Below are 72,089 nucleotides of genomic sequence, written 5' to 3'. Positions count from 1 at the left end.
GTTTCTTGCTGCTGGGGTAGCGATTGTGGGGACGGGCTGTACGGATGCAATGTGAACTTGAAGGTTTGGAGGAAAGATCACATGAGAGAGATCTGGGGTGATCCGTCAGTGGGGTGATGATGAAAAAGCCCTAACCTCAGCCTGATTACCTCCCCCTTTGCAATCCCATCTGCATTCTAGCTTTCTGCTTGTATTTCTCACCATTCATCTCGCCAGCTCCACTCGCCCAGTCAGTAAAACCCATCCCCCTTGCCCTTCTGTAGTGAGGACCCCAGACTAGCCATGGAGCATCCCTCTTTGAGCTCCTTGGCCAGATAGGCCCAACTGACAAGTGACTGATATCTGAACCTTACTAAAACTGCTTTCCTGCGACTCCACATTCTACTGCGCCAGAGCACAGGGCTGACTGTAATCCACACTCCACTGTGACTCAGGAGGTATGTACCACTTAATGTGAGCACGCCTGACCATACCAAGCCTCTGGCTTGATATCTGAGGATGCCTTGACTTACTATGCCAGGATCCCTTGACTGATGGGTGTCTTGCTGGGCATTGATGAGAACTATTGCCTTAAGACTGAGACACGGCCATCTGCAGCATGGTTGTGGCTAACACAGTCGGCACATGGTGCAAGTGTGAGATTGACATTGCAAGGTGTCAGTCAGAAACTCATCTACCTCCTTCACAACTGACAGCAAAAACCAGGACAAGCTGTCTGGCTTCATATCAGCACTAAACTGCAAGGCAACACCATAACAATGAACCTTTAAGCTCTGGTTGAGGGGGAAAAGTGCCAACAGACTAAGCAATGTAGGAGATGCTGTGAGTATCTGGATAGGTGCTAGGAAAGCGAATGAGCTGCCCTGAGCTGCAGCCTGGTCCACCTCTCCCTGCTCACAGAGTGTCTGTGCAGCAAGCATTGCATTGATGGCTGCCCATTTGAAGTGCAGCACTGACGTGCAGCAACGGTGTGCAAGTTTATTGGAGATGTATCATGATGGCGTGGTGAGGCTACCATCATCAATAGACATGAACTACTTGCAGCTGGTGGATTGGATTGCCTTGAGATGTTGGAGCTGAGTGTCCAAGATGACACTCTGCAGGAGCAAGCAGTGAGCTGCAGTCCCCAGGAGCTGCTCAGACTTTCACACTGGGAATTCTCCGTGTCTAGTCCCTGTCCATCCTGTGGTGCAATATGATGTTGCATATCAATGAGGTGAGATTTGTAGTTAATTAGGGTGATAACAGATAATATATTCCTGTTAATAATCTTCCTGCTGCTTTCTAACTGGAATCTCATTTCGTCATCCAGATTTCTGTTGGAAAATATGACTTTTCCCTTCTGACATCAAGAAACATCTCATTGGACCTCTTTGTCATGCGGTTCTCCTAGATTTCTCTCTAAAGCCCACATCATTCAGAAATAAAATTCCACTCGAAGTGTGTTGAGGGAATAAGAAGCTGAACTTTCCCGAGATATTCAGCCTTGTTTTGGAAAATGTTCACAATCCATGTTTTGCAGCACCCTAACTGGTGAACAGGATCTTCCTGTATTGAGTGATGTTTCATTATCAAATCACATATACAGTTATAAGTGTGCTAACATCACATTTACGGGTTAATTAACAAGATAAAAGCCCTCACATTTGAGTGTGTTAGATAGATTTGCTACTTAGAAGTTTTAGGAGAAAGTGAGGACTAGATTAGAGTGGTGCTAGAAAAGCTCTCGTTTCCAGCATATGCAGTCCTCACTTTTGCCTAGAAAGTGAGGACTGCAGATGCTGGAGATTTGAGTCAAAAAGTGTGGTGCTGGGGAAAGCACAGCAGGTCAGGCAGCATCTAAGGAGCAGGGGAGTCAACTCTAACTCTTCTGTTTCTAGGATGCTGCCTGGCCTGCTATGCTTTTCCCAGAACCACACTTTCAACTTAAAAGTTTTACTTGTGTTGTTGATCTCAATGGATATGATGTTATTATCAGGTTATGTAAAGGTTATTCTGCACCCAAAGAAATGACGTGATTGTATCTGGGATTTATATATTTAATAAATGTGTCATTCGAAACTTTGCATTAATTAAATTACACAAACTTCAGTAAACAATAGCTCCACAATTCAGACTTACAACTCACTTCATATTTATCTCTCTTTGAACATCTCTTAGAAAGCCTTTTGAAGATGATGCAAAACTGAAATGAAATGTTTTCACTGTTAATGTCCCTTGTAAGACAGCAACAATTAGCTCAATATCAATAAGATCCAGTCTTTAGATTATTATAATGAATGTGTAATCATTGATTAGTGTTATCCATGACTCCCTGAATCAGAAGACTCTGCAATCAAGGATCACACTGTAGTAACAGTTTAAAAGGCATTGAGTTAAGGACATGAATTAGAAATGTTTGGAGGGATTGGGGCCAAGCGCAGGCAGGTGGGACTAGTGTAGTGTCTGCAGTACTTTGGGAGTGTCGCAGTGGCATAAAAGCCAGACTTTGGGATGAAATGCTAAACCGAGGACCCATCTGCCCCCTCAGTAGATGGGGAAGACCCCAAAAGTACATTTTGAAAATGAGCAAGTGAGTTATATTGGGTGTTTGGCTAATATTTATCTCTCAATCAATAGTAGACAAACAGATTATTTGGGATCATTTCTTTTGCCTGTTGCTGGGATCTTGCTATGCACAAAATTTTTGCATTCTATCTTGTGGTCAGCATGTCAACTCAGCCTCCCCTGAAGGTCCCCAGCATTACAGATACCAGTCCTCAGCTGATTCAATGCACTATGAAGATATCAAGAAATGATTGGAGGTACTGGAAAGTCTATGGGCCTTGACAATATCCCAGCAATAGTACTGAAGACTTCTGTTCCTGAACTTGCCGCTCTGCTGGCCAAGCTGCTCCAGTACAGTTGTAACAAAGGCATCTGTCTGACAATGTTGAAACTTGCCCAGGTTATGTCCTGCACACAAAAAACAGGATACATTCCAACCTGGCCAAATACTACCCCATCAGTCTACCCTTGATCATCATTAAAGTGATAGAAATGTCATCAGTGCCAATATCAAGCAGCATTTGACAATAAGCTGCCCAGTGATGCTTAGTTTGGATTTCACTGGGGTCACTTAGCTCCTGACCTCCTTACAGTTTTGCTTTAAACGTGGACAGAAGAGCTGAATTCCAGTGGTGAGGTGAGAGTGACAGCCCTTGCCATGAAGGCTGTATTGGTTTGAGTGTGGCATCAAGGAGCCCTCACAAAACTGAAGGCAATGGATATCAGAGACAAACTGTCTGCTGGTTGGAGTCATACCTTGCATAAAAAAGGATGGTTGTGGTTGTGGTTGTTGGAAGTCAATCATCTTATCTCCAGGATATCTCTGTTAGATTTCCTCAGGGTAGTGTCCAGTGCCCAACCATCTTCAGCTGTTTCAAAAACAACCTTCCATTCTATCTTAAGGTCCAAAGTGGGGATGTTTACTGATGTTTGCACAATGTTCAGTTCCTTATACAATGCTTCCGAAACTGAAACCATACTAAAAGTCCATGTTCAAATGCAGCAAGACCTGGATAACATCCAGACTTGGGGCTGATTAGTAGAAAGTAACATTCACGCAATAAAATGCCAGCAAGAGACAATCTAACAATCGCCCCTTTACATTGAATGATATTACAATTACTGAATCTTCCAATATCAACATCCTGGTGATAACTAGTGACAAGAACTGGACTAGCCATAAAAATACCGTGGCTCCAAGAGCAAAGAGTAGGAATCTTGCAGTGGATTCCTCCTGACTCCCCACAGCATATCACCTACCTGCTTACCTTCGTATTTCACCTCCAAGAATGTATTGATTAGCTTATTGGAGAAGGTCACTGAGCTCAAATTTCATTTATGAGGCTCATCATCTGTACAGGATATTGGTGAGACCTCTTCTGGAGTACTGTGTACAGTTCTAGTCTCCCTGTTAAAGGAAGACTATTATTAGGCTGGACCAGGTTCAGAAGAGATTTATCAGGATGTTGCCAGAAATGGAAGATTTGAGTTATAAGGAGAGGCTGGAACTTTTTCCATTAGAAGTGTAGGAGCTTGAGGGATGACCTTATAGAGGTTTATAAAATCATGAGGGGTAGAGATGAGGGGACTTTTCCCTAGGGTGGGGGATTTCAAAACTATGGGCATATTTATCAGGTAAGAGGAGAAAGATTTAAAAAAGGGGCAATTTTTTTTACACAGAAAGTGGTTTGTGTGTGGAATGAACTTCCAGAGGAAGTGGTGGATGTGGTTACAGTACAACATTTAAAAGATATTTAGAAAAGTATATGAATAAGAAATGTTTGGAGGGATATGGGCCAGGAGCAGGCAGGTGGGACCAGTTTAATTTGGGATTATGCTAGCATGGACTGGTTGGACCAAAGGGTCTGCTTCCATACTGTATGACTCTATGACTCTATTGCAATACGTTTTGGAAGGATCTTTGTTATCCAGGCTCCAGGATGATTCCATCTGGCACACTGAGCAGATTAATTCAACCCACAGAAAAGCACACGATAATCTTCTTGATCTGCACATGATGCTCTTGACTACAAAGCTGAAGATGTTCTCAAGGTTGATCTGCTACACTTTAGCCAGAGCCAGTGTGTGAATAGTTGCAATCAGTAAGATGAGCTTCTACACGATCATGATCCAGGATGGCCCGCCAGTACTAAGGAAATATTGGAAAAGACCAATTTATTTCAACCATATAGAGGCAAAATTACTATATCGTGACAAGTGCAAACAAGCCCTACTACCTTAAAGATTGCGGCAGAATATTATGTCATTGTTAAACCAGGGACACTTGAGCATTGATGGCAGAAGACAGCCAATGTGTGAATCCATGGACTGGCCAGGAATATTCAGGATATTCAACAACTTGTGAATGAATGTGAGGCAATGCCAAACATATTGACCCCAGTAACAGCGGAGCAACTACATTCCACACAATGTTCCATCCACTCCTTGGACAAAAATAGCAATAGAATATTTACAGGGCACCGGGTATATTACATCCTTGTGATGAATACTTCACTACATTTCCCATTGTTCAACATATTTGCAGCACAACTAGTGCAATTGTTGTGACATTATGAACATTAGTTTATTCAGTAACCTGGAACAGCTAGTGTCTGACAATGGACTGCAAAACATTGGCAAATGGTTTCAAAGCAGGTGTACTAAGTGGGGAGTGACTCATATATTATATTGTCACCCCAATATCCACTCTCTGTCTCATAGGATGTATGGCAATTGATGATCATGAAGTGTGGAGCATTGAAGTAGGGCTTTCCCATTGCATTGCTGTATTTTCATGCAGCCTTGGAAAAAGGATTACCATCCTCAATAGACGTTCTTCTCCAAAGACAAAGGAGAATGTTCAGGATACACAATGAGAGTGCAGGAACAGAGCTACCACAACTGAGCACTGGGCAGAGAGAGTGAATTAGAAATCCAATCTGAAATATTTGGACTCGAGAAAAGATTTCTAAAATATGTAACCAGTTCAGATCATACAAAGTCATTACTGGAAGAAATGGGGTAAAGTGTTGTTTTGCAGATATAGAAAAATCATACAGAAAAGGGGTACAGCAAGAGAACTATTAACTCTGCAGGTATTTAGGGAAGAGTATCTCTACTTTTCAGTGCATAATTATGGATAATTAAGTACTAACTTTAATGTAGATTTATTAAAGAAAATAATTCCTTTTACCATAATGTTTAAAACAACAGTTTCAGCAAAAAGCTAAGATTACTGAAACATATTAGCGAAGCACGAAAAAGATACATTGTTAAGATGTATGTACAAGAATGGAATATACCAATGGATAATGAAAAACGTTATAAAGGGGAACATCGAGATAAGTGTTTAGCCTTATGACAGCATGTGCAAGGGGGAAATTGCCAACTTGGAAAGAAAGGGGCAATGGGCGTGGAGCATAGATGGGTAGAGGCGAAATAGTAAGAGAGATTGGGTAATTAGGAGTCTGGAGAGATGACCTCACTCAGCTCAAAGGGTATAACTGGACACTAACCTCAGTTCTAATTTGCTTTCATTTGCTTATGCAATTGAAGCCCTTACCTGCAAGTTCGTAATAAATTGTCTTGTTTCCAGCGTTGGTGGTCTCGTCTAAATTTTATTGATTTTGTTTCTAACATTACATGGTGCCACATTACAAAGGGACAGCAGTCTCTCTGACCAGTATACAGCACGTCAGTCATGCACAAAGGAGGTGAGGATGAACATTCTGATGATGATGATGAGTGAGTGAGGATCTTCAGACACAGCAACCAGCAGCAAGACAACCAAATAGTCAAACAAGTTTAACAGAGAACATTTCTCTCCAGACAAGTATATGAACACCAGATAAAGGCATGCTGTCAACCCTCCAAGTGTCACAATGAAATTTGAAATGTTGGTCTTGTAAACTCTGTTTATTTAATTCTTCAGTTGATAACATGTGTATCTACAACCATGTATACCTGTCTGAGATAATTTTTTATCTTTGGGAAAAGGGGGATATTGTGTCATGGCTCAGTTGGTAAGTTTGTCAGTATGCCTTTAAGAGACACACTTATGATATCATCACTGCATCAAAACATGCCTCAGAAATGCAATGTTTGTTTATTATCGTTAGCTGTAAATAAAGGTCTGCTGAGTTCTTCAATAGTATAGTACCCACACTCCAGCTTCTTTATTTACAGGAAATGACATATGTATAAGCAAACACAAACCAACATTTACTGCTGTGCGACGTTACAACACTTCAAAAGTCATTCTTTGTTTGTAACATGCCTTGGGACATTCTCTAAATGTGAAAGGTACAATATTATTTGAAGTATTTGTTTTTGTTATTGTTCAAAAGCCAAACTGAATGTTATTCAACTGATGGAATGCAGGATGAAAGATTAGAATCAGAATCAGAATTAGAATTAGAATTAGAATTTATTGTCACATGTACTCAAGTATAGGAATGCATGAGCACAGTGAAAAACATACAAAGTCTCCAGTATCATCTTGGCTGCCAAACCAGAATATTAAAACAAAGTGGATTATTTGAACCTTGGTTTTATCTCAACATGGTTTACTCAGCCTCATATTCAAAGTATGTGCCACATCTTTTAGAAGTGAGAAAAGAGCAGGGTACTGAAGCGGTTGAAAGTCACATTGAAATCTGATCAGGTAAAGTCACCACTGTTCTAATAAACTATAGGATTGCCCTCTCACTGGAATTGGTGGTGCTTTATCCTGAGGGTCAGCACACTTCATCCAAGGGGAGAGAGCAAGAGTCCTTAGCCAGAGCAGGAATTGAAACGTTGTTGTGAAATTACCCTGTATTGCAAATTGACCACACTGCCAATGAGCTATCTGACCATCTAAACATATATAGTGTTTTAGAGGATTTCTGTTTGCACATAAAATGCCAGAAGGGAGATGTTCACAAGATAAGATACTGTTCAAGTTATATGTGTTTTTTAATTCAATCCGTGGGATGTGGATGTCACTAGCCAGGTCATCATTTATTGCTCATTCCCTCCAGAGGGAAGGTAAGAGTCATTACTATGGGTTTGGTGTCATTTGTAAACCAGGGTAGCTGTTTCCATCCCTGAATAACATTAGTGAACCAAATGGATGTTTATTCCCCCAATTGTTAATGCTTTCATTATTATCATTAGTGTCTTAATTCAGATTTTTAAAAATTGAGTTCAAATTCCCCCATCTACCATAGAGGATTCAGACCCAGATCCCAGAGCATAACCTGGATCTCTGGATTCAGGTACTGAACATCTGAAGTAGATTGAAAATTGGCTGAAGCACATGAAAAATACTTGGTTGTAACTGGATTTGGAATCACCGTGAAATAGTCTACCTGAGGGATAGAGGCTGGATCCATCACAAGTTACAGTGTACATAATCACTGATAGATGGTGGTGATAGATATCAAAACTCTCCACAATTGCAGATTATTTCAAACTGGCAGGCACTGAAAGTAACAGGGAAGAAAATGATCAATACAGAAGCTGGACTGATTTAAGAACTGGACTGACAAGTAGGAAACACCTCAACGTGGAGGAATGCAAATTCATGACATCAGGAAAGCATATTAAACAGTAGCAATATAAAACCATTATTCTACAGAGTAGCCTTATAGAGGAGCAATGTGTTCACACCCGCAACTGAAAATCTGACCCACCTTATTAAGAAACATGAGCAGAGAAAGTAATAAGGATCATTACAAAATATTTCTTTGTCAATTTGTAGCCCTCCCAATTTGGCAGATAAAGAATGCTAACAAAATGTGTAAACTATAGACCCACATTCAAAAGTGCATTAAGTTCTTGATAGTAACTCCAATTTCAATGGGACCAATGAAGAGCAATCTGCTGTTTTAAACATAGTCACCAAACGGCAAGGAGTATTTAGTCCAGAACATTTCAGAGATTGTTCCACCATAGGAACACAGACCAAAGCACATTATAATGGTGTTTCTTAACAACCACTAATACTGTCAAGTGAAATTACCTTTGCTTCACCATTAGTGGACATGCCTTTGTTCTGAGTCCTGGTGTTCCTTCCTAAATGTCTGTTAGAAATTGGGGTCCCTTTAAAACTGCAATTTCCTGCAATATGAGAGCATGAGATTTTATTTAAGTGACATTACAGCTAGCCTTCCAAATTTCTATCATAGGAAAACAAAAAGGTCACAAGAATTAGTGAGTAACACTGCCCAATTGACCGAGCATCAACAATTTACCTGGTATTATATGTGTTTTTTAATTCAATCCGTGGGATGTGGATGTCACTGGCCAGGTCATCATTTATTGCTCATTCCCTCCAGAGGGAAGGTAAGAGTCATTACTATGGGTTTGGTGTCATTTGTAAACCAGGATAGCTGTTTCCATCCCTGAATAACATTAGTGAACCAAATGGATTTTTATTCCCCCAATTGTTAATGCTTTCATTATTATCATTAGCGTCTTAATTCAGATTTTTAAAAATTGAGTTCAAATTCCCCCATCTACCATAGAGGATTCAGATCCAGGATCCCAGAGCATAACCTGGATCTCTGGATTAATGGTCTAGCAATGGTACCACTAGGCCATCATCTCCTCACTATGTGCCCTATTACCATTGTATTGTTTGGGAGCACTGGAAGTTGTTGCTCTTAAAAAGAATGGCAAACTTACCCTCAGTTGAAGCTGGGCAAGGGGATGCCTATCATCTTGGCATCATGAATAGCTGCCCAGGGTTGTTGGACAAAAGGTTCAGACTGGCAGTTCACACAGAATAGACTTCCATTTGATTTGATTTATTGTAGTCACATGTACCCACGTTCAGTGAAAAGTTTTGTTTTGTGAGCAGTACTTACAGATCATAGTAAGAAGGGACATACAGACCATAGGCTGCTTAGGTAGAGTGAGGCATACAGGATTACACTGCACAGGAGGTGAACAAAGCAAGATCAATGTTATTTAAAGTTAGAGAGGTCCATTCAGAAGTCCGATAACAACATGGAAGAAGCTGTTCTTGAACCTTGTTAGTGTGTGTGTGTGTGTGTTTAAGCTTCTCTATCTTCTGCCTGATGGAAGAGGTTGGAAGAGAGCATTACTGGCGTGGGGGGAGGGGGGTCTTTGGTGATGCTGGTAGCCTTTCCATGACAACGAGACGTTAAGCAAAATCCATGGATGGCAGGTTAGCTTCTGTGATGATCTGGGTTGTGCACACAACCTTATGGCCCTGGACAGAGCTGGTGCTGTACCAGGCTGTTATGTGCCAGGATAGATTGCATCTGTGAAGGTTGGTGAGGGTCTTTATGGACATGCCAAATTTCCAAAGCTATCTGGGGAAGAAGAGGCATTGTGCTTTCTTGACCATCACATCTAAGTGAGAAGTCCAGGACAGATTGTCGGTTATCGTCACTCCAAGCAACTTAACACTCTCAACCCTCTCCACCTCAGCTCCATGTACGTAGATGGGATGTCTCCTTCTCCTTCCTGAAGTCAATGATTAGTTCTTCCATTTTGCCAGCGTTGAGAAAGAGATTGTTGTTGCACCATGACACCAAGCCCTCTATCTCCCCTTCTTGTATTCTGACTGACTGTTGCTTGATCTCTGTCCTACCATGGTGGCGTTGTCAGCACGTTTGTGGATGGTTTTTTTCAGAATCTGGCAACACAGTCATGGGTGCACAGGGCATACAGTAGGGGGCTGAGAATGTATTCTTGCAGGGAATTTCTGTGTTGAGTGTTATTGGGGAGGAGGTGCAGTTCCCCAACTTCACTGATTGCGGTCTATGGGTCAGGAAACTGAGGATTCGGTTACAGAGGGCAGAGCCGAGACCACGGTCTTGGAGGTTTGAGATTAGTCTGGATGGGGATAATGGTGTTGAAGATGGAGCTGTAGTCGATGAGCAGGAGTCTGACATAGGTGTCCTTGTTATCCAGATGTTCCAGGGATAAGTGCAGGGTTAGGGAAATGGTGTCCGCTGTGGACCTGTTACATCAGGAGGCAAATTGCAGAGGATTGAGGCTGGCTGGGAGGCTAAAGTTGATATGGACCATGACCAGCCTCTCAAAGCATTTCATGATTATGGAGGTCAGAGCCACAGTGTGGTAGTCATTAAGGCACGTTGCATTTGCTTCCGTAGGGACGGGGATGATGGTGGTCTTCTTGAAGCAGGTGGGAGACTTGTAGGTGGGAGAGGCTGAAGATGGCGGTGAATGCCTCCACACGGGATCTAAGCACACAGCCAGGGCTCTGTCCGGGCCTGGTCACTTTCCTTGGGTTGTCTCCCCCAGGAAGACCAATCTGACGTCTGCGGCGGTGGCTGAGGGAAGAGGTGTGTCCCAGGGCTCACCGCAACTGCTGGCGTTCAGCTCGAACTGAGCATAGAAAGCATTGAGCACATCAGGAGGGATGTGTCTCTGTCTGCTCTCTTACTCTGCTTCATTTTGTATCCCATTATGTTGTTTAGGCCTTACCACAGGCAAGGAGAGTCTGTTTGGTTGGTTTGGACCTACAACTTGGCATGGTACAGCCTCTTGACATCCCTGATGGCTTTGAGGAGGTCATATCTGGATTTTCTGTAGAGGTCTGGGTCATCTGACTTGAACTGCTGCAAGATAACACTGAAATTTTCTATAGGTATGTGAAGAATAAAAGGATGATTAGGGTAGGAATAGGGCTAATCAAAGACAGAAGTGCAGAGATCGGAGGAGTGCTAAATGAACATTTCTCATTGGTGTTTACACAGGAAAAGGAGAATATTGTGGAGGACAAAAATGAGGTACAAGATATTAGACTAGAAAGATTGAGGTTAGTTACGCACAGGTGTTACAAATTCTAGAAGGAGTGAAAGTAGACAAGTCCCCTGGGCTGGATGGAGTTTATCCGTGGATTCTCTGGGAAGCTAGGGAGGAGATAGCAGAGCCTTTGGCTTTGATATTTGAGTCATCATTGTCTATGGGTTTAGTACCCGAGGACTGGAGGATTGCAAATGTTGTGCCCTTGTTCAAGAAGGGCAGTAGAGATGACCCAGATAATTATAGACCAGTGAGCCTTATGTAGGAAAGGTTTTGGAAAAGATAATAAGAGGTAACAGTTATAATCCTCTAACAAGCAACAATTTGATTTCAGATAGTCAACATGGTTTTGTCAAGGGCAGGTCGTGTCTCACAAACCTCATTTGAGTTTTTTTGAGAAGGTGACCAAGCAGTTGACATGGTATACACGTGGACTTCAGTAAAGCCTTTGATAAGGTTCCACATGGTAGGCTGATGGAGAAAATGCAGACGCATGGAGTTGAGGGTGATTTAGCAGTTTGGATTAGAAACTGGATTTCTGAAAGAAAGCAGCAAGTGGTGGTTGATGGAAAATATTCAGTCTGGAGCCCAGTTACTTGTGGTGTTCCACAAGGATCTGTTTTGGGACCACTGCTGTTTGTCATTTTTATAAATGACTTAGACGCAGGCATAGGTGGATGGATTAGTAAATTTGCAGACGACACTAAAGTCTGTAGAGTAGCAGACAGTTTGGAAGAATGTTACAGGGGGATTTAGATAAACTGTAGAATTAGGCTGAGAGGTGCAAGTGGAGTTCAATGCAGCTAAATGTGAGGTGATGCACTTTGAGAAGAATAACAGGAAGGCAGAGTACTGGGTCAATGGAAAGATTCTTGGTAGTGTGGATGTGCAGAGGGATGTTGGAGTCCATGTCCCTGAAAGTTACCACCAAGGTGGATAGTGCTGTTAAGGCAGCATACGAAGTGTTAGGTTTCATTGGTAGAGGGATTGAGTTCTGGAACCACAATATCATGCTGCAACTATACAAAATGCTGGTGTGGCCACAGTTTTAATATTGTGTAGAGTTCTGGTCGCCCCATTACAAAAAGGATGTGGAAGCATTGGAAAAGGTGCAGAGGAGATTTATCAGGATCGTGCCTGGTGTGGAGGGAAGGTCTTATGAGGAAAGGCTGAGAGACTTGGATCTGTTCTCATTGGAAAGAAGGTGGCTAAGGGGGGGGGGGGGGGGGGGGGGGGGTATGTGGATTTGATAGAGACATACAAGATGATCAGAGGATTAGATATGGTAGACAGTGATAGTCTTTTTCTTAGGATGTTGACGACAGCTTGCACGAGAGGGCACAACTATAAATTGAGGAGTGACAGATTTAAGACAGATGTCAGAGGCAAATTCTTTACACAGAGAGTGGTAAGTGTGTGGAATGCCCTACCAGCTAAGGTAGTCAACTCAGCCACATTAGGGAGTTTTAAACAATCCTTAGATAAGCTCATGGATGATTTTGGGATAGTGTCGGGGGACGAGTTGAGAAAATTCCACAGGTCGGCGCAATATTGAGGGCCAAAGGCCCTGTTCTGCACTGTATTGTTCTATGTTCTATAATCTGAATCTTTTTTCCAAGGTAGAAATGACAAATTCTAGAGGCCATAGATTTCAGGGGACAGGGGGAAATTTAAAGAAAATAAAAACCGAGAACAGCAGATGCTGCAAATCAGAAACAAAAACAGAAGTTTCTGGAAATGCTCAACAAGTCTGGAAGCATCTGTAAAGAGAAATCAGAGTTCACGTTTCTGAGGAAGGACCTGAAACATTAACGGATTTTTATTTTCACAGATGCTGCAAGACCTGCTGAGCATTTCCAACAACATGTGAAAGTTTAAAGGGAGTTATGTCAGGCAAGTTTCTTATGCAAAAGGTGGTAGATGACTAGAATGTACTCTCCTGGGAGGTCGTAAAAGCATAAACAATCACAATGCTTAAGAGGCATTTGGGCAGGCACATCAGCAGGCAGGGGTTGGCAGTGATATGGATCATGTCCAGGCAGGTGGAATTAGTTTGGAATGGCATCATGGTCCGCACAGACATGTTGGGCCGATTATTCCGGTGTTGCACTGTTCTGTTTTCCAGGGGGTAGAATGTGTGAAGTGAGAGATAATATTTTGAGTGGAATATGTCTCTTCTTTAGAACACACAGTAAGTTGATGCATTTTCAGAGAAGCAATGTAGAAAGGGAATATATATTTGAGTGGCACAGACACAGACAGCAGGAATGGGGGAACAATGTGTACAAATCATTAAAGGAGAGAAAACAAAGTGTTTTGAGTAAAACAAATGGGATGCTGGGCTTCATTAATGGGGGAATGATAACAAACTCACGGAAAAGATGCTGATCCTTGACAAAGCTCTAGTTAGGTCACAGTCAATCATTGCATTCAATTCTGATCAACAGATTCCTGGTCAGAACAAGGAAGTTAAAATACCATAGAGGGGCCAGTTCCATACCTTTTGCTTCTCTTTCAGGACACCGTGGGGTCTCAAGGGTTAAACATTCCTCTGCCAAAGGCCTTATTTCATCAACTGAAGGCCTGTCGTCTTAGAATACAGACAGAACACCTCAGAAGGGGGGAGGCTGAACAGTATCTCAAAATAGAACCTCTTGCAGCCACACATGTGGATCGCCCTGTAACCCCAGACAGAGGAATTTGCCCTTTTCAGACAAGACTGAGAGCCCTGGGCACAACCCTGTTAAACTGCCTCCCACTCCCATTATCTTACCTCCCCTCCATATGAGCATAGGTAAGTGAATCCCCATTTACTGAATGAATAACCCTTCTGCCTTAATCTCTTCCCATCATCACATAATCATGAACAATATGATAATCAATTGCTGTAATCCATTCACACGTTATCACAGGACATCGTCATTCATCAAGCTTTTAAGGTCATAATTACCTACTTTAAACTATCTGTTGACAATCGTCCATGTGACTGATATGCCTTTGTCTAATTACTATTAAATATACTGTCTCTGTGGGTAAGGCAGAGGTTTGTGAAGAAGAGTCTCTACAAGTAGACACTCAGCTACTTTAGACACGCTTTGAAACTCTCGCCGGCTGTCCAATAATAAAGCTACTGCTGTTGTGCAGAAAACTTGCATCGTCTGGATTTGTGGAACAAAATGGGCATCAACAATGAAGGATATGAGTGATCTTCAGAGTGTGGAGTACAGACTTACTGGAGTGATTCACTGATGAAGAAAATGCAGTCACTGGATTGATTTGAAGAAATTGCGATTTTCTTTGAAGTGAAGAAGTTGGATATATTTTTGATAGAGCTGTATAAGATTATAACAGACCTAGATATAGCAGACAAAAATATCTGTATTCAATAGGTGATGGCACAAGAGTTAAGGTCAGATGTAAGGTTTTGAGACAGCAGGAGATGAGCAAGTGTTTCTGCTGACTGTATTGGCTAGAAATATGCAGAACATGTTGCCTATTATGGTGGTGCAAGTAGAGAAGATCAATGATTGATAAAAACAATTAAATCAGTTTTGAGGGAAATAAACTTGCAGAGTTTGGGGTACGTATAGGAATAAGAATATTGGATTCTGCTACAGAGAGCCAGCTTGGATTTGATGGGCCTCTTTCTGTGCTATAATGCATTTTATGTGGACTTGCTTAATCGGTGACCAGAGCAAGTTAAGTTGTCATTTAGGTAAATCTGCTCAGTGTTCCTACTCAGACCAATACAGGCTGTCCCTCCACAGCTGGAGATAATGTTTACTGTTTTATACTGGGTTCTTTTGGGGGGGGGGGCAGGCTAAAGTGTGTGTAACAGTCTGCTAGCATTTATCTGAAATGGCAAAACACCAGTGCAACCACACTAGGGACAGACTCTGGAAATGTGGGGAATGCCAGAAGGGAATTCTTTACCCATCCCACCTGCAAACTGGCCAAACCAGTCAGACAGGGGAGCTGTTCACCTTGTGTGTGTGTGTGTGTGTGTGTGTGTGTGTGTGTGTGTGAGAGAGAGAGAGGGGTTGGGGGGGGGGGGGGGGGAAGAGGGAGGAGGGATTCACTCAGGCATCCATCCTGCTGAGACACCAGTCAATTTACTGATAGCCACAGTTGAAGGATTTTTTTCTCTTTCCCACGCCAAGTAATGAACAATGGTTTTGGCAGCTCATAAGGTTGTGCACATAGAGATCTTAGCTTTGGAAATGTTCACAACATTGTTGAACATGCACAGATTCACACTGGGTACAGACTTTTATTTTCCTTTATTCATTCACAGGATGAGGGGGTCGCTGGCCCGGCAGCATTTACTGCCCATCCCTAATTGCCCAGAGGGCAGGTAAGAGTCACCCACATTGCTGTGGGTCTGAGGTCATAATGTTGGCCAGACCAGGTAAGGATGGCAGCTTCCTTCCTGAAGAAAGGGCATTACTGAACCAGATGGTTTTTTTCTGACAATCGATTAATGGCCATCATTAGGACTCTGAATTCACAAGTTTTTTTTATTGAATTCAAATCCCCCCCCCCCATCTGCTGCAGCTGGCTTTGAACCCAGGTCTTCAGAACACTATCTGGGGTTTTAGATTAACTGTCTCACGACAATATCACTCAGCCAATACTTCCCCACATCGCTGTCCATCTGCACAGAGTGAACAGTGATTTTCTGGTTCATCAGAACAGGGTAATCACACATACATTTGCTCAATGATTGCAGGAGTTGGATGTTGATTGGCAATTGATATCCATCTCCGAACCATGTATTCTGGGGTTTGTTCCTGATGATGATTGGAAGCACCATCAGTCTTGTTATCTTTTGGGGATAAAACCAGTTTCAATTAGCTTTCTGTTAAATGCATGGCAATCAATTCTATCTCACAACTCTAAGGCAGATTAGTTTTTGTAGAAGAACTCTCCTTCTCCCTAACCTCCTCCATCCTCACCTCCAACAGTACAATAATCTCACAGAGTCTCTTTATGATTATGAATAAGACAATCTGATCAACTGCTTCTTTCCCTACTCCTATGTCAAGTTGGATCTTAAACTCCCCTTACTGCAGTTGTAATCCTGCATCATTGTACAGTGTTGCTCGTATTTCATGTCTTGGCCTATCAGTGTTCATGAAACTGCATGTAGTATATGGGGCCAACAGTGTAAGAGTTTAGCTCTTTCCTTCCAACAACAGCAGAATTGTACTCCAACAAAACTTACAGAATCACGGCCAAGCATATCCCCCAACTTACCTCTTACCATCAAACCAGAGTATCAGTCCTCATTCAACTGAGAGAATTCAGGAGGGCATGTCAATAACAGTGGCATGAATACCTAAAAATGAGGTGTTAACCTGATGAAGTTCCCAAAGAGGACTACTTATCTGCCTAACAGCATAAGCAGCAAGTGAAAGACAGAGTGAAGCAATCCAGGAAACAACAGAACAGATCTAAGATCTGCTGTACAACCAAATCCAGTTGTGAATGAAGTCAGAGCACAGCTGGAGTTCTGAGGACTGTTCTCTTCAAGATATTAACCAACAAGAATGTCAGACTGTATTAATTATCATAAAACTCAAGTCCATTTGATATTCATATATTTACAATCAGTGTTCAATTCACCAAATGTAGCTGAATGTAAAGATAATCTTCAAGTGATTGTAACAGTGGAGACATCTGAATACTTGATCAGCAAATTAAAGCCTGTTGTGTTTAGATAGTAATAATTTTAAAAGAGATTTTAAAAAGTTAGTGACTTGAGTATAATGGAAAAAGTTGATTAGTGGGTAGCTGATAATGTGAAGTTAATTTAGGATTAGTTAACAAATAAACACATGGTAGGGAATCCCAGCCCCATGGAGTGCACATCCAGTTCCATGTGGGAAATCGAAGAAACTTCTTGTGAGAGCGACAACCACAAGAACACAGAGGTGACATGGGAAATGTCAGGAACACTCGTTTGACTGCAGTTAAAGTACTGCACACACTTCTGATCCCCTTATTCCAGGGTTGATGTGATCACACCAGAGAGGGTACAGAGGAGATTGATCAGAATGTTTCTACAATTGGAAAATTTCTGCTCTGAAGAAAGGTTGGATAGGCGGTGGATGATTTCCAAGGAGGATGAGCTGAGGTTTAAGTGAAGTGATAAAATGCTGAGGAATCCAGATCGAGTGGATAGGAAGGAGCTATTCATTAACTGAGAGGTCAGAAACTGGAGGATTTAGATTGAAACTAATTCCCAGAAAGAAGGGGAGAGGAGAATTCATATGGGCATCACTGGCTCAGCCACCATTTATTCCCCAGCTCTCGTTACCCTTGAGAAGATGGTAGTGAGCTGCTGTCTTGTACCATTCACAGTCCATTTGGTGCAGATAGACCGACAATGCTGGGAGAAAGAGAGTGTTGCAGGATTTTGGCCGAATGATTCTCCATCTTTGGTTCTTCAAATTCTGGTTAACTTTATCACGATCGGCAAATGATGTTGAGATTTCAGTCTGCAAATCTTCACCAGCTAGCACCCTGTATAAATGAATTTGCACAGATTAGAAATTCAGAACAGACAATTCTAGTTTCTCTGGAAGATCTTTTACCCCTTTCTTCCCCCAAAGCTGTAACCCTCCAGCCCACTTACTCTCTCCCACCATTCTGACTCTATTACCCACTAATGTACACCCTCCCCATTTTCATGGAGTTGTTGATAAACAGGTCTATGCCACCACTTCCCGTCCCTGGTTAGAGTCTGCACCCTTTCTGGGTTCACCTCCTTTCCCTTCAGTTGCTTCAAGTCAATAATGTAACAGCAGAATGAAACAAAAGGAAACAGAAAGGGAGGTGGCAGATCCTGGACAGAAGAGGAACCTTCAGTCTGGGAGAATAGGTCACATCCTTCTTTGTTTCTCATTGGTAGATTCCAGTGTTATGACAAGTTGGGAATGTAACTTGGTCCCATGTGGGTGTGGTGACACTTTGACCCTCCAACAGATCAATGCTACAAGCAAATACGTTCCTTCTCCAGACAATCAGAGTGTGAAATACTTTCCACTAGTTACCCCAAAGCACATGCTCCAAAACTCACCCACATCCTGTACTTGTGCAGTGCCAGGTTTCCCCACAAACATGTGGTCCCTGCCTCGGAATTTGGGAGTTGCAGTCCTCATGCAGCCACTGGAGCCCTGTCTCTGGAATTTAGATTAGATTACTTTAGATTAGATTACTTACAGTGTGGAAACAGGCCCTTCGGCCCAACAAGTCCACACCGCCCCGCCGAAGCGCAACCCACCCATACCCCTACATCTACCCCTTACCTAACACTATGGGCAATTTAGCATGGCCAATCCACCTGACCTGCACATCTTTGGACTGTGGGAGGAAACTGGAGCACCCGGAGGAAACCCACGCAGACACGGGGAGAACGTGCAAACTCCACACAGTCAGTCGCCTGAGGCGGGAATTGAACCCGGGTCTCTGGCGCTGTGAGGCAGCAGTGCTAACCCCTGTGCCACCGTGCCGCCCTGTGAATGAAAAGTGTGGGATGGAGGATGTTGTGTATCGGATCCCCATTCAGACACACGGGACATGTGGGCTGTCACTGGGATTTACTGAGACATCCGCTTAGACAACCTGATTTCTGACGTAAGGAACATAGATTCAGCCAATTGGGGGATAGGGAGGTTAATGCCTCACAGCATCAGAGACCTTAGGCGAATGTGTGGAGTTTACACATTCTCCCCACGTTTGCATGGTTTCGTGCAGTTCTCCAGTTTCCTCACAGAGTCCAAAGATGTGCAGGTTAGGTGGATTGCCCATGCTAAATTGCTGACAGTGTCCATGCACGTGCCGGTTAGACAATTAGCCATGGGAAATGCAATGTTACAGGGAACGAGTGGGTCTGAATGGGATGCTCATCATAGGGTAGGTGTGGACTCGATGGATGAATACCCTGTTTCTGCACTATAGCAACTCTATTCTATTCTCATGAGGAAGAATGTACTTGTCTCGATGTGTTGCAAATCTATGGAATTCCCTTTTCAAAATGCGATGGATGCCAGGACAATGTGCCAACTTAATGAAGAGATACAGATGTTGAATTTGCAATGAGATGAAGGGTGAGAGAGAGCAGGCGGGAAAATCCAGCTGAGACCGATGCGAGCTCAATCATCACCGTATTAAATGGTGGGGCTGGTTCTCCTGTACCCAGTGCTTATCTTCTTACGGTAATAACTGGAAAGCTGAATCCAAAAATCACCACCTTCACCAAAGGAGATTTTCAGAAAATGACAGATCGTCAGGTGGATTAGCATTCCAATCTCAGATAGTGAGGAAGAGTGTAGGAGATAATGATTTTGCAAATTTAAACTGAGGGGAGATGGTGATTTATGGTTTTAGATTGCGTCGTACCTTCACAGCGTCCAGAGTACGCTGTTGTGAATATCCATCCTGTACTTTATTACAAAGCCAAGGTCACTGACAATGAAAACCAAAACACCCAGGAAACATCGCCTCCCCTCGTAATCGGATAAAAGAATTCTGATCAGTCTGGTTGACCTTAGAACAAAGATGGAAAGTTGGAAGATTAAATCCAATCCCAAGATCCACTGCTTAAACAAAAGGAGACTACAATAGGATGAGGCAGGAGTTGGCTAATGTAGACTGGAAACAAAGTCTTTACGGTGGGAAAGTTGACGGACAGTGCGGCAATATCAAAGCAATTTTTTGAAGTGCTCAGCAAAAGTATATAACAGGGAAAAGGACGGACTGTAGGAAAAGGAATAATCTGCCGTGGGTGGCTCAGGAAATAAGGGAGTCTATCAAACTGAAATAGAATGCATACAAATTGGCAAAGACCAAGGAGATTAGAAAAACTTTAAAGATCAACAGATAGCTAGATGGGATTGGGGGAGAAAAGTGATTAATAGCTATCCCCAGGGCTGGAATAGCAGTTTATACTGCTAGAGGGGAACCTATTGTTTGGGGAACATATGGCCTCTAATTGTTGAAGCTCTTAACTGTTACCATAGAGATAATCCTGATCAAGTTAAAAATCACAGCACACTCCAAAAGCTTGTACTTCCAAATAATCCTGTTAGGCTATCATCTGGTGTTGTGTGGTTTTTAACTTGGTCCACCCCACCATCGGCTCCTCCACATCAGAATCCTGATAGATACCCCACTGAAACTGAAGCGCCTGTCAGATACTTGAGGGAGCCACAGGGGCGTGGGGGAGGTGTGTGTGGTTTAACCACAAAGTGCTGAACTGAACTAGACTTTCTAAGTGCCGTTGCCAATGAGATAATACTGACTGACCGTCTCTATTCAAAGTCCCAAACCACAAAGGTATAAGAGTGGGAGCGGCACATCGGACAGGCGGGGTGTTACCTGATGCTGCCTGAAGGCGTTTTGTATGTACACTATCCATGTAACTGCCATGTCTCATCAATAAAGACTCAAAGAAGACCTCTCAGAGTTCTGTGCCGAGTTATTCCTATCCAGCAGGGTTCAGGAATATGAGTACACCGCAGTCAGTCTTCAGTGGAGGATATGAAGAACATGCCAGTAATTGATAAGGAGACTAAGGAAGGTGAAGACCTAGATAATAACCATTATCATGAAAGAGTTAGAGCTGGACAAGTTAATGGAGCTAAAGGTACACAAGTCTCATTGCCCTGATGGAATACATCCCAGTATACCAGAGTTAGTGGGAAAAATAGCAAATGCACTTAGAGTCATAGAATCCTACAGCAGAGACAGGCCCTTTGGCCCAAACTGGCCCATACTGACCAGAATGTTCATCCACGCTAACCCCATTTCCCTGCACTTGGCCCATTTGCTTCTGACCCATTCCTATCCATGTATTTGTCCAAATGTCTTTTACCTGTTGAGAGTGTTCCTGCCTGAACCACTTCCACTGCCAGCTCATTCCATATACATACCACCCTCTGTGTAAAACAGTTGCCCCTCAGCTTCCCTTTTATTCTTTCTCCTCTAACCTTAACCTGATCCAATCAAGCCGTCCAATCCTGGAGTTCCTGGGAAAAAGACTGAGTGCATTCACCTTATCCATGCCTCTCATGGTCTTATACACTTCTAGAAAAGAACTCCGTCAGTTTCCTCTGCTCTAAACATAAAATCCTCACTTGTCCAACCTCTCCCTATAACTCAGACCCCTGAGCCCTGGCAACATCCTTGTAAATTGTTCTGCACTTTTTTTACAGTTTAATAACTGAAACCTACATTACATTCCTCATATTTCCAGTGTTTCCCCGCGGTGCTGGAACCGACGGGACAATGCCAATGGATTACAATCCATGATCGAGAATGAACTCCTTTACAACAATCCCGTTTTCATAGTGCTTCCCATGGTGCAGGTATCCTTGTGTCTTTCTGGTTGCATGGTTAATTAAAGACTTGTCCTTCTACAAAGCAAAGTTGTGGCTTAATTGTCCCTGGGAAATGTTCCATGATTTTCCAGACTTTCAAGAACAAATGAAATCTCTCTCCACACTCACCATGCTGACATGGACTTGGCTGCACCTCAGTACTTTTGCAGTCACACTGACATTTGAAATATTCCCCCACGGACAGAATGCACACCTTTCCTTCCAGATGAAAAGGCCAATGATATTCAGATCGGCACGGATCAAGTAACTATCAGATCTGAACATGAAATTCCATTTGAATTTCTCATCCGCAAATCCACCCTTTCAGTACCATACAGAGCACACAAGTTACCACTGTTAATACAGGATGGAAATTCCTAACAATTGCAGTATTAAACTGGAGTTTCCTTGTTCCCCAAAGCTTTAAACCTCAATCTTACAATTTCTCTCTTCTTTGAACTGAAATCCAAACCAATCCCCCCACTCCTTTCCTCCACACCCAGTTCTCACACACTCTCTTCGAATTCAGTTTCCTAGCTCCTGATGAGAACCATCCTGCATACATTGCTTCCTGCACACTCTGGCCAAGACCCATCTTACTAAAATGATGGGAAATTAGAATTCTAATTGCAGGCCCATCCTTGTCCCTTTCCAGAACAACCCTGAATCTTCACAAAAGAGTTCTTATAACTTTCTGCAAAACGCTGCACCACTGATAGTCTGATCACATGTCAGGGTAGCAAGAAAAGGCCCATTCCCCTGGGTCCTGCTCCCAGAGGGATGAAGCTGCTAATGATAGATTAATCCCTCACACCCACAGCCTCCTTCCCAGGCACTCACCTATGCTGCACATAGTCCCACAACTGGCCACCTGTGCACTTGTCTCGCCTCCTACAGCACATGCTCCCGATCATACAGGAGTCCGGGTGATTGACAGCAGTTGCTGCCCAATATATCAGAATCCCTACAGTATGGAAACAGGCCCTTCGGCCAAACAAGTCCATACTGACCCTCCAAACAGTAACTTACATAGAACCATTCCCCCTAACTAATGTAACTAATACTATGGGCAATTTAGCATGGCCAATTTACCTGCCCTGCACATCTTTGGATTGTGGGAGGAAACCGGAGCACCTGGAGGAAACCCACTCAGACACGGGGCGAATGCGCAAACTCCACACAGACAGTTGCCAGTGGCCGGAATCGAACCCGGGTACCTGGTGCTGTGAGGCAGCAATGCTAACCACTAAGCCGTCTCTATAGGGTGGAGGGGGGCAGGGCTGGAGGACTGAGATAACGAGATTGTAAACAATGAATGAATGTGGCGAACATTGGGGGATGGACAGGTCAGTGACGGACAGGATCAGTGCAGCAGCAGGAGGGGATCCTGGACAAACTGAGCAATGGGAGAGTCTGACAGGAGAGAAACTACAGGATGGTTCTGTTTGGAGAATCAGGCAGGGACAGCTAGGAGACAGTATGGCCTGGTGGCTTGGGCAGGTTTACTAATCAGCCTCTTCAAAGATGCTATTTCTCAACTCTGAGCCTGATCCTCCTCGTCCAGAGGTAAGGACACTTACACTATTTCCTGGTGGGCAAGGTATACAGGAACTGCCTTTCAAAAGGAACTCACCTGTGTTGGTGACATTAACAAGACTCAATACAGACTCACTGACAAAATGCTGGTGTACTTGAACTTCATCCAGAATATTAACACCTATTGGGGCAACGCAGACCCCAATGTACAGAGTTAAATCCTGGATACTAATAACAGATTTGTGCATGGGAAATCATATCTCATGAATTTGACTCAGGTTTTTTGAAGAAGTAACAAAGAGGATTGCTGAGGTCAGAGCATGGACATGATCTACATGGACTTCAGTAACGTGTTTGACAAGGTTCCTCATGGGAGACTGGTCAGCAAGGTTAGATCGCATGGAGTACAAAACTGGCTCGACGGTAGAAGGCAGTGGGTGCTTTTCAGGCTGGAGGCCTGTGACCAGTGGAGTCTCACAAGGATCGGTGCTGGATCCACTACTTTTCGTCATTTATATCCATGATTTGAATGTGAACATAAGAGGTATTGTAAGTAAGTTTGCAGATGATACCAAAATTGGAGGTGTAGTAGACAGTGAAAAAGATTACCTCAGAGTACAAGAGGATCTAGATCAGATGGGTGAACGGGCTGAGGAGTTCAGTTTAGAAAAATGCAAGCTGCTGCATTTTGGAAAAGCAAACTTTAGCAGGACTTATACAGTTAATAGTAAGTTCCTGGGGAGTGCTGCTAAACAGAGACCTTGGAGTGCAGGTTCATAGTTCCTTGACAGTAGAGTAGCAAGTAGACAGGATAGTGAAGGCCACAGTTGGTCTGCTTGTCTTTACTGGTCAGAGCATGAGTATAGGGGTTGGGAGGTCATATTGCAGCTGTACAGGACATTGCAAAAGTTGCCGAATCAATATTCCATAGAATTCTGTTCTCCTTCCTATCAGATGGATGTTCTTAAGCTTTAAAAGAGATCAGAAAAGAATTATAGCATGTTGCCAGGGTTGCATAGGCTGTTTTCCCTGGAGCGTCAGAGGCTGAATGGTGACCTGAAAGAGATTTTTAAAATCAGGCTGGGCATGTTTAGGGTAAATAGACAAGATATTTGCCCTGCAGTGGGAGAGTACAGAACTAGGGGACTGGGAGGGAGGGTCGGCAGATCGAGAGGGGAGGACTGAAATGGATGGGGAAAGAGGGGGGGGTTAGAGAGGGGTGGCACAGAGATGGGTCGGGACAGAAAGTGGGATTAGAGAGGAGGGGAACGGGGTTGCGACTGACAGAAAGGGTGAGGGGAACAGACTGGGGAGTGGGGGCAGGGGGAAACAGGCTGACAGAGGGGGGAGGGGAACAGGGAGATTTGGAGCTGGGGGGGGGGGGGGGGGGGACACTTTAGGTGGCTTTATCAAACTTTATAAAATTATGAGGAGCAATGATAGAGTGACTAGTCATGGTTTCTTTTTTTCCCAGGGTAGGGGAGTCCAAACAAATGTGAATCTTTTTTCCAAGGTGGAAACGACAAATTCTAGAAGAGAGATGGCAAATTTAAAGGATATGAAAACCGAACCAACTGAAGATGCTGTAAACCAGGAAGAGAAACAGAAGTTTCTGGAAAAGCTCAGCAGGTCTAGCAGCATCTGTGAAAAGAAATTAGAGTTAACGTATCTGAGGAAGGGTGACCAGACCCAAACTTTAACTGATTTTTCTTCACAGATGCTGCATGACCTGCTGAGCATTTCTAGCATCTGTGCAAGTTTAAAGGGAGTTGTTTGGAGTATATACCTGAGAGGAACTTTATAAAGTGCGAGTGGGACCACATCTGGGGTAATGACAGAAGTTTTGGTCCCTTTATTTAAGGAAATACATCATTTCATCAGAGGCATTTCACAGAAAATTGACTGGGGATGAACCCTGGTTTGCAGGGATTATCTTTTAAGAAAAGGCTGAAGAAGTTGGGACTCTACTCACTGGATTTGGGAAGAATGAGAGGGGATTTCATTGTAACATGTAGGATTCTTAAGGAGTTTGACAGGGTAAATACCGGAGAGGATGTTTCCCATCATGAGGGAGTCTGGAACCAGATTCTGGGATAGCCGCGGAATCACGGGTTCTGTTTTGGATTCGTCAAGTTTAAGGCAACACCGACACGGGTCAGGGGTTTCAGTAGCAATGGAGCTAGGGTGAGGTGGAGACAAGCAACATTTAAGAGATTGGAATTCCTGGTGTTTGTGATTGTGTAGATGTCTGATCAGAAGTTCACCTTGGGGGTCGGATATGAGAGCAATATTGTGAAGAGTGTGGTTCTGCCTCAGGTAGTTCCCAGGGAGAGGGAGGGGCTCAGCAGTAAGGGAAAGTAATTTGTAATAGCAACTGAAGGCAATGGGTTTAACCATTGCAATGTTCTGTTGCAGGAAATTGCAGCCAATCGCGTAGTGGGAGTGTGATGAGCAGTTTGATAACTGAGTAATGGAGAGGGATGATGGGGAGGGAGAGCTGGGCATTGTCAGTGTACATGTGAAACCGAACACGGTGCTTTTGGACAATGTCACCTCCTGGCAGTATGTAGGTGAGAAACAGGAGGGACCAAGGAGAGATCCTTAAGGGACACCAAATACAAGGAATTCAGAAAGGAAAGGGACAGTCAGAATGGAGTAGGTTTTTGCAACAACGTGGGGTCAAATATTAGTTTGTAGCAGAATGGGAGAGAAGGACATAACCAGAAAAGACAGACAGGTAGAACAAGGAACAATATCTGTGAATTGGGGAGGGGGAGTGATGAGGAGGAGGAGCAGCCCAACTCCAAAAGCACTATTCCTACATTAGTGACATCACCCAACTCCACCCTAGTCTCAGCTCATTTACTGAAATACTCGTCCATCCCTGTGTTATCTCCAGACTTCATTATCCAAACACACTCCTGGTCAGCCTCCCACATTCAACTTACATGTAATCTCAAGAGTATCTAAAACCCTACTGCCCAAGTGCTCACTTGTACCAAAACTTGTTGATCCATCAAAAGGCTCCTATTAACAAGCAACAATTTAAAATTCACACCCTTGATGTAATTCCTGGCTGTGAACATCCCTGTCTCCCTGCACCACACAACCTGTGAGATCCCGACAACTCATTTTCTTTCAGACTCCCAACGATGAGTTTATTCATTTCTTCTCCTGTCTAGCTGTTTCTACTGTTGCCAAGGCAACACGGTCTGGAATTCCCACCTTAACCCCCTCAGACCTGCTTTCCTCCTTTAAGGTATTCCTGAAAACCTGCTTATTTGGCGATTCTTTTGATCACCTGACCTAATATCCTCATCTGTGGCCTTATGTCACAAGTTCTCAATAGTATTTCTGTGGAATTATAAACATGATAAAAAAAACCAAACAGTTGTTGATTTGCACACATATTGTCAACACTTCACTGTCACTGAGTGAATAATCTAACAGCTCTTACCCAAACACATTGTGGGAGCACCTTCACCACATGAACTGCAGCTGTACAAGGAAGTCAAACATCACCTTCTCCACAGGCAATGGGGCTTTGGCACCGATCACTGGTATCTGTGGAGGAAGAAACACACAGTTGATATTTCAGGGAGTGCAAAATGCATTATAGGGAGGGAAAATGGTGCAGAATTTGGGATTTTCAAATTTGTATTTTACAATGTGCACTAAGTTCTGTAAAACCTCTCATCCCATACCATGAAAATTTCCTTCTCTTCCTGGTCAATATGTCTTTCCTTCCCCCTGCCCTGCACCTTCACACATTTCCAATGCCTTGGCCACAATACTGTGCTGCCAGTGAAGTTTATCATGTGGTTGAGTTTGTCCCGCCCCTCATTCACTCCGATTGGTTGAAGGACCAACTAGCACCTCTAGCCCCTGTTCCCCCACTCTTATTGGTCCTGCGCTGACATCAATAATCCGAGGCTCATTGTGGGCTGGAGCATGCTCACTGCTTCCTGCTTTTGCTGTTGTTCATCAGGTCTCAGAGAGAGGGCTCATCCCTGTTTCTCCTGATGTCAGACAATAACAACAACTACCTGCATTGTATGGAGCCTTTCACATTGACAAATTTCCTAAAATGCTTCACGAATGATGGAAACGTTGACTAAAGAGAACGATTTTTAGATACATTTTTAAGGCGGAGAGAGGGAGTCAGGGAGGATATTCCAAAGGTTTGTGTCCTCGGCAGCTTCAACCGTGGAGTGATATAGGTGGGCAACAGCTTATACTGCAGACAGCTAGTGGCTAACCATAAGTTAACAACCTCATGTCGTAGCCCCCTACCCCACACACCAGGTCTTGTTCTCACAGCCTGCCATTACACACTACCTATAGTTAGCCAATAACAGTCTCCATTAACAGCTAATCACCTTCCCCCAGCCAGATCGTTATCACTCCTTTATCCAACCGTTGTTCTCACTCTATCCCCACCTATCCTTTACTCCTTTTATCCTCCCCCCACACTATCTTCTGCACATAAAATGACTTTTTTTCTCAGTAACATCTGTCCTGAGGAAGGGACACTGGGTTTGAAATTTTAACTGATTTCTCATCACAGATGCTGCCAGACCTGCTGAGCTTTTCCAGAACCTCCTGGTTGTTGTTTCTGATTTACATCTTCCGCAGTTCTTTTGGTTTTAATTTACCAGGAGCTTGTAATTCAGGTCCAACAGCCTCTGTCCCAGTCTCTGCTGTCTCTCCCAACCCCAAAACAGTGACACTGCACCTGCACAGCTCAAGGACAGGTGTTGTCTTGCTGGACACACCCCTCATTCACTCTCATTGGCTGCAGGACCACACAACCTCTCCTCCTATTGGTCTGGAGCTGCTGTTAATTAAGCCGGCGCCGATTGAGAGGTGAGTGCCCTGGGATGAGCTCCATCATTTACAGTGAATGGGGCAGCATCACAGATCACATGGGCGAGGGGCTATTCAGCCCATTGGGGCTCCCTCTGGAGATGCTGCAAGTCTGTCCTAAGTCCCCTCCCATGTGCCCACGGCCCCCCAAATCTTTCCTTAAAAAGTAAAATTCCAAGTCTGTTTCAGAATACCTGCCGAATCTGTGTTGTTCAGACTGTTCCAGATGCTCAGAACTTACTGAGGAAAATAGTGTTTATATTTTCACCTTGTATTATTTGCCAATTACTTGAAAGTAGTTACTAAAAATTGTGACAGTGTTAACAATTCCTCTCTCTCTCTCTCTGCAAATTCAAGACCTTGGAACCAAATCTGCACCAGGTCGAAATCACTGCTTCACCTTCTCAGCTCCAAGGATATTTATTTGTGCTTCAGCTAGCTCTCCACAAAAGACAGGAATGCGTCTTAATTTATTAAGATCAAAGAAACAGACCTTCAGTCCAACTTGTCCATGCCAATGAGGAATCCTAAACTAATGGATTCCCATTTACCAGCTATTGGCCTGCTTACATCAAAACCCTTCCTATTCATGTACCCAATTGGAAGCCTTTTAAATGTTCTGATTTTTCAGCCTCCAGTACTTCATCTGTAGCCCCTCCCATACACACACCACACTCAGCTTGAAAACATTGCCATTTAGATCCCTTTTAAATGTTTGCCCTCTCAACTTAAACCCAGGTGCTCTAGTTTTGGACCCACCTAACCTGAGGAAATAGGACCCCGGCTGCTCACCTTATTCACACTCCTCGTGATTTTATAAATCTCCCATGAAGTCACCTCTCAGTCTTTGACTCTCCAGAGAAAATACCCCCAGCCTATTCAGCCTCTCCCTGTCAGCCAAATCCTCCAATCCTGGCAACGTTTTTGTAAATCTTGTCCAAATCTTTTCAAGTTTCACAACGTACTTCCCCGAACAGGGAAATTCAAACTGAAAACAGAATTCCATAAGTGGCTTAATCAACGTCCTGTCCAGCCACAATATGACATCCCAGCTTCTGTATTCAATGCATTGACCAATAACAGAGAGCGTTAATGGAGTCCCATTTGCCAGCGGTTCACCCTTATCCCTCTAAATCCTCCCTCTTCAAGTACCCAATTAGATGACTTTTAAATGCTGCAATTGTACTAGTCTCCACCCCTTCCTCTAGCAGTCCATTCCATACTTGCAATGCCCTCAACATGAACAAGATGCCCCTTAGATCCCTTTTAAATCTTTTCCCTCTCACCTTTAGCCTGTAACCCTCTAGTTCTGGACCCACCTAACTTGGGAAAAAGTCCCTGACTGCTCACCTTCATGATTTTATAAGATCACCTCTCAGTGTCCAACCCTCCAGGGAAAATATTCCCAGCCTATTCAGCCTTTCCCAATAGCTCAAACCGTCTAATCTTGGCAAAGTCCCTGCAAATGTTTTCTGAAACCTTTCAAGTTTCTCAATATTATTCCAAGAACAGGGAGATTGGATCTGAAAACAGAATTCCAGAAGAGCTGTACAGCCACAATATGACGTTACAACAGCTGCATTCAATGCATTGACCAATAACAGGGAGCGTACCAAATGCTGCATTCACTACCCTGCCTACCTGTGACTCTACTTTCAAGGAACGATGAACCTGCATTCCAAGGTCTCTTTGTTCAGCAACGTTCTCCAAGACTTTACCATTAAGTGTACAAGTCCTGCCCTGATTTGCCTTTCCAAAATACAACAGCTCGCATTTATCTAAATTGAACTCAGTCTGCCATTCCTTGCTCCAATGGCCCATGTGATCAAGATCCTGTTGTACTCTGAACTAACCTTCTTCACTGTCCACTACACCTCCAATTTTGGTGTCTTCTGTAAACCTACTGACCATATCTCATATATTCACATCCAAGTCATTTATTTAAGGGCCCAATATCCATTCTTGCAGCACACTGCTGCTCACAGGCCTCCAGTCCACAAAGCAACCCTCCATCATCATCATCATCATCCTTTGTCTCCTACCTTCAAGGCAGTTTTGTAACGGCTTGCTCTCCCTGCATTCCATGTTATCTAACCCTGCTAACCAGTCTGCTTTGTGGAACCTTGTTGAATGTCCATATAAACAACGTTCACTGCTTGACTTAAATCAATTTTCTTTGTCACTTCAAAACACTCACTCAAGTTAGTGAAACACAATTGTGCATGTACAAAGCCACATTGACTCTCCCTGTCATTCCTTACCTTTCCAAATAGATGGATATCCTGTCCCTCAGAATCCCTTCCAACAACTTGCCTGCCACTGACTTCAGGCTCACTCTTCTCTTGTTCCATGGCCTCTCCTTACCAGTTTTTTTAAAATAATGGCACCTCACTTGTCGCTATCAACGATACAAATACCTCAAGAGAGGCCCAACAATCAGTTCCCTAGATTTCAAGAAAGTTCCAGGATACACCTGATCAGGTTCCAGGGCTTTATCGACCTTGATGCGATTTAAGACATCCAGTACCACCTCCTCTGTAACATGGACACTTTTCAAGTTATCACTGGTTATTTCTCCAAACTCTCAAGCTTTCATATACTTGTCCAGTAAAAAAATGACATGAAATATTTGCATATCTTTCGCACTCCCTGTGTTCCATAGACATCCTTGTTGACCTTTAAGGGGTCCTACTCTCTGGTCCAGTTAATCTTTTGTCTGTGATATATTTGTTTAATCTCTTTGGATTCTACTCCAGGACATCCCAGAAAGGCCGACTTCAAGAACCGTAATTTTCCTCTGACTTGATCAACAGTGCCCTCCAACACATACCCTCCACTTCCCGCACTCCCTTTACCCCACCCCTCCAGCTACAATAAGAATATAACCCTGCAGTCTTCACCTTCCACCCCACTAATCTCCAGATAGAGTGCATTAACCGCTGTTATTTCTGCTACCTAAAGCCAGACCCCACCACCACAGACATATTTCCCTCCCCACCCCTATCTGCATTCCGCAGAGACCATTCCTGCTGCGCCTTCCTTGTTAGGCCCACACCCTCCCACCAACCCATGCTCCACACCCTTGACCCTCCATTGCCGCCACGGGAGATATAAAACGTGCGGCCACACCTCCCTCTGACCTCTGTCCAAGACCCAAAAAGGATCTTTTCGCATCAGGCAGAGATTTGCCTGCACATCCCAAAACCTCACATACTGCATCTAGACACTATGGGAAATTTAACGTGGTTCCTCCAACTAACCTACTCATCTTTGGACTGTGGGAGCAAACTGGAACACCCAAAGGAAACCCTCACAGATACTGGGGAGAATGTGCCAACTTGAACACAGGCAGTCACCTGAGGCTGGAATCAAACCCAGGTCCCTGGTGCTGAGGCAGCAGCGCTAACCACTGAACCACAATACTGTGGGATCTTTGGTGCTGATGTGCTGCCCCACTGATACCTCAGTCACTCACCCTGCCTCATGTCCTGATGATGGAGTGAAATTATCGCTAGACAGTTAATCCAGAGACCCAGATAATAATCTGGGTTTGAATCCCATCACGGCAGATGGTGGAACGTGAATTCAATAAATATCTGGAAAAAATAATCTAGTGACCACAAGAAATCCATTGTCAATTGTTGGAAAACTCATCTGGTTCACTCATGACCTTTAGGGAAGGAAAATGCCATCCTTACCTGGTCTGGTCTGCATGTGACTCCAGAACTATAGCAACGTGGTTGACTCTTAACTGCCCTCTGGGTAAATGCAGCAATAAATGCTGGCCAAGCCAGTGACCGCCTCATCCTGTGAATGAATAAAGAAAACAGGTCAATGTTTTATTCCTTCTCTCGTAGGTACATCCTACAAACTGAATCTGAAATGTTTTCGTACACACTGAACAAATACCTTTCCATCCAAGCCCTTAAAACTACAGCACTCCAAGGCCATGTTGGTAAAGTTAAAACCCCTTATCATTGCAACTACATTATTCTTACAGATAACTGAGATCTCGGTAAAATTTTGTCTCAATTCCCTGCTGACTATTGGGAGAGGGTCTATAATACAATCCCAATATGATCATCCCTTTCTCATTTCTCAGTACCACCCAAATAACTGCCTGGATGTACTCCGAGGAATATTCTCCGGAGGCCCAGCCGTAACATTATCCCTAATCAAAGATGCCACTCCCCCTGCTCTGTTGCCCCCTTCCAACCTTGCTATAGCATCTATACCCTGAAACATTAAGCTGTTAGTCCTATCCATCTGAGTGATGCCTCTGTAATTGCTATAATATTCCAGTGCCATGTTGTTCAAAACCATAGCCTGAGCCCATCTGCCTGATTTGTCAGGTCTCTTGCACTGAAATAAATGCAGTGTAACTGGTCTGTCCCACCTCATTCTGTGGCTTGCTCTTGCCTGCCTTGACAGTCTGACCTGTGAACAGTACCAGTCTCAGACTCAGCTCTTTTCTCACTATCTCTTTAGGTTTACCCTGAATCCCTCACTCGTTTAATGCCTCCCGAGTGGCACGGGCAAATCTCCCTGCTCGTCAGGACCCCAGGCTTTCCCCTTCCCATGCCATTGGTACCAATGTACAATGACCTCCCACTGGTTATCCTCCCCTTTGAGAAGACTCTGAACCATCTCGGAGTCATCCTTGACCCAGGCACCACCCCATTCTGATGTCTCACGGTCAGCTGCAGAAACGGCAGACTGTGCCCCTGACTAGAGTGTCCCCTATCACCATTGATCACGTGGAACTGGATATACCTCACATTACAGTAGAGCCAGTCTCAGTCACAGTAACTTGACTGTCAGTGTTACATTCCCCTGAAAGTCTATTACCAACTACATTTTCCAAAACAGTATACTTGTTTGAGAGGGGGGGATAGCCATAGAAGACTGCTGTACTACCTGCCTACCCCTCCTAGCTTTCCTGGAGGTAACCCTGGAGGTACCTGACTGTATCTGCAGTATCCTGCAATCCTGAGACAGCCCCTTATCACACCCCCAGGCTCCTGTCAATTCCTCACTGCCTTTAATCACTCCTCCACCAATACATGCGATCCAATAGGATTTACAATCACACTTCCTGCAGACATAATCACAGGATCATGGAGACTCTCCCTAATCTCCCACATCTGACAGGAACAGCACGCCACTCTACAACAGGCCATCCCTCAGACCAAGAAAAAGGCACAGTCTTACTGCTGGAAAAATACTGCCCGAGAATAACAATGCTTATGTTTTATATTTTAAACATTTAATCAAGAGACTGTAAGACATTAAAAAGAAACCCTCACCTTACTCACTATTGTAGATTTAATAAAATAGAACAGACTAAGATTGATGTTTGAAGAGACTGAAACCCACTGAGCTGACACCCGGCTCTGAGTACTTCCAAGGGTGAGGACTCTCGGAGGGCAGCTGTGAAATGTCACTGTTTCTCTTCTCTGTCCACTCCATTTCCAGAGATGTTTATAACTTCACAGCCAGTCAGCTCAGAGAGGTCACTGCTTGGTTTTATTCACTGGGGGTTGCCTTTGCTGCCCAGACCAGTATTGATTGGCCACCATTTGTGTTGGAGAAAGTGGTGGTAGACTGTCTTCCTGAAATGCTGCAGTCCATGTACACCACAGTGATGTTTGGACAACAATCCCCCTCCAGCCTCACCACCCTCCCTGTCTCAGTAATCCCCCTCCAGCCTCACCACCCTCCCTGTCTCTGTAATCCCCCTCCAGCCTCACCACCCTGTCTCTGTAATCCCCCTCCAGCCTCACTACCCTCAGCATCTCTGTAATCCCCCTCCAGCTTCAGAAATTACATGTCCGTTATGTAAGATTTTTATTTGGATTCATTTTTGTTTCTTTTACCTCAAAAATGTAAAATAAAAACCCCCCCAAAAAAAGTGAAATATTTTCCCCCCCCAAACAGATTTCTGTTGAGTGACCTTTTGGAGAGGCCGACACATGGACATTTGAGTATTTTATCACAAATTGTACATGTAGAATGAGGGAATTTTTTTTAAAAAACTCTGCTAAAAAGGGAGGTAATGGCCAGATGGTATTCTTGCTAGATGAGTAATATATGTAATGTTCCGAGGATTAGGTGGTGGTGGCATCTGAATTCAATACAATCTAGAATGAAAAGGCTAATGATGACCATGAAACTATTGTCGATTGTTAGAAAACACCCATCTGATTCATGAATGTCCTGTAGGGAAGGAAACTGTCATCCTCACCTGGTCTGGCCTACATGTTACTCCAGACCCACAGCAATGTAGTTAACTCTCAACTGCCCTCAGGGTAAACACCCACATCAACTGAGTGAATAAACAAAAATAGATTTATTTTTCAATCGCGGAGGAGAGCTTTTTAAAACTAAAATTGTGTTTTCAAAATTTAAAAAATGATCACCTTGGTCGGATGGCACTATAGACGCCGCAATAATCAGAGTGAACTAAAGGAACATACAGAGAGATCTCAGATATAAAGTCAGCATAATAAGGTGGTAATAGTAGATGATTTAATTTTGCAAACATTGACTGGGACTACCATAGTGTGAAAGGTTTGGTTGGGAAAGAATTTGTTAAACGAGTCCAAGAAAATGTTCTTTATCAATATGTAAGTGTTCCTATCGGAAAGCAAGCAACACCTGACCTTTTCTTGGCTGATCAGACAGGGCAAGTGACTGAAGTGATAGGATGGGAACAGTTTGGGTGGGAGGAAATTGTGGGCACAATGGAGAAATATTTGTATAATCGATAACTAAGGGTGAGCTACCTGATGACTGGAGACTGGCTAATGTTGTGCCTTTGTTTGAGAAGGGATAGAAGGAGAAGCCTAGGAACTGTAGACCTCTGAGTCTGACTTTAGTGGTGGGTGACCTGTTGGAGGTCATTCAGAAGGATAGGGTTTACATGTATTTGGAGAGTTAGGGAATGATTAGGGACAGTCAACATGATTACACAAGAGGGTGTCTCACAGACTTGATTGAGCTTTTTAAGATAGTAACCAAGAAGATCGATGAGGGCAGAGCGTTAGACATTGTTTATTTGGACTTTAGTAAAGCCTTTCACAAGCTTCTGCATGGGAGACTAATTTGTAAAGTTTGATCACATGGGATTCAGGAAGAACTTGCTAACTGGATACAAAACTAGCTTAACGGGAGGAAACAGAGTGTAATAGTGGAGGGTTGCTTTTCAGACTGGAGGCCTGTAATCAGTAGTGATCTACAGGAATCGGTGCTGGGTCCATTTTTGTTTGCCATGCGTGTAGATGATTTGGGTAAGAATATACAAAGTATGGTTTGTTTGTGGGTGACATCAAAACTGTTAAAGTGGACAGTAACAAAGGTTATTTATGATTACAAAGGGATCTTGATCAATTGGGTGAATGGGCTGAAGAGGGGCAGACGGAGTTTAATTTGAATAAATGTAAGCTATTACATTTTGATAAAACAGACATCCCCTTTAGCCTCATTAATTAATTCCACTAATTAAAAGTAAGGCCTTGAGTAGTGACATATAACAAACAGACCGAGGGGTTCAGGTCTTGTGTCATATGTAGACAGGGTGGTTCAGAAGGTGTTTAGCACACTTACCTTCATTGCTCAGACCTTTAGGTAGAGGAGTTGGGACGTAATGTTGAGGCTGTACAGGATGCTGGTGAGGCCTTTTCTGCAATACTGCGTCCAGTTCTGGTTCCCTGTTATAGGAAGGATGTTATTAGAGAAGGTTCAGAAGATATTTCCCAGGATGTTGCCATGAATGGAGGGGTGGTGTTGAAGGAGTGGCTGGATAGGCTGAGATTTCTGTCACTGGAGTATAGGAGGTTGAGGGGTGAACTTATCAGAGGTTTATAAAATCACAGAGAGTGTAGATAAGATGAAAGCCCGGGGGGTCGCAGGGGGATTGAAGACCCGGGTGCATACATTTTGAAGAGAGATGAGAAAGGTTTTAAATCGATTTTAGGATGCTTTATAGATATTTTATAGAGATCCTAATAGATATTAGGATATTTTTACATTTGTGGAATAAACTGCATGGGGAAATGGTAGCTGTGAATACAATTACAATCTTTAAAAGACATGTGCAAAAGTTCATAAATAGGAAATATTTGGAGGCAGGTGCAGTGAGTTCGTTTGGAATTATAGTCGACATGGATTGGTTAGACCACAGGGTCTGTTTCCATGCTGAATAACTTTTAAGACTCTAACTATCGGTGTCTCTGTAAATTGCTCCATGCTCACAACTCTCTCTGTCACTGTCACCTCATCAGCTTCACAACTCTTCCTTATCTCTAATTCCTCTCCAGCCTCAGAACCCTCACTATCTCTGGTATCACAAAACATCTGTGTCTGTAACATCATCCATTCTCTCAATCCTCCTTGTATTTGTAATCTCCTTGCGCCTCACAAATCTCTGTGCTAAGTGCCTTTCTCTAATTCCAACCTTGAGGATAGCCCATTTTTAATTCAGATTCATGCACCCTGAGCTCCAGAAATTACTACTAAACCTCTCTGCTCATTTTCCTCATCAAAACATTAACTAATCATGTATCATCTATTCTAATATCAAAAAGGTATTAGATGATCATATAGGGTATGTGTGCTTGATGACCAATATGGATAAGATGGGGGCACGGTGTTAAACAGTTTTATACCAGAGACTCTGACCCCATTTTATTCTGTGTTTCTCTGTGATTCTCTTTTCGAAGCAGATAGGAGTGGGAAGCAGTGGAGAATGTAAATGATACATAGTCTTCATAGTGAGAAGATTCCACCACCATGGGCTGTTTACCCTCCAGCTCCACAATGTCCGATAGCCTATACAAGCTATTGCGGATCCTGGCACCAGGGAGGTAACATACCATCCTGGATTCATGTCTGTGGCCATAGAAGTGCCTGTCTGTGCACCAACTATTGAATCCCCTGTCACTTTAGCCCTGCCACTCTCTTTCCTCCCGCACTGTGCAGCAGACCTTTCTGTGGTGTCATGAACCTGACTGTTGCTGATTTCCCGAGAGGCTACCCCACCCGTAACCTCCCAACAGAATCCCAACTGGTATATCTGTATCTGTTTGAGAAGGGGATAACCACTGGGGACTCCTGCACTCCCTTCATGTCTATTTTCTTGATCTGACGGTCACCCATTCCCTTTCTGCCTGTGTAGCCCTCACCTGCAGTGTGACTAACTCACTAAACGTGCTGACCATAACATTCTCAGTATTGCAGATGCTCCACAGCGAGTCCACTCACAGCTCCAGGTCTGAAAAGCAGTTTCCCAGTAGTTGCAGGTGGGTCCACTTCCTGCATACATCAGGGATACTGGAAGCTTCCCTTATTTCCCACATTGTGCAAGAGTAGCACACCACGGGTCTGAGGGCTCCTATCTCAATGTCTCTCTTTATTCATTTAGTTACTCCCATTAAGAGAATTTAAATGAACTAGCAACCTTCCTTCACACAAACATTTCTATTAAAATCAAAAGCACCAATCTTTACTTAACCTGTTATGTTATACTTTAAAAACTGTTAAGAAATACTCCGCAGGTATCACTTAAAAACTGGCTGTTCCCATTGGGATCATGTGAGTTTCTGAATGGCCTGAACCAAAACTGAGTTTCAGCTTCACCTGCTCCCTGTCTCACCTCACTCTGTTTACATCCAACTCTAAAACACTCTCATTGAGCCAAGCAGCCCTCACAGTGCAGCCTTGTCATTTTCATTGTCTGCTCAAACCTACACTGCCCTCAGCCTCCTGTTCCAATGCATCTCAATGGGAGCTCAGGAACAGCAACTCACCTTTCAATTCAGTCCTTTGTAACCGCAGAGACAACATGGACCTCAGCAGTTTCTGGATGAATGGACAGTTGGTAGAATCTGGAACATTCCACCTGGAAAGGTGCTGGAATTTGAGTCCAAAAGGAGTTTTAATGAGAAGTTTGCAGGTAATTGAAAATAAAGAGTTTATAGGTTAACATCATGAAGTGGGTGTTTGGATCTAAATCTGACAGTTCTTACAAAGAGACGAGGTGTAGTTTGGATAAATACGTGCTCCCTCTCAGGCCAATATCTCCTTCCTCAGCTGCAGGGCCCAGAAGGCAGCACATACCCAAAGGGTGATCCAACCACAAATTTGTATATCTTTCTGCTTAACAAGAATATTAGAAATATTTTCCCACAAACAGAACAAACCCTTCTCCTTCCACAGTTAAATGCCAATATGTTCAGATCCTGATGACTCCATCGACTGTAAAAACTTGCTTTGAGATCCCAGCCTCAATTATTCTGATTTAATATCCTATGAAATGAATTCACAAAACAAAACTCACAGTCAGTGCAGGAAGAATAGTAAAGACATACTTTTCTCTTGGTATGTGCTTGATGTGAAAATGCCTCTCTTCAAATCGTACCCCCCATCCTAGGAAGGGGACATGCACATGCACCTCACCTGTACCTTGCCCCTAATAAAGATGGCGACCATATCCCAGGTCCTATCACCGCTTGAGGGCCGCAGTCGTTTTCCCATCTGCTGCAAACGCGGGACTAAGAGTTTCTAATTCAGACTAACGACCCGCACAGAGGGTAATTAAAACGTCCCAGTCTAAAGTGATTCATTATCTCCGTCTCCGAGGCCACTCTCCCCTTCCCTGTTTGCGTCTCCCACATTCACCAACGGCCGTGTCACGTGGCACTGCATCAGCAGCGTTACAAGTGACGTGTCATCCCAATGGCCACGCCCCTCATTCACTTCCATTGTTTGGATGACCAGCTGGTTCCACTTCGTCCACTAGTCCCACCGCCTTTTCCTATTGGTCCGAAGCTGCCATCAATCAGCTAGACCCCATTGTGAGGTCAGTGGTGGGATCCTCCCCCTGTCTGAATTAAACCCGGAAGGTGTATGGATGGGGTCAATCAGGAACAACGAGCAGGTGGTGCTGGGAAATCTCAACAGGTCTGGCAGCATCTGGGAACAGAAATCTGTTCAGTGGCCCTTCCTCAGAACCGATGGGAGCTGGGAAAATTAGAATCCCGACAGTATGGAAACAGGCCATTCGGCCCAGAACGTCCACAACGTTCCTCCGAAGAGTATCCCACTCAGACCCATTCCCCTACCCTATAACTTTACATTTCTCCTGACTAATGCACCTAACCTACACATCCCTGAACATTATGGGAAATTTAGCTTGGCCTATTCAACTAACCTGCAGATCTTTGTATTGCAAGAGATAGGGGTTAAAGAGTAAATAATAGGCAGGGACAGAACCCAAAGAGAGACTGGAACATTTGGAAAGACAAAGGAGTGGATTACGATCTGGCTGGGAGGGTGCATAGCTGTTAATGGAGGGACAGGAACCTGCATCTGGCAGCATCTCAGTGGAGGCGATGGAAATGGCAGCTGATGATCTGATGCAAAAACAGACCCGAGCTTCCAGCTGCCTGCCACTTTAACACACGAGCCTGTTCCCTGGCCAATATTTCTGTCTCACGCTTACTGAAGTGTTCCAGTAAAGCCTGAACATAACAAATTGCCCCGTTTTTCAAGGACTGCAACTTCCCCTGCCACGTAGTCAATACCATCAAACGTGTCTCCTCCACTTCCCGCACCTCTGTCTTTGAAATCCATACCTCCAACTGCAAGGATAGAACCCTCCCCAAGTCCTTACCTTCCACCCAGATACAACACGTCATCCTCTGCCATTTCCACCACCTACAATCAAACCCCACCATCAGATTCTTAAGGGGTTTGACAGGATAAATAGTGAGAGAGTGTTTCCCATCATGGGGGGAGTCCGAATCCAGATTCTGTGTCAGTCACGGAATCAAGGGTTCCGTTTCAGATTCATCAAGTTTAAGGGGACAGCGACGCAGGTAAGGGGTTTCAGTAGCAATGGAGCTGGGGTGAGGAGGAGACAAACAACATTTAAGAGTTTGGAATACCTGGTGTTTGTGATTGTGTACATGTCTGATCAGAAGGTCAGCTTATGACAGCAATATTGTGAAGAGTGTAGTTCTGCCTCAGACAGTTCCCAGTGAGAGGGAGGGGCTCAGCAATAAGGGAAAGGAATTTGTAAGGTTTAACCATTACAATGTTTCATTGGAGGAAACTGCAGCTAATCGAGTAGTGGGAGTGTGGTAAGCAGTTTGATAACTGAGTAACATTGGAGTAATGGAGAGGGATGATGGGGAGGAAGAGTTGGGCATCGTCAGTGTACATGTGAAAACCAACATGGTGCTTTTGCACAATGTCACCTCCTGGCATTGTACGTGAGATACAGGAGGGACCAAGGACACCAGATGCAAGAAATTCAAAAAGGAAAGGGAGGCTGGAGATGGAGCAGGATTTTGGAAGAGAAGGGCATAACCAAAAAAGATAGAACAAGGAACAATATCTGTGAATCGGTGAGGGGGACTGATGATGAGGAGGAGGAGGAGGAAAGAGAGTTGGAAAGTCTGTAGTTTAGTGAGATTAGGGTCAAAGGTCAAGATGAGCTCTGATAAGGCTTGACATGAGATTGGAGAAAGATGCAAGTTTAGGACAAAAACCAGGAACACCACGTGACGTAGTTTGGCTCCGTGGGCTAGTGGGAGGGAGGGAAGCAACAGATTGGATTATCTTAGTCTTCGTGACAGAGAAACTCCATGTGCTCCAAACTCTTCTTGTTGGAGAGATGGATGGAGGAGACAGGATAATGAACAGTGTTTCACAAAGAAACAAAACCTGGGTAAGTGATATTTAAAATGAATGAACAAACCTGATGTATTTAACTTTTATCCAGAATATTAAAACAAATGACTGAAGTCCTGGTTCAAATCCCATCTTGGCAGATGGTGGAGTCTGAATTCACGAAAAAAAAACTGAAATTAGGAATTTCCTGATCTCCATGAAACCATTGTCAATGGCGAAAAAAATCCTGCCAACCTGACAGTGGCCCAGCCAGCTACTCACTGTACTAATCACTGCAAAGTCTCAACAAAGGAATGAAACTGGATCTTCCGCTTGGTATCTATCAAGGCACCAGAAAATACAACCACAGAATCAGCCCTCTCGATGATGCAATGTCCTCCTCACTAACATCTGGATTTTGGTGCCAAAATGTGCAGAGCTGTCTCACAGACCAATCAAGGAACATAGTCATACTCACAAAATCAACCCTTACAGACAATGACCAGACACCATCATCACCATCCCTAGATAGAGAGTGTGGTGCAGGAAAAGCACAACAGGTCAGGCAGCATCCGAGGAGCAGGAGAATCGATGTTTCAAGCCTAAGCCCTTCATCAGCCTGATCTGCTGTTCATTTTCAGCACCACACTCTCGACTCTGATCTCCAGCATCTGCAGTCTTCACTTTCTCCTAAAATCTCTGGATATGTCCTGTCCCACCGGCAGGACAGAGGCACAGTGGTGTACAGACAGGGAGGATTTGCCCTGGGAGTACTCAGCATTGACTCCGGACACCAGGAAGTCTCACGGCTCCTGCTGATAACCATGTACCATCCTCTCTCAGCTGATGAATCAGTTCTCCTTCATGTTGAACAATATTTGGAGGAAGCAGTGAGGAAGTAAAATGGCGTCAAACATACTCTGGGTATAGGATTTCTAAATCCACAATTGAGACTAGCTCTGCAACAGAATTACTGACTGAGCTGGTCAGGTCCTAAAGGATATAGCTGCTCCACAGAGTCTGCAGCGGGTGGTGAGGGAACCAAGAGGGAAAAACATACTTGATCTCATTGTTATGAATTGACTAGCTGCAGATATATCTGTCCATTACATTATCGGTAAGAGCGACCATCACACATTCCTTTTGGAGACAAAATCTTGCCTTAAAGTTAAGAAAAATCGCCATTGTGTTGAGTGGCACTATCACCGCTCTAAATGGGATAGACTTTGAAGAGATGTAGGATCTCAAACTGGACATCTCTGAGGCACTATGGGACATCAACAGCAGCAGAACTGTACTCCAGCACAATCTATAATCTCATGGGTTTGTAAATCCCACTCTCAACCATCACAATGTACAGTAAAGGAGGGCATGCCAAGAGCAGGACCAGGCATACCTAAAAATGAAGTGCCAACCTGATGAATCTACCAAACAGGACTATCTGCATATCAAACAGCATCAGCAGCAAGCAACAGAGTTAAATGATCCTACATCCAATGGAACAGATCGGAGCTCTGCAGTTCTGCCACACCCAGTTGTGAACGGTGATGGACAATTAAACAACTCACTGGAGGAAGCATCACAGATATCCCCAACATTACTGATGGAGGGGCCTCACATATACATGCATCAGATAAGACAACAGCATTTGCAGCCAGACGTGTCAAGTGGATGATCCATCTCAGCGTTCTCCAGTGGTTTCTAACATCACAGATGCGAGTTTTAAGCCAGTTCAATTCAGTTTGAATAACATCAAGAAATGGTTAAGTAGCGCAAAGGCTACAGGCCCTGCCAATATTCTGGCAATAATACTGATGGCTTGTGCTCCAGAACTTGCCACCCACCAAACCAAGTACCGCTCCAGCACTGGCATCGACCAACAATGTAGAACAGGCATGTTCAACACAAAAACAAAGGGCAATCCAACCCAGACAATTTCTTTCTATCAGTCCACACTCGATCAGCAGTAAAGTGATGGAAGTAGTTATCAACAGGGCTATCAACCAGCAGCTGAGCGACACTCATTTTAGGCTCCACCAGGGTCACTCAGCTCCCAATTGTGATACTGCCCTGATTCACAACCTGACAACCAGCTGAATCCCAGAGGTGAGGAGAGTGTGATAGCTCAGTCCCAGTCCAAGACCACTATTTCTAGCAGATTCCACCCTCATATTCAGCTCATATACTCTCATTTACCTTGTATTATCTCCAGACTTCATTATCCAAACACACTCCTGGCCAGCTTCCCACATTCAACCTCCCTGTAATCTCAAGAAAACCTAAATCTCTGCTGCGCAAGTACTCCCTTGTACCAAAAATTGTTGATCAATAAAAAGGCTCCTATTCGTAAGCAACAACATTGAGCCATAGAGATGTACAGTATGGAAAGAGACCCTTCGTTCCAACCCATCCATGCCAACCAGATATCCCAACCCAATCTAGTCTCAACTGCCAGCACCCGGCCCACATCCTCCAATTTAAAATTCTCACCCTTGATTTAATTCCTAGCTCGCTGCATCACACACCCTTTGAGACCTCGACATCCCATTCTGTTCGAGACTCCCAACGACTTGTTAAATCAGTATTTCACCTTTGTGGCTGTTTCTACAGTTGCTAAAGCAACAAGGTCTGAAATTCGCAGTCAAAACCTCACAGATCTGCTTTCCTCCTTTCAGACTTTCCTCAAAACCTGCTTATTTGACAATGCTTTTGGTCACCTGACCTAATATCATTCTTCTCTGGCCTCATGTCTAAAGTTCCCAATAATATTTTTGTGAAATTATAAGCATGTTCTTGATTTGGACATTATCTTCAAATCATCACTGTTGGTGAATGAATAATCTGTAATGTCTCTTACCCAACCACATTGTGAAAGCACCTTCACCACACAAACTGCAGCTGTACAAGAAAGTCAAACATCACCCTCTCCACAGGCAACAGGGCTTTGGCATTAATCACTGGTATCTGTGGAAGGAGGAACACAGTTGATGTTTCAGGGAGTGCAAAATGGATTACAGGGAATGAAAATGGTGCAGAATTTGATAGTCAGAAACAGAAGGAAAATACACTTGCTTATTGGAAAAAAGAATTCTTGACTGTCAAAGATTTTCTAGAAAAAAATAATCTGATAATAGTGCTGCACATGGTCAGGGCAGCAGTGAAAAATTAACTTACAAGAATCTCTGTTAAAGTAATAGTAAAATACTAAACAGACCAAAAATACACCTACTGTTCAAGACTGAGGAAGCTAGATTTTGACAAAGTGGCCATGAGGGAGCCCAGAGGTGAATCACAGCAATATTAGCTGTTATGATCCCACAGTCATAGAGATGTATAGCACCGACACAGAACCTTTGGTCTAACTCATCCACGCCAACCAGATATCCGAACCTAATCTACTCCCATTTGCAACTACTTGGCCCATATCCCTGTAAACGCTTCCTAATCATATCATGTATCTATTTAGAGGCCTTTAACATGTTTTTATTGTACCAGCCTCCACCACTTCCTCTGGCAGCTCATTCCACCCACCTGCATTAAAGAGTTGGCCTTTAGGCCCCTTTGAAATTTTTCCCCATTCACCCTAAAGCAATGCCCTCTACTTCTGGACACCACTACCCCAGGAAAAACGCCTTGTTCATTTACCCTATCCATGCCCCTCATGATTGTATAAATCTCCATAACATTACCGCTCAGCCTATGGTAGTCCAGGAAAAACAGCCCCAGTCTTTTATGCCTCACCCTGTAGCTCAAATCCTCCAAACCTCGCAAGATCCTTGTAAATCTTTTTTTAAACATTTCAACTTTAACAGCACCCTTCTGATAGGAGGCAGGCCAAAATTGCACACAATATTCCAAAAGTGGCCTAACCAATGTCCTGTACAGCAACATAACCTCCACATCCTATATTCAATGCTGTAATCAATAAAGGAAAATATACTGAACACCTCCTTCACTATCCTATCTACCTGTAACTTGACTAGCAAGGAACTATTGTTAGAAATGGGGAAAAGTGTTGTTTTTGCAGAAATAGAAAAAGCATACAGAAAAAGGGGTACAGCAAGAGAACTATTAACGCTATAAGTACTTAGGAAAGAGAATCTATAATTATGGTTAATTAAATAATAATTACACACTAAAATTAGTATAAGTTTCAAATAAGTTCAATGTTTAAAATAAAGTTCAAATAAGTTTTGTTTAAAACTTGTGTTTTCAGCAAAATGCTGAGATAACCAAAATGCTTGAGCTATACAAGTCAATGAAATATGCAGGGATGGAATGTACCAGCAGAGTTGATACAAAATGTTGAACCAGATCGTGATGTACCTGTGGATAATGTTCCTTCTCACTTGTCCATTGACCATCAAGATATAGGTGTAGCCTTGTGTCAGCACTTACAGAGGAGAAAGTTGCCAACTTGGAGAGAAGGGGGCAATAAGGGTGGAGCATAGCTGGGCATTAATAGAAATCAATAAGAAAGATTGGGTAGTATAGGAGCCAGTCATAGTCGGGAGAGATGACCTCACGCAACTCAAAGGTACAACTAGTGTAGTAATTTGAATTTTTCCTCACTTCAATTGGAGTCCGATTCTTGCAAGATCGTAGAATAAATTGTCTCGTTTCCAGTTTTGGTGGTCTCGTCTAAACTTCATTGATTTTGTTTTTAACACTATGAACCTGCAGTCCAAGGTCTCTTTGTTCCGCAAGACTCTCCAGGGCCTTGCCATTCAGTGTATAAGTCCTGCCCTGATTTGCTTTTCCAAAATGCAGCACCTCACATTTATCTAAATTAAACCCCATCTGACCAATATCTCATTGTAATCTGAGGTACAATACCTCCAATTTTGTATGACCTGCAAACTTTACTTCCACTCATTGTTCTATAAAAGATAACAAGCTTTTTATCTGTTCTAGGCACTGAATATATGGAAGTCAATTCTGAAGGAAAAAAATCCTCATCGGTAATGTTCCCACATATGTGGAGTAATTGCTTCTGGTCACTCTTCAGGCTATAGAGGCGAGGAAATAAATGAGTTGGCCAAAGTTAGCAACATCATTTGGATGGACTGTACTCATTGGGGAAACTTGCAGGATCTGTAGAAGAAACATGTGTTTCTGAGCGTATGCAATAAACCTGAACATTGTTATTTTTTCACAGAGCTTGGGACCTGATCGGAGCAGCAATGAAGCTAGTATTGTCTTTTTTAAATTTCCAAGCTTGCCAAATTATTGTTGGTAAATGTAGGTGACATTATCAAAGCACCTTTCATAGTCCCCAGCTAGAAATTTGGTCCCAGTTTTGTCGGTCCATCCATTCCAATGGATAAGAGGTACTTTAAATGTGAGCACTCCATTTAACTATTTGAATTAATCACTGAAATATTCAAGTCCTCTTGGATTCTTAATTTCAAATTACTTAATTTCAAATTTGTGTTCAAGATGATTAGGGGGTTAGATAGGGTTGACAGGGAGAACCTTTTTCCATGTATGGAGTCAGCTATTACAAGGGGGCATAGCTTTAAATTAAGGGGGGGTAGATATAGGACTGATGTTAGGGGTAGGTTCTTCACTCAGCGAGTCGTAAGTTCATGGAATGCCCTGCCAGTAGCGGTGGTGGACTCTCCCTCTTTATGGGTATTTAAGCGGGCATTGGATAGGTATATGGAAGATAGTGGGTTAGTGTAGGTTAGGTGGGCTTTGATCGGCGCAACATCGAGGGCCGAAGGGCCTGTACTGCGCTGTATTCTTCTATGTTCTATGTACTCAATGTGATTTGTTGTCCTCCCTGAATTTGCGAAGCACTAGGCAGTTCTGGAATGTTCCAAATATTTACAATAGATGCATGTACACTATTGAAGGCAATCTGGTAGATTTGAATATCATTCAGGTAGTCAAAAACAATACATAAATAACTTTATGAATTGCTTACTGCACACCAATGCAAGCCAAGTACTGTTGAAACCACAGATTGTCTCCCAAGGACTCCCAAATCTAAACAGTGCATTCTAGATATGCTCACTATCACCATCTGGGAGCAGTCTCCCAAAGTGCTCCCAGAACTTAGAAAGCGAACACACTGCCCTCCAAAGCTAAATCTGCTGTCACAGGCTTCACTCTTATTGCATACAATGGCATTTATTGTCCAGTTCTTTAATGTGACAATTGATTTTACAAACAATTTATAAAATTCTTTAAATCCTGAAGAAATGTGATGTCAGCCCTTCGTAGAAGTGAATGGAAAGTGTTGTTTATTTGACCTTTGGCTCTATGTATCAGACCGAACTGAACCTTTAACAAGATGTGGGATGTTTCCCACACACTGTTTAAAAAAGCAAAGATTATGCTCTGAGATTTAAGTGTTCAATCAGATTTGATCAAAAAGCCTTCCAAAAATTGAGAGTTTGATTTCAGCCCCTTTAAAGAGACATGCTCTCGGCCTTCAATTTTGTGACATGTGATCATTCTTTGGTAAAGGTGGCTGTGTACAACACTGCAGGATGTTGTGCTGAAGTGCCTAATTGAGCTTTATTACTGGTATAACTTGGCTAATTTGGAGATGGAATGTTCCTTTGAGTTAAATCTTGTTTTTAAACTGAGGCGTGCTTGTGTAATGCAAGTGTCGACACTACGCTCATGTTTACAATGAACCTTTCACTTTTGCAGATCTGTTTTGTAAATAAAGTTAAATATAGAAAGCACAGTGCACACAGTGCAGCATCTCGGAGGGGAAAAACTTTGTAAGTTCCAAGTCCAGTGACCTTTTGTCCGTTCAAACAAAGAGTCAGTGAACTTCAAATGTAACATTTTTTTTTCTCTTCATAGATACCCTCAGAACTGCTGAGTTTCTCCAGCACTTTGTTTCAGAGGTTCAGATCTCCAGCACCTGCAGTTTATTGTTTTGTTATCGATCCTATGATTTGACTTGGGGAGTGAGAGGCAACAACTGTGATCAACTAGGAGAAAACTCCCCAACCATGGAAAAAAAAAACACATATCTTTATACTTTGCAAAACATTACTGTAAATAAGAAATGCAATTAAGCTAAATGCAAGAAGGCATACCACCTGCTGTGTCTCAAACTTGCTACTCATCTTTGAGGACTAATCTGTCAGAATTGTGTTTGCTTGCTTCCTTGGAGATCACAGTTCACAAATGTCCCAGTTCCAATTCCTGGGCCAGGCCCGGGGTACCACATTGCAGTGGGGTGGGGAGATTTGTGTCAGCCTGAAGTTTTTATTAATAACAACATTGCGGGTTGAAGTTGATGGTTTTGACTAATATGGTATCATCAAACTTGGAGAAAATCCTTCCGAATGTATTGATCAACTGTACTGAGCTTGTTTACATGCAGTCCTGTTAGTAGTGCTGTAATATTCTAAGTTAAGAATCACACAACACCAGGTTATAATCCAATAGGTTTAATTGGAAGCTTTCTGAGGGCCGCTCCTTCATCAGGTGATTGTGCAGTGTACAATTCAAAGGCACGGAATTTATAGCAAAAATTTACGGTGTGATGTAGCTGAAATTATACATTGAAAAATACCTTGATTGTCTGTTGAGTCTTTCATCTGTTCGAATACCATGATAGTTTCACTTCTTTCATGTGTCAATCACCAAACCTGTTTTTAAAAGTTGCATTCTTGACACTGGCCCACCAAATCACTCATTGAATTAATCACTGCACAGTCTCAACAAAGGAATGAAACTGGATGGACCCCATTATATCTACCAATGCACTGGAAAATACAACAACACAATCAGCCCTCTTGACCCTGCAACTTCCGCCTCACTGTGGGCCAACAACAGCAACAGAACTGTACTCCAGCCCAATCTGAAATCTCATGGCCTGGAATATCCCCCACTCAACTGTTAACATCAAGCTGGGGATCAACCCTGGCTCAATGGAGAATGCAGGAGGGCATGCCAGGAGCAATTCCAGGCATACCTAAAAATGAGGTGCCAACCTGGTGAAGCTAACCAAGCACATGCCACACAGCGCAAGCAACACCAAATAGAACTACGTGATCCAACAATCAATAGATCAGATCTGAGCTCTGCCACACCTCGTCATGAATGGTGATGGACAATTAAACAACTCACTGGAGGCAGCATCACAGAAATCCCCACCCTTACTAATGGAGGAGCCTCACACATTCATGCAACAGATAAGACAACACCATTTACAGCAATCTTCAGCCAGCAGTGCCAAGTGGATGAGCCTTCTCCATTGGTCCCTGACATCACAAATGTGAATCGAATTGGTTGAAAACTCATTTCAAATCAGATCAAGAAATGGACAAGTAGTGTAAAGGCTATGGGCCCTGCCAGCATTGTGGCAATAAGACTGATGGCGGTGCTCCAGAACTTGCTACACACCAAGATAATTACTGCTCCAGCACTGGCACCTACCGACATTGTGGAACATTTCTCAGTGTTGTTCAACACAAAAACGCAGGACACATCCAACCCAGCCAATATCCCTCCATCAGTCCACACTCGCTCCGCAGTGAAGTGATGGAAGGTGTCATCAACAATGCTGTCAAGCACATGCTCAGCTATAACCTGCTCAGTGATGCCCAATTTGGGTTCTGCCAGGGCCAATCAGCTCCTGAGCTTGTTACAGACTTGATTCACAAACTGACAAACAGCTGAATCCTAGAGGTGAGGGTGACAGCCCAGTCCCACTCCAAGACCACTATTTCGACTTTCAGTGATATCACCGGACCTCACCACAGTCTCAGCTCATTTACTGAAATGCTCATTCATTCCTTTTGTTGACTCTAGATTTCATTATCTAAACCCACTCCTGTCCAGCATCCCACAATCACCCTCCCTTTAATCTCCAGAATATTGAAAACTCTACCGCCCAAGTGCTCACTTGTACCAGAACTTGCTGATCCATCAAAAGGCTCCCATTTATAAGCAACAACAATTTACTTTCACACCCTTGACTTAATTCCTGGCTGTTATCATTCCTATCTTCCTGCACCACACACCCTTTCATATCTCAATAACTCATTTTAGTATAGACTCCCAATGATGTGTTTATTTTTGAGTTCAGCTGTGTGACTGTTTCTATAGATTCCAAGCAACATGGTCTGGAATTCCCACCCTCTAAGATCTGCTTTCTTCCTTTAAGGCATTCCTGAAAAAGTGCTTATTTGGCAATGGTTTTGGTCACTGGACATAATATTCTCCATTGTGGCCTTATGTCAAAAGTTCTCAATATTTTTGTGAAATTAAAAACATGTTGATTTGTACAGGTATCTTCTACTCTTCACTATTGCTGAGTGAATAATCTGTAATGTCTCCTACCCAACCACTTTGTGGGACCGCCTTCACCATTCAAACTGCAGCTGTACAAGGAAGTCAAACATCACCCTCTCCACAGGCAACAGGGCTGTGGCAATGATCACTGGTATCTGTGGAAGGAGAAATATACATGATGTTTCAGGAAGTGCAATATGAATTATAGGGATTGAAAATGGTGCAGAATTTGACTGTCAGAAATGGAAGGAAAATCCACTCACTATTGGAAAAAAGAATTCTTGACTGTCAAAAATATTGTGGAAAAAAATAACCTGATAATGGAGCAGCATACGGTCAGGAGCCGGACAGCAGTGGACAATCCATTTATGAAAAGGTCTGTGAATGTAATAGTAAAGTACTAAACATGGCAAAAATACACTCATGTGAGACTGAGGAAGCTAGATAATGAACAAGTGGACATCAAGGAGCCCAGAGGTGAATCAGAGCAGTGTTCACTTTTATGAGCCCAGTCAGAGATGTCTAACACAGAAACAGACTCTTCGATCCAATCCATCTATGCCAACCAGATATTCTAATCTAATCTATTCCCATTTGCCAGCACTTGGCCGACATCCCTCTGAACCCTTCCTATTCAAATGTTTTTTAAGTGTTACAATTTTAGTTACCCTTTAGTCTCCTTTTGAATTTTCCCCTCTCACCTATATCCTCTAGTTCTGGGCTCCACCACCCCAGGATAAATACCTAGTCTATTTAGGAGAAAATAAGGACTGCAGATGCTGGAGATCAGAGCTGAAAAATGTGTTGCTGGAAAAGCACAGCAGGTCAGGCAGCATCCAAGGAGCAGGAGAATCGATGTTTCGGGCATAAGCCCTTCTTCAGGAAACATAGATTCTCCTGTTCCTTGGATGCTGCCTGATCTGCTGCGCTTCTCCAACAACACATTTTTCAGCCTTCATCCGAATCCAACACCAGCACCTGCAAGTCAAGAGTAAGGGGGGAATGCAAAATATAAGAACCAAAGAACTAGGAACAGGAGAAGGCCATCCTGCTCTTTGAGCTTGCTCTTCCATTCAATAAGATCATGGCTGATCATTTCGTGGACACCAAACCATTTACCAATATTCTCACCGTATCCCTTAATTAATTATTTCTTTTTTATAAAATCTACCTCAGCTTTAAGAACTTTTCCTGAACTAGCATCAACTACTTCCCTGGGCAATGAATTCCATAGAGGTCAAGACGTTCCTTCTCAATTCAGTCCTAAATTTGCTGCCTCTATTCTTGAGGTGATGCCCTCTTGTCCTGGTTTCACCTGCCAGTGGATGCAGTCTCCTCTACATTGGGGAGGAGATTGGACGTCTCCTAGCAGAGTGCTTTAGGGAACATCTCCGGGACACCTGCCCCAAGGCCCAACATTTCAACTTTTTCTCCCGCTCTGCCAAGGACAGAGGTCCTGGGCCTCATTCACCACCGCTCCCTCACCACCTGACGCCTGGAGGAAGAATGCCTTATCTTCCGCCTCAGAACACTTCAACCCCAGGGCATCAATGTGGACTTCAACAGTTTCCTCATTTCCCCTTCCTCCACCTCACCCCAGTTCCAAACTTCCAGCTCAGAACTGTCCCCATGACTTGTCCTGACCTCTCCTACCTGCCTATCTTCTTTTCCACCTATCCACTCCACTCTTCCCCCCAACCTGTCACCTTCATCCCCTCCCCACACACCTATTGTACTCTATGCTACTTTCTCCCCACCCCCACCCTCCTCTCACTTAGCTATCCATGCTTCAGGCAGTCTGTCTGTATTCCTGATGAAGGGCTTTTGCCCGAAACGTCGATTTTACTGCTCCTCGGATGCTGCCTGAACTGCTGTGCTCTTCCAGCACCACTAATCCAGAGTCTGGTTTCCAGCATCTGCAGTCATTGTTTTTACCTAGTTGATTTTAACCCTATTGCGAATCCTCTTGCAAGGATGCCTGCCTTGAAGAGGTTTTCCTCCTCTCTCTACAAGAATCGCAGGGAGTCCCTCTCCTACTGCAACTCCCACGTCATTTCCTCTGCACTGAAGCTCTTCAACCATGTCCTGAAACAAATTCGCTACCACATCCACATTTGCTTCCTCAGTGCCTGCCTCCATAACCAACTCATCCCACACAGACTCTGGACCACCTTTAAACCAGCAGAGTTCGGACCCGAACAGGACAAACAGTACGGACAACAGATTCAAAAACACCAGCAACGGTTCTCCTTCAAGATCCTCCGCTCCACGCTCGCAGCAATGCGCCGGCACCTAACCTCTCTCCAGTCAACCCTGCCTCAGCTGAGGGCCACATTCTCTCAGAATTGCAAAGGACCCACTCTGTACTACATCCTCAGGAGAATTCATACTCTCAACAAATGGTATTTCAACTCCATCTCAAAATCAAAAACTGTAGAACTTTTATCTACCCACCTCCATAACCAGCGCCTCTCAAACATTCCAGAAGATTCCCCTGGCCTCTGGAACTGCTCGGACGCCATTAGCCATGTAGCTGGTGCAGCTGCCACCCCACGCTGATTGATGATGTCACTTCTGCCCCCATCATGGCCGCTCCCACAGCCACTTCCGCTCCTCACAATTCCTCATGCACCACATGTGACATCACTTCTGCCCCTCACATCATCGCTGATGTCTCACGCTTAATGGCTTCCGCCCCCCTACTGCTGTGTTTGCCACCACTTCCGCACCAACGCCACTCACCTGCATTCTGCTGACACGCCCCCCACAGATCCCACTGTCACCATCCCCGCCCCCCAGAACCCTGAGGGGAACACCATCCCTGCTCATGACTCCACTCCCATTCCCACCACCACCACACCCACTCCAGTTACCGGCTCAGGCTCCACTCCCAGCACCACACCCACACCAGATCCCAGCTACTAGCCCTGCCGAGTTTCACCATCCCTCCAAACCTCCCCCTCACGGAGGACGAACGATCAGTCCTCAGCAAAGGACTCACCTTCATCTCCCTCCATCCACGCAATGAATTTAATACACGCCGTGATGTTGAACAATTCTTCCGTCGCCTTCGCCTCCGAGCTTACCTTCACAATCAGGATTCCCACCCACCTTCCGAGGACCCCTTCGCCCACCTCCAACACACTGCATCCACCTGGACACCCCGCGCTGGCCTATTACCTGCCCTCGACCTCTTCATTTCCAACTGCCGCCGGGATATTAACCGCCTCAACCTGTCTACCACCCCCCCCCCCCCCGCCACTCCAACCTTTCACCCTCACAATGCGCAGCCCTCCAATCCCAACCTCACCATCAAGCCAGCAGATAAAGGATGCGCAGTGGTAGTCTGGTGCACTGACCTCTACACCGTTGAAGCCAAACGTCAACTCGAGGACACCTCTTCCTACCACCCTCTCAACCATGACCCCACCCCCCATCACCAAACCATTATCTCCCAGACCAGAGAGAACCTCATCACCTCAGGAGATCTCCCACCCACAGCTTCCAACCTCTTGGTCCGGGAATCCCACACCACCCGGTTCTACCTCCTTCCCAAGATCCACAAGCCTGACCACCCTGGCCAACCCATTGTCTCAGCATGCTCCTGCCCCACTGAACTCATTTCTACCTACCTCAACACTACCCTATCCCCCCTAGTCCAGGAACTCCCCACATTCATTCAAGATACCACACACGCCCTCCACCTCCTCCAAGACTTCAGTTTCCCCAGCCCCCAAAGCCTCATCTTCACCATGGACGTCCAATCCCTCTACACCTCCATCCGCCATGGAGGGCTTGGAGGCCCTGGTCATTTTTTCCTCTCCAAACGTCCCCAACAGTACCCTTCCACCGACACATTTGTTTGGCCGAACTCGTCCTCACCCTTAACAATTTCTCCTTTGAATCCTCCCACTTCCTCCAGACAAAAGTGGTAGCCATGGGCACCCGTATGGGCCCCAGCTATGCCTCTTTGTTGGCTATGTAGAACAGTTGATCTTCCGTAATTACACAGGCACCACCCCCCACCTCTTGATCCACTACACTGATGACTGCATGGCGGCACCTTGTGCTCTTGCGAGGAGGTTGAGCAATTTATCAACTTCACCAACACATTCCACCCTGACCTTAAATTTACCTGGACCATTTCTGACACCTCCCTCCTCTTCCTGGACCTCTCCATCTCCATTAAGGACGACTGACTTGATACCAACATTTATTACAAACCCACCGACTCCCACAGCTACCTGGATTACACCTCTTCCCACCCCAATTCCTGCAAAAATGCCATCCCGTATTCCCAATTCCTCTGTCTACGCCGTATCTGCTTCCAGGAGGATCAGTTCCACACACCAGATGGCCTCCTTCTTCAGAGACCACAATTTCCCTTCCCATGTGGTTAAAGATGCCCTCCAACGCATCTCGTCCACATCCCACACCTCCACCCTCAGACACCACCCCTCCAACCGTAAAAAGGACAGAATGCCCTTGGTGCTCACCTTCCACCCCACCAACCTCCGCATAAACCAAATCATCCGCCGACATTTCCGCCACCTCCAAACAGACCCCACAACTAGGGATATATTTCCCTCCCCACCCCTTTCCGCCTTCCGCAAAGACCATTCCCTCCGTGACTATCTGGTCAGGTCCACGCCCCCCTTCAACCCACTCTCCCATCCTGGCACTTTCTCCCGTCACTGCAGGAATTGTAAAACCTGCGCCCACACCTCCTCCCTCACCTCCATCCAAGGCCCTAAAGGAGACTTCCACATCCAAAGTTTTACCTGGACATCCACCAATATCATTTATTGTATCCATTGCTCCAGAAGCTGTCTCCTCTACGTTAGGGAGACTGGATGCCTCCTAGCAGAGTGCTTTAGGGAACATCTCCAAGACACCTGCACCAATCAACCACACCGCCCTGTGGCCCAACATTTCAACTCTCCCTCCCACTTTGCCAAGGGCATGGAGGTCTTGGGCCTCCTTCACCACTGCTTCCTCACCACCTGACGCCTCGAGGAAGAACGCCTTATCTTCCGCCTCAGAACACTTCAACCCCAGGGCATCAATGTGGACTTCAACAGTTTCCTCATTTCCCCTTCCTCCACCTCACCCCAGTTCCAAACTTCCAGCTCAGAACTGTCCCCATGACTTGTCCTGACCTCTCCTACCTGCCTATCTTCTTTTCCACCTATCCACTCCACTCTTCCCCCCAACCTATCACCTTCATCCCCTCCCCACACACCTATTGTACTCTATGCTACTTTCTCCCCACCCCCACCCTCCTCTCACTTAGCTATCCATGCTTCAGGCAGTCTGCCTGTATTCCTGATGAAGGGCTTTTGCTCGAAACGTCGATTTTACTGCTCCTCGGATGCTGCCTGAACTGCTGTGCTCTTCCAGCACCACTAATCCAGAGTCTGGTTTCCAGCATCTGCAGTCATTGTTTTTACCTAGTGGAAACATCCTCTCTACTTCTATTTTATCCATTCCACTCATTATTTTATATGTTTCAATTTTTCTGAATTCCAATGAATATAATTCCAATCTACTCAGTCTCTGTTAAGCTAACCCCCTCAACTCCGGAATCAACCGAGTTAACCTCCTCTGCATTCCCTCTAGTGCCAGTACACCCTTTCTCAAGAAAGACGACAAAAACTGCATGCAGTACTCCAGGTGTGGCCTCACCAGCACCCAATATTGCTCGAACATAACCTTTGCTTTTAAACGCAATCCCTTCAGCAACGAAGGACAAAATTCCATTTGCTTTCTGAATTGATTGTTGTACCTGGTGACCAACCCTCATACAGAAAGCTCCTCAGGTGCCTCTGCATAGCAAATGATGAAACTTTTTAAAATTCAAGTCATAATCTCTTTTTTAATGTTACTCCAACCAAACAGTATGAACATTATATTCCAAATGCCAGACCATTTCCCAGTCACTCAATGTATCTATGTTCCTCTGCAAAGTTTCACAGTCCTCCGCACACTTTGTTCTGCTACTCATCTTAGTGTCATATGCAAACTTTGACACCCTACATGTGGTCCCCAACACTGATCCCTGAGACACACTACTAGTCACTGATTGTCAGCCAGAATAGTACTCATTTATCCCCACAATTTGCTTCCTGTTAGTCAACCAATCTTTTATCCATGCTAATATCCTACCTCTAACGCCATGCACCCTTATATTATGTAACAGCCTCTTGTACAGCACCTTGTTGAAGGACTTTTGGAAATCCGGGTACACAGCATCCACTGGGTCCCCGTTGTCCACCTTGCTCGAAACGTCTTCACAGATTTCCAAACGATTTGTGACGCATGATCTTATGGTCTTAAGCCCCTTAAGACCATAAGACCATAAGACATAGGAGTGGAAGTAAGGCCATTCGGCCCATCGAGTCCACTCCACCATTCAATCATGGCTGTTGGGCATTTCAACTCTACTTACCCGCATAATTCCTCGAGACAACAAGAATCTATCAATCTCTGCCTTGAAGACATTTAGCATCCCGTCCTCCACTGCACTCTGCGGCAATGAATTCCACAGGTCCACCATTCTCTGGCTGAAGAAATGTCTCCGCATTTCTGTTCTGAATTGACCCCCTCTAATTATAAGGCTGTGCCCACGGGTCCTAGTCTCCTCACCTAACGGAAACAATTTCCTAGCGTCCACCCTTTCCAAGCCATGTATTATCTTGTACCTCTCTATTAAGTCTCCCCTTAATCTTCTAAACTCCAATAAATACAATCCCAGGATCCTCAGCTGTTCCTCATATGTTCAGGAATAAAAGGATGACTAGGGTAGGTATCGGTCCAGTCAGGAAAAAAAAGGATGACTAGGGTAGGTATCGGTCCAGTCAAGGATAGTAATGGGAAGTTGTGCGTGGAGGCGGAGGAGATTGGTGAGACACTAAATCAATACTTTTTGTCAGTATTCACTCAGGAACAGGACACTGTTGCTGATGTGAATATTGAGTCACAAGTGATTAGAATGGATGGCCTTGAGGTACATAGGGAAGAGGTCTGGGGAATACTGGAAAGGATGAAAATAGATAAGTCCCCTGGGCCTGATGGATCCTCTGGGAAGCTAGGGAGGAGATAGCGGAGCCATTAGCCTTGATTTTTATGTCGTCGTTGTCTACGGGAATAGTGCCAGAAGACTGGAGGATAGCGAATGTGGTCCCCTTGTTCAAGAAGGGGAGCAGGGATAGCCCGAGTAACTATAGGCCAGTGAGTCTCACTTCTGTTGTGGGCAAGGTCTGAGAGAGAATTGTAAGGGATAGGATTTATGAACATCTGGATAGGAATAAAATGTGATCAAGGATAGTCAGCATGGTTTTGTGAAGGGCAGGTCGTGCCTCAAAAACCTTATTGAGTTCTTTGAGAAGGTGACCAAGGAAGTGGACAAGGGTAAAGCAGTAGATGTGGTGTATATGGATTTTAGCAAGGCGTTCAATAAGGTACCCCATGGTAGGCTACTGCAAAAACTACGAAGGTATGGCATTGAGGGTGCATTAGAGATTTGGATTAGGAATTGGCTGGCTGGAAGGAGACAGAGGGTAGTAGTTGATGGTATAGGTTCATCTTGGAGTGCAGTTACTAGCGGTGTTCCACAAGGATCTGTTTTGGGACCATTGCTGTTTGTCATTTTTATAAATGACCTGGAGGAGGGGCTTGAAGGCTGGGTGAGCAAGTTTGCAGATGACACGAAAGTCGGTGGAGTTGTGGACAGCGAAGAAGGATGTGGCAGGTTACAGCGGGATATAGATAAGTTGCAGAGCTGGGCAGAAAGGCGGCAAATGGAATTCAATGTAGCTAAGTGTGAAGTCATTCACTTTGGTAGAAGTAACAAGAAGATGGATTACTGGGCTAATGGTAGGCTACTTGGCAGTGTGGATGAGCAGAGGGATCTTGGTGTCCATGTACACAGATCTTTGAAAGTTGCCACCCAGGTAAATAGTGCTGAGAAGAAGGCATATGGTGTACTGGGCTTTATTGGTAGAGGAATTGAGTTCCGGAGTCCTGAGGTCATGTTGCAGTTGTATAAGACTCTGGTGCGGCCTCATCTGGAGTATTGTGTGCAGTTTTGGTCGCCATACTATAGGAAGGATGTGGAGGCATTGGAACGAGTGCAGAGGAGGTTTACCAGGATGTTGCCTGGCATGGTAGGAAGATCGTATGAGGAAAGGCTGAGGCACTTGGGGCTTTTCTCATTGGAGAAAAGAAGGTTTAGGGGAGATTTGATAGAGGTGTACAAGATGATTAGGGGTTTAGATAGGGTTGACAGTGAGAACCTTTTTCCGCGTATGGAGTCAGCTGTTACTAGGGGACACAGCTTTAAATTAAGGGGTGGTAGGTATAGGACAGATGTTAGGGGTAGATTTTTTACTCAGCGGGTTGAGTGTTCATGGAATGCCCTGCCAGTAGCAGTGGTGGACTCTCCCTCTTTATGGTCATTTAAGCGGGCATTGGACAAGTATATGGAGGTTATTGGGCTAGTGTAAGTTAGGTAGGGTTAGGTCGGCGCAACATCGAGGGCCGAAGGGCCTGTACTGCGCTGTATTTTTCTATGTTCTATGTTCTATTAGACCAACCATTCCAGGGAACATCCGTGTGAATCTCTGTTGGACACGTTCCAGTGCCAGTATGTCCTTCCTGAGGTGTGGGGACCAAAACTGGACACTGTACTCCAAATGGGGCCTAACCAGAGCTTTATAAAGTCTCCGTAGCACAACGGTGCTTTTATATTCCAACCCTCTTGAGATAAGTGACAACATTGCATTCGCTTTCTTAATCACGGACTCAACCTGCATGTTGGCCTTTAGAGAATCCTCGACTAGCACTCCCAGATCCCTTTGTACTTTGGCTTTACGAATTTTCTCACCATTTAGAAAGTAGTCTGTGCTTTTATTCTTTCTGCCAAAGTGCAAGACCTCGCATTTGTTCATGTTGAATTCCATCAGCCATTTCCTGGACCACTCTTCCAAACTGTCTAGATCCTTCTGTAGCCTCCCCACTTCCTCAGTACTACCTGCCTGTCCACCTAACTTCATATCATCTGCAAACTTCACTAGAATGCCCCCAGTCCCTTCATCCAGATCATTAATATATAATGCGAACAGCTGTGGCCCCAACACCGAACCCTGCGGGACACCGCTCATCACCGGCTGCCATTCCGAGAAAGAACCTTTTATCCCAACTCTCTGCCTTCTGTCAGACAGCCAATCCTCAATCCATCCCAGTAGCTCACCTCAAACACCATGGGCCCTCACCTTGCTCAGCAGTCTCCCGTGTGGCACCTTAGAGGCCTTTTAGAAGTCTAGATAGACCGCATCCACTGGGTTTCCCTGGTCTAACCTACTTGTCACCTCTTCAAAGAATACCAACAGGTTTGTCAGGCATGACCTCCCTTACTAAATCCATGTTGAGTTGTTCTAATCAGACTCTGCTTTTCTAAGAATTTAGAAACCTCACCAACAACCGAGGTTAGGCTAATTGGCCTATAATTTTCCATCTTTTGTCTTGATCCTTTCTTGAACAAGGGGGTTACAACAGCAATCTTCCAATCATCCGGGACTTTCCCTGACTCTAGTTACTCTTGAAAGATCTCAACCAATGCCTCCGCTATTTCCTCAGCCACCTCTCTCAGAGCTCTAGGGTGTATCCCATCGGGGCCAGGAGATTTATCAATTTTAAGACTTTTTAGCTTTTCTAGCACTATCTCTTTTGTAATGACAACCATACTCAACTCAGCCCCCTGACTCCCTTTAATTGTTGGGATATTACTCATGTCTTTCACTGTGAAAACTGACGCAAAGTACATGTTAAGTTCTCCTGCTATTTCCTTATCTCCCATCACTAGGCTTCCAGCATCAGTTTGAAGTGGCCCAATGTCAACTTTTGCCTGTCGTTTGTTTCTTATGTATTGAAAGAAACTTTTACTATCATTTCTAATATTACTGGCTAGCCTACCTTCATATTTGATCCTCTCCTTTCTTATTACTCTCTTTGTTATCCTGTTTGTTTTTGTAGCCTTCCCCATCTTCTGATTTCCCACTGCTCTTGGCCACTTTATAAGATCTCTCTTTTTCTTTAATACATTTCCTGACTTCCTTTGTCAGCCATGGCTGTCTAATCCCTCCCTGGATAATCTCTCTTTTCTTGGGGATGAACCTCTGTACAGTGTCCTCAATTATACCCACAATCTCATGCTATTTTTGCTCTACTGTCTTCCCCGCTAGCCTCTGCTTCCAGTCTATTTTTGTCAGTTCTTCTCTCATGTCCACATAATTACCTTTGTTTAACTGTAACACCATTACATCCGATTTTGCCTTCTCACTTCCAAACTCCAGACTGAACTCTACCATATTATGATCGCTGCTTCCTAAGGGTTCCCTTACTTTAAGATATTTTATAAAGTCTGGTTCATTACAAAGCACTCGGTCCAGAATAGCCTGCTCCCTTGTGGGCTCCATGACAAGCTGTTCCAAAAAGCCATCCTGTAAGCATTCCATGAATTCCCTTTCTTTGGATCCACTGGCAACATTATTTATCCAGTCAACCTGCATATTGAAGTCTCCCATGATCACCGTGACTTTGCCTTTCTGACATGCCTTCTCTATTTCCCGGTATATGTTGCGTCCCCAGTCCTGACCACTGTTAGGAGGTCTGTACACAACTCCAATTATGTTTTTTTTGCTTTTGTGGTTCCTCAATTCTACCCACACAGACTCCACATCATCTGACGCTATGTCACTCAGTGCCATAGATTTAATTTTGTTCTTAACTAACAAGGCAACCCATCCCCTCTGCCGACCTCCCAGTCTTTTCGATAAGTTGAAAATCCTTGGATGTTTAACTGCCAGTCCTGACCCCCTGTAACCCAGTCTCTGTGATACCTACTACATCATAATCATTCACTATGATCTGTGCCATTAGTTCATCTGCTTTGTTATGAATGCTATGAGCATTCAGGTAAAGTGCCTTAATGCTAACTTTCTTATCATTAGAGATATTGGAAGTCATATGATGTCCTAAGTTATCCTTGCTTTTTTCTGCATTCCACGTCTACCTCAATTTAAAATCCGCCTGGACACATGCTATCCTGCTGCTTATCTTTCCATTTAACGCCATTCTCCTTGTCGCTTTCACTTTCCCTTCCCCCCAACTCAGAAGTTTAAAGTCCTACTGACCACCCTATTTATCCTCTTCGCTAGAAGATTGGTACCTGATCGGTTCAGGTGGAGACCGTCCCAACGGTACAGATCTCTCCGGTTCCAAAACTGATGCCAATGTCCCATGAAGTGGAATCCCTCTTTCCCACACCAATCCCTTAGCCACGTGTTTACTTGCCTAATTTTCTTGTCCCTATGCCAATTGGCACGTGGCTCGGGCAGTAATCCGGAGATTATGAACCTTGAGAACCCGTGCTTCAATTTTCTGCCTAGTGCTTCGTAATCCACAAACAGGTCCTCCACCCTAGTCTTGCCTATGTTGTTAGTACCAACGCAGACCACAACAACTGGATCCTCCCGCTCCCGCTCCAATATCCTTTCAAGCCGGTTGGAGATGTCCTGCACCCTGGCACTGGGCAGGCAACACACCATGCAAGACTCCCAATCAAGCTTGCAAAGGATACTATCTGTCCCACTAATTATAGAATCCCCTATAACCACTACTTGTCTATTAACTCCCCCCTCTTGAATGGCCTTCTGCATCATGGTGCCTTGGTCAGTTGGCTCATCCTGTCCAGAGCCCTTTTCCTCATCCGAACAGGGAGCAAGAATCTCATACCTGTTGGACAAGGTCAAGGGCTGAGTCTCCTCCACTCCTGAACTCAGGTTCCCCCTGCCTGCCTCACTTACAGTCACACTCTGATGTCCCTGATCACTAACTGAATGTGAATTACTTAATCTCCCAGGTGTGACTACCTCCTGAAACAAAGCGTCCAGGTAACTTTCCCCCTCCCGGATGTGCCGCAGTGTTTGAAGCTCAGATTCCAGATCATCAATTCTGATCCGGAGTTCTTCCATCAACCAACACTTGCTGCAGATGTGGTCACTGCCATTCCCAATGGGATCAGCCAGCTCCCACATCATACAGCTACAGCACATCACCTGCCCAGCCATCTCTGCTTAGTTAATTAATTATTTAGTGAGTTAGAATACTTTCTGATACCTCTCTGCTATAGTCTTTCCCTAAAAAGGAATTAATATATATATACACACAAAAACAAAGTAAATTTTTAACCAGTCACTGGTAAAGAAATAGGAAATCCTTACCTGTAAAAAAAACCAGTGTAGAATCTCGGGTTTAGCTGCCTTCCTGATTTATATACTCACTGCTTTCCTTCCCGGCTGCCCCTCTGGTAGACGTCACTTCCCCTGCTGCTCCCGCTCTTTGTGAAGAGAGAGAAAAAAAACACCGCTGCCCAAAACAAACTGTCTTACCTTAGCTGTAATCTTCCAGGTTCGTTTTTACTCAGCCGCTGCTCCCACTCAAAATCCTTCATGAACCCATGCTGTGTCTGCCCAATGGGACAATTTCTATTGAGATTCCCTGCTATTTCTTCCTTGATAATAGACCAAAGCATCTTTCCCACTACAGAGAATAAGGTAACTGTTGTGTAATTCCCCATCTTTTTTCCACCTCCTTTTTAAAACAGTGCTGCTTTACAATCTGATTGCTGCTTTACAATCTGCTGGGACTGCCACAGTGTCCAGTGAATTTTGGAAAATTACTGCCAGTGCATTTGCTATTTCTCCTGGCATCTCTTTTCGTACCCTGGGATGCATTCCATCAGGGTCAGAAGACTTTTCTGTCATTAGCTCAATTACCTCCAACAGTCCAACACTAGCTGTTCTGTAATAATGATAGTTTCCAAATCCTCAACTACCTTTGTCTCTTTGCTAACTATTGGCAAGATATTAGTATTCTCCAATGTGATATCTCATAACTTAATGCTCCTTCTCATTTTCCAAAGGACTAACACTTACTTTAGCCACTCTTTTCTTGTTCAATATAAAATTTTGCTATCTGTCTTTATCGTCTGTGCTCATTTATTTTTCTCATGTTCTATCTTAGTTTTCTTTATAGCTCTTCTGTGGCTTTCTGTTGACCTTTAAAGTTTTCCCAGTTCTCGTTTCATACTGTTTTTGGCCACGTTGCATGCCTTCTCTTTTATTTTAATCGTTTTCCTTAGATACCCATCGCAGAATATGCCTCTTCTGACAGTTCTTCCTTTTCACTGGAATATACCTTTGCTGAGCACTTTGTAAAGTGTCTTTGAAAATCTTCCACTGCTCATCAACTGTCCATAAAATCTTTGTTTCCGGTGTACTTTATCCAGGTTCTCCCTCATTCTATTGTAGTTCCCTGTGTTGAAGCAAAGGACCCATATATTAGATTTTATTTTCACACTCTCCATATGTATTCTAAATTCGAACATACAGTGATCACTTCTTCCAAGAGGATCCCTAACCCTGAAGTCATTAATTATTCCTGTCTCATTGCACAGGGGCCAGATCTTGGATAGATTGCTCCCTTGTCAGTTCCATGTCATACTGTTCAAGAAAACTATCATGGATATACTTAATAAACTCAAGGCTACCCTGACTGAGCTGGTTCGACCAATCTACATGTAGATTAAAATCACCCATGATAATAGCCATACCATTTTTACAGGCATTAGTTATTTCTTTGTTTATTGCCCATCCCAATGTGTTGTTATTATTTGGTGGCCTGCACACTGACCTGCCAGTAACTTTCTTCTTAGAATTTTGAATGCATCATTCCTGTTTCTCCTAATGTACAGCAATAACAACAACTACTTGCATTGTATGGGATCTTTCACAATGGCAAATCTCCTAAGGTGCTTCATGGTTGATCAAAACATTGATTAAGGAGAATGATTTTAAAATACAAGTTAAAAGGAGGATAGAGAAGGTTAGGGAGGCTACTCCATAGACTTCTGCCCGTGACAGCTCCAATTATGGAGTGATGCAGGTGGGGTGGGTTGGAAAGGGAGCGTGCAAAGGGAAAATGGAGGAGCGCAGGCAGTGCATAAGGTCTTAAGGAGGTTCCAGACTGAGTCTGTCTGTCATAGAGAGTATGGCTGTCTCATGGAGTTTGAAGCATTGCAATGGGTCCATGCATATCATGTAAGTCGAGGAGAGTATAACGGTGGCTGAGAGAACTTTTGATGAGGACTTGTCTTCTGAGGTAGTGTGGGCTGAGGTTAGAAGCAGTAGAGGAGAGGTCACACTGCTTCGAGTTTTTTTTAAAAAGGCCTCCGCAGAGTTCCAGGGAGGTGCAAGAGAGGATTAGCAAAATTATTCTGGGTAGGAATGAAAGGAACAGGGTGGTCATTATGGGGGACTTTAAGTTCCCCAACATTGACTGGAACTGGTATAACTCTTGTATGTCGGATGGATCCGTTTTTGTCCAATGTATACAGGAGGGTTTCCTGACACAGTATGTCGAAGGGCGGACAAGAGGGGAGGCCACACTGGATCTGGTGCTTGGTAATGAACCAGAGTAAGTGTTTGATTTAGTTGTAGGTGAGCACTTTGGAGAGAGTGATCATAATTCAGTTACGTTTAGTTTAGCGATGAAAAGGGATAGATACATGCCACAGGTCAAGAGTTATCGATGGGGGAGGGGCAATTAGAATGCGATTCAGCAAGAATTAGGATGCATAGAATGGGGTAGCAAAAGGCAGGGGGTGCAGACCATTGAAATGTGGAGCTGGTTTAAGGAACAGATATTGCAAGTCCTTGACAGGTATGTTCCTGTCAGGCAGGAAGGAAGTGATAAGGTAAGGGAATCGTGGTTTACTACAGAAATTAGATCTCTTGTTAAGAAGAAGAAGAAGGAGGCTTATGTGTTGATGAGGCAAGATGGTACAGATGATGCGATGGAGTGTTACAGATCAGCTAGAAAGGATTTAACAAGAGAGTTAAGAAGAGCAAAGAGAGCACACAAGCAGTCTTTAGTGAATAGAATAAAGGAGAATCCTAAAGCTTTCTATAGTTATGTGAGGAACAAAAGCATAGGGTAGGAATAGAGCCAGTCAAAGTCAGAAGTGGGAAGTTGAGTGTGGACCCTGTGGAGATCAGAGAGGTGCTAAACGAACATTTCTCATCTGTTTTCACTCAGGAAAAGGAGAATATTATAGAGGAGAAGAATGTGGTACGAGATATTAGACTAGAAAGGATCGAGGTTAGTTACGAACAGGTGTTATCAATTCCAGAAGGAGTGAAAGTAGACAAGTGCCCAGGGCTGGATGGGATTTATCAGAGAATTCTCTGGGAAGCTAGGGAGGAGATAGCAAAGCCTTTGGCTTTGATACTTGAGCCATCATTGACTACAGGTTTGGTACCAGAGGACTGGAAGATTGCAAATGCTGTGCCCTTGATCAAGAAAGGCAGTGGAGATGACCCAGGTAATTATAGACCAGTGTACCTTACTTCTGTTGTTGGAAAGGTTTTGGAAAGGATTACAAGAGATAAGATTTATAATCATCTAGTGAATACTTGATTTCAGATAGTCAATGTGGTTTCGTCAAGGGCAGGACATGTCTCACAAACCTTTGAGTTTTTTGGAAGGCAGCCAAGCATATAGACGAGGGTAGGGCAGTTGACATGGTATACATGGACTTCAATAAAGCCTTTCATAAGGTTCCACTTGGTAGGCTGTTGGAGAAAATGCAGAGACATGGAATTGAGGGTGATTTCGCAGTTTGGATTAGAAACTGGCTTTCTGAAAGAAGACAGCGAATGGTGGTTGATGGAAAATATTCAACCTGGAGTCTGGTTACTAGTGGTGTGCCACAAGGACCTGTTTTGGGACCACTGCTGTTTGTCCTTTTTATAAGTTACTTAGACATCGGCATAGGTGGATTGATCAGTAAATTTGCAGACGACACTAAAGTCGGTGGAGTAGTGGACAGTGTGGAAGAGTTTTACAGGTACTCAGGCGGACTTGGATAAACTGCAGAATTGGGCTGAGAGGTGGCAAATGGAGTTCAATGCAGCTAAATGTGAGGTGATGCACTTTAGAAAGAATAACAGGATGGCAGAGTACTGTGTCAATGGAAAGATTCTTGGTGGTGTGGGTGTGAAGAGGGATGTTGGTGTCCATGTACATAGGTTCCTGAAAGTTGTCACCCAGGTGGATATTACTGTTAAGGCAGCATGCAGTGTAATAGGTTTCATTCGTTGAGGGATTGAGTTCCGGAGCCGCAATTTCATGCTGCAACTATACAAAACGTTGGTGCGACCATACTTGGAATATTGTGTGCAGTTCTGGTGCCCATAATTCAGGAAGGATATGGAAGCATTGGAAAAAGTGCAGAAGAGATTTACCAGGATGTTGTCTGGTCTGGAGGGAAGGTCTTTTGAGGAGAGGTCTTTTGAAGAAAGGTTAAGAGACTTGAACCTGTTCTCATTGGCAAGAAGGCAGCTAAGAGGGGATTTGACAGAGACTTACAAGATGATCAGAGGATTAGATAGGTTCGACAGTGAAAGTCTTTTCCCTAGGATGATGACATCAGTGTGTTCGAGGGGGCATAACTACAAATTGAGGTGTGATGGATTTAAGACAGATGTCAGAGGCAGATTCTTGACTCAGAGTGGTTAGGGCGTGGAATGTGCTACCTGCTAATGTAGTTAACTCAGCCACATTAGAGAGGTTTAAACAATCCTTTAGATTAGCACATGGGTGATTCTGGGATAGTGTAGGGTGAGAGCTGAGAATAGTTCACAGGTCGGCGCAACATGAAGCGCCGAAGGGCCTGTTCTGCACTGTATTGTTCTATGACGAAAGTGCTACAAGAGATTTCTACTGTCTTCAACACCGATGAATGTTGTATTGTGGGCTTACGAAACGTCACTGATCTCTACCAAACATGTACGAGGCAAAGCCAGGGCAATAATAAGATGCTGCGACAGGAGGGGAACTGGTACCTCCATAAAAATCCCTACTCCTTCTCACCTATTTCACCTCCAAAACCGAGCGCGTTCCAGAAAAGCACCTCTATCTCCCACCACGACACTTTCCCCCACAACCGTGGCATCTGGCTGTGCACTAGGAGTGCAACAGTCTGTAATAGGACCCACTGGGGTCCTGAAACACTTGGTAAAGGTTAAAATCTTCTGGGCATTGAGAGCCCCACCACATTGCATGCACTTTCTATGTTTTTAACTCTGTTCAGGACTTCCCTTATTTTTCCGAATGAACCTGTTCAAAGTTTTTATTACACACACCTGCACAAGCTATGAATTGAATTCAAGCCTCTCGGTCCAAGATTTGGGATATTTTGACCGCATCACAAGGCATCGACTCGAACTTCCCTTGTCCCTTAGCCTGCTGAGTCACGCCTGAATCAACTCTGTAATTGGGAGAAAGGGGCGGAACTGGAGGACCGAGCAGCGGCCGATTTTCCAACCAGAGTGAGTGAGTCGCGGGGCCAAAGCATTCTCCAGGAGTGAACGCTTCAGGATTGGTCAGAAAACAAACTGTTTTGCAGGATTGATCGTTCCCACCACATAGTGGAGTATTAAACCTCTCTCACAAATCAATGTGAGATTTTAAGAAATAGTGGAGATATAAATCTGATTTCCAATGGATTTGCACAACTCGAGTAAGAAACTTCTTTTCAAACTCCTAGAACGATTACTAATTTACATACCTAGCCGGTATGGTTGAGTTGGACGGAACAGCCTATTCACATGCTCGAAATCGCTATGATTATACTCGACAAAGCAATTGTTAATGACTAATATTTTACCCATCAGTCTGTGCAGATCTGAATATTCTCTACAAACTCACCGATAACCTCAGACGCACGCGCAGTTTGGTTTGAGAGAGAGAGAGATGGAGCTGCTTTCTCTGGCTGCGATCGGCTCCAGAAAGCGGCGCTCAGAGCTAGTGTGTGGGAGCCTCGCTGGGAGAAAGGAGCGGAGAGAATTCACAAGTCCCGGATAAAGGTTAAAAAAAACTCGTAGAAGACCCTACAGGCCCTGGTCAGGAGGTGGCGGTCTCTGAACAAGAAAGCAGCCCAGGGTCACGGCCGCCATTTGTTTGAGGGAAGAGGAAGCGCGGGCTTCAGGGCCGCCATCTTCAGAAGGTCCATGTGCATGAGGGCGGGGCTATCGGGGCCTGTAGAACAATCAGAGGAAAGGGAAGACCCAGTGTTATTGATTAATTCCACGAATACAGCTTCACCGGGCGATCCTGCAGGAATATCCTCTCTTCGTCCTGCTGGGATGTTTCACCCAATCAGAACCAGCAGCTCTCCTCCTCTCTCAGCTCCCCTTCTGTCCTTCCTGCAACATCTGCCTGTCCTGTCCCTCCCTCAGCTGTTCTGTAATTACCTGTGATATCCCAGTCCCATCTTTGATTACTTCACTAAAGACAGGAATGCACCCGATAGATTTTTCTTAATATCAGTAATTGTTTAATACTCACTTACAGGTTTTTAATTACATCTTTTTTAAGCATTTAATCCACATTTAATCATTTGCAATGGCGGGATTTGAACCTGTGTCCAGAGAACAGTTGCTGAGTTTCTGGATAGATTGCCTCACAATAATACCATTAGGCCATCACTTTGCCTGCTCACAGGTTGCGCATCCCAGTGTAACATGAATCAAAACCCATTCTTCCCGCACAATTATTTGATTCTGAACTCTGGTGATATCACTCATATCTCTCCATGTGGGATCCGTCACTGTGTGAGTCTAATTGATCCCTCTGTCAGCGTCTCTCACTCTTGCAGCTACTCCAGATCCTGAGCCAACAGAATTCTCCACTACAGAGAGATGAGGCAGTACAGGCCAGGATTGGAGACTGGGATTTTCCAGATCTCTGTGGGCTCAGTGCCATTCTACATCTGTAATCCTCACAGCATCAGTCTAATTCCCCATTCTGCTTATTTCTGTGTCCTCTACAGGTACTCAGGGAGTTCCTGACTCAATAGACTTGCCAACTGCTGGTTGGGAAGATGATTGGTCAGCCAGAGAGACAAAGGTCAGGAGCCTTTAATAAATCCTGCCGCCAGGTAAGATCACTCACAGTGCACAGAGCAGAGAGCAATGAGAGGGCTCCAAACATCAGTTAACAGGACATGACATAGACATAGTGCTGGAGGGGGAGCACAGTACAGACACACCTCAGGGTCAATCACCACCCCTATTTTAAGTTTTGTTGTACTGAGACAGCATTGGGAGTTCCCAATTTTCAATCCAAGTGTTTGCTGTCTTGGTGAGCACCAGGATAAGAGGGGAATGCAGGCCTGCAATGAGAGGGTAATAATGCTGCCTGGGATCTTTCTGTTCCCTATCCCCTCTCCAAAACTATATCCATGGCTCATCTTGTGGACCAGTGTCTTCAATCATTCTAACTCCCATAACAGTTCCTATCTCTGTCATCTCCTCCCCTCTCACCAATTATTTGTCACATTTGAAACCTCCAGTCCAGATGACTATCCATATCGCTATAACTTGCTTCAGTCTCTACAATATGTCTTGTCTCGATATTCTGCTCCTCCAACAACTGGAGACATAGGGTCTGTTTCTGTGCTACATGATTCTTTGTTTGAGGTTTCCTAAATGGAATGAGTTGCATTTGCCTGTTTGGCCTATATCCCTTCAAATCTTCTCCTCTCCACGTACCTGCTCAAGTGTCTTTTCCATGTTGTAATTGTACTTGTTTTTACCATTTCCTCTGGCAGTCCATTCCATCCATGCACCATCCTCTGTGAAAAATGTTGCCTCTCAGCTCCCTCTTTAAATCCTTGCTCTGTCACCTCACGTTTATGCCTCTAGCTTTGAACTCACCTACCCTTGGCTATTCACCTTACTTAGGCCCTACATGGTTTCATAAACCTTTATAACATCACCCTGTGGCCTCCTCTGCCTTGGAGAAATATTGACGGCAATGTTACAAATATCTCCAACTTATGTACTCAACGCTCTGGCCACTGATGGCAAGTGTCCCAAATGCTGCTTTCCCCACCCTGTCCCCCTGTGATGCCACTTCCAAGGAACAATGTAACTGCACTCCTTGCTCTCTCTCTGTTTGACAACACTGCCCAGAGCCCTACCATTAACTGTATTAGTCCTCCCTGGTTTGTCTGAAGTAAATTCAACACCTGAATTAAACTCGATCTTTCATTCCTTGGCCCACTGGCCCAGTTGATTAACATCCCCTTCAATAACTATTTTCCCTGCCCACTCTTCCACTAATCTTGGTATCCACAAACATAATAACAGGGACTCCTAAATTTTCACTCAAATTTTTAATGTAAGTGGTCCCAGCACCAATCCTTACAGCACACTACTGGTCAGAGGCCTCCAGTCTGAACAACAACCCTCTCCCACCACCCTCTGTCTCCCACTGTCATCCCATTTTGTATCCAGTTGGCTAGCTCTCCCTGATCTCTTGTGATCTACCATTACTAATCAACGTATCATGCTACACCCTGAACAAGGGTTTGCTGAAGACAGAAACAGCGTCTGTTGCTTTGCCTTCATCTATCTTCTTGGACAAACTCCAGTCAAGTTTGTGAGACATGTTTTCCCACGCACAAAACCGTGCTGGCTGCCATAATCAGTCCTTGTCTTTCCAAATGCATGTAAGTCCTACCTCTCAGAATGACCTCCAATAACTGACCTACCCTGATGTCTGGCTCATCGGTCTGTAGTTCCCTGGCTTCCTCTTGCAGCCTTTCTTAACTAATGACACATCATTATAATCATAGTCAGAGAGTCATACTGCACTGCTTGGTTAACGCTAACCATACTCTAAAACTGATCTCGTCCCACCTGCCTGTTCCTTGATCATATCCCTTCAAACTTGTACTAATCCTAATGTCTTTTAAACATTGTAATTGTCCCCAAGTTCACCCCTTCCGTGGGAAGTTCATTCCACACACAACCCACTCTCTGTGTAACAATGTGTCCCTCATGTCTTTTTTTTAAATGTCTCTCCTCTTACACTTAAAACTGTAGCTCCTAGTCTTGAAACTCCCCTGTCCACAGGAAAAGACAACTCCCATTAATTCTATCTATCCCCCTCATTATTTTATAAACTTCTATGAGGCCATTTGTCAACATTCAGGTTTCAATGAAAAAAATACCAACCTATTCAGCCTTCCTTTATAACTGAAAACTTCCATAACCAGCCACATCCCAGTAAATCTCATCTGAACCCTCTCCAACTTAATAATATCCTTCCTATATCTGGGCAGCCAGAACTGGACACAGTATTCCAGAAGAGGACTCACCAATGGTCTGTATAATCTCAATGTGACTTCCCAACTCCTATATCCAAAGGACTGAGCAATGAAAGCAAGTGTGGCAAGCACCTTTTTTAACCATCCTATCTCTCCATGTTGCAAACTTCAAAGAATTATGTTTCTGAACCCCGGGGTCCCTCTGTTCTACAACACTACCGAAGGTCCTACCATTAATTGTGTAAGCCCTGCCCATGTTTGTTGCACCAAATGCATTACCTCGCATTTATTCAGGTTGAACTCCATCTACAGTTTTTCAGCCATTCACGCATTTCATCAGGATCCCTTTTCAATCTCAGAAAACCTTCTTCACTGTCCACAATGCCACCCTCCAGTCTACCTGCCTATCACACATGGTACAGATATCTCGGCTAGGGGTCCGACAATTTCTTCACCAGCTTCCCACAATGTCCTGAGATACATTTTGATCAGGGCCTGGGGATTTATCCAACTTTGTGTTTTAAAACTTCCTCTTCGATAATGTGGACTCATTCCAAGACATTCAGTAACAGAGATGTATAGCACGGAAACAACTTTGGAACAACTCCTGCATGACGTATCTAGTCACTTTTGCCAGAATCCCTCTAAACCCTTCCTGTTCATATACCCATCTACATGCCTTTTAAATGTATTTCTATCAGTCTCCACTATTTCTTCTTATTCCATAGACCCTGCCGGAACCAGTTGTCCTTTAGGTCCCTTTGAAAAGTTTCCCTCGCACTTTAAAGCTATGCCCTGTC

General features: G+C 44.1%; 1 long non-coding RNA gene across 5 annotated transcripts; it reads right to left on the bottom strand.

The window, feature by feature from the left end:
• Window positions 1–16,952: 16,952 nt before the first annotated feature.
• Window positions 16,953–43,764, bottom strand: LOC140468860 (uncharacterized). 5 transcript variants are annotated; one of them, XR_011955852.1, is made up of 11 exons: window positions 43,645–43,764; window positions 40,876–40,958; window positions 37,922–38,024; window positions 35,721–35,824; window positions 34,535–34,577; window positions 34,360–34,440; window positions 31,814–31,922; window positions 26,707–26,813; window positions 19,735–19,881; window positions 18,413–18,515; window positions 16,953–17,856 (listed from the first exon to the last, which is right to left on the bottom strand). It is a non-coding gene; the product is annotated as an uncharacterized lncRNA (long non-coding RNA). The 5 variants fall into 5 exon arrangements; XR_011955848.1 differs by lacking the exons at window positions 40,876–40,958; window positions 43,645–43,764 and having other exon boundaries at window positions 16,954–17,856; window positions 37,922–38,812; XR_011955851.1 differs by lacking the exons at window positions 35,721–35,824; window positions 37,922–38,024; window positions 40,876–40,958; window positions 43,645–43,764 and adding an exon at window positions 38,141–38,812 and having other exon boundaries at window positions 16,955–17,856.
• Between the last annotated feature and the right edge of the window lie 28,325 nt (window positions 43,765–72,089).

The sequence above is a fragment of the Chiloscyllium punctatum genome, chromosome 48, assembly GCF_047496795.1.
Source record: "Chiloscyllium punctatum isolate Juve2018m chromosome 48, sChiPun1.3, whole genome shotgun sequence".
Taxonomy (NCBI): Eukaryota; Metazoa; Chordata; class Chondrichthyes; order Orectolobiformes; family Hemiscylliidae; genus Chiloscyllium; species Chiloscyllium punctatum.
The sequence above is the reverse complement of the archived record's forward strand: the minus strand, read 5'-3'. Positions and strand labels throughout refer to the sequence as shown.